At 36.6% G+C, this 72089-nt stretch overlaps 2 protein-coding genes and 3 non-coding genes across 5 annotated transcripts; 2 read left to right on the top strand and 3 right to left on the bottom strand.

Moving 5' to 3' along the window:
- Positions 1 to 13808: 13808 nt before the first annotated feature.
- Positions 13809 to 26374, bottom strand: Smp_134040 (putative elf1; the record flags this gene model as incomplete). The annotated part of the gene is made up of 6 exons (XM_018795365.1): positions 26150 to 26374; positions 23668 to 24537; positions 16270 to 16371; positions 15921 to 16032; positions 15373 to 15461; positions 13809 to 13858 (listed from the first exon to the last, which is right to left on the bottom strand). The coding sequence occupies exons 1-6, from the start codon at positions 26265 to 26267 to the stop codon at positions 13809 to 13811; spliced, it is 1341 nt and encodes a 446-aa protein (XP_018649685.1). The 5' UTR covers positions 26268 to 26374.
- A 10941-nt stretch (positions 26375 to 37315) lies between these two features.
- Smp_tRNA_01569_Thr_AGT.1.1 lies at positions 37316 to 37387 on the bottom strand. Its single transcript has one exon. It is a non-coding gene (tRNA).
- A 1444-nt stretch (positions 37388 to 38831) lies between these two features.
- Positions 38832 to 38899, top strand: Smp_tRNA_02123_Gln_TTG.1.1. The gene has a single exon. It is a non-coding gene (tRNA).
- An 8352-nt stretch (positions 38900 to 47251) lies between these two features.
- Smp_tRNA_02251_Pseudo_TTG.1.1 lies at positions 47252 to 47322 on the top strand. Its single transcript has one exon. It is a non-coding gene (tRNA).
- A 3156-nt stretch (positions 47323 to 50478) lies between these two features.
- On the bottom strand, positions 50479 to 66402 carry Smp_021980 (hypothetical protein; the record flags this gene model as incomplete). Its single annotated transcript, XM_018795363.1, has 7 exons — positions 50479 to 50685; positions 53543 to 53928; positions 56927 to 57306; positions 57817 to 57947; positions 60001 to 60325; positions 63966 to 64226; positions 65819 to 66402. 7 exons carry the CDS (start codon positions 66400 to 66402, stop codon positions 50479 to 50481), a joined length of 2274 nt encoding a protein of 757 aa, XP_018649684.1.
- Positions 66403 to 72089: the final 5687 nt, after the last annotated feature.

Genomic DNA, 72089 nt, shown 5'->3' with positions numbered 1-72089 from the left:
AAAAAGACGTTAACAAAAATAAGCAATTTAAACCATTTAAACTCTCCCCTCAGGGTTGAGGAAATAATCTGTTCTGCTGACCATTAATAATAGTATATTCAACAATGAGAACAGACAGAATTATTATAAAGTAACAAGTGCAGATTTGTGTAGATTTAGGACTGAAAAGATGATTATTGCATCTAGTCTTGGAAACAGAAATTTCCAATGACTGATGGATAATTTGACAGCGAATAAATATCAAGGATATCCAGGAATTTCGATTTTATGAAATGAATAGTGCCATTCTCAAATTAATGATCATGAAGAATAGTAAAGTTTAATGTAAATGTCGTGGATGTTCACTGTCGAGGAGTCCCATACGAAACAGTTGTCCTGTGATTCCTCATTTTCAATTCTTTCTTAACTATGAACATTAAGCTATGTTAATTATAAACATAATAATTTTGGTTTGGGTAAACGTGATTGCGAGAAAAGCAGTTCAGTGACCAACGTAATCGGGATATATATATATATATATATCCCTTAGAAAAACGAGCTACCAACGTTGTATGTCTTACTGCTAGAGGAAATAAACCATTTCTTAGCCAATCACATTCACTTATCATCTAACTGATTTCTGATTGATACGATTTATCATCTTTCCCATTTGTAAAATAGGTCTAGCTTTTTCAATTCGAATGTAAGCGTTGAGATAGTGATACATCACTTCTCTCTATTGAAAAATATCCCATAGTTGAGTAGTCTGATGAATCAGATAGATAATATCATGTTGTAGCTCCTGATTTCTTTAGAATTCCATGTTTATAAGATGTGTGATGTTGATGAAGACTGATTATATGTGTTTGAGAGAGGGATCTGATCATAAGTGAAATCAAATAGTCACTCAAATCTTTTTAAAGTCTGTGAGACAACCAATACCCAATAAACTGAGGGGAGCATCAGTGAAATATCATTTGATTTTGATCTTTAGAGTATCAAACTTACCAATACATTTGATGCTTCTGATGATTTAACCCAGGATATCCGATCGATTCTTTACTTCGTCTGTTAGAGGATAAATGGGCGAGACTATAACTTAAGGACGACCTTTGAAAGAATCTTAAGTGACCTTGAGAAATATTAGTCAACCAGTAAACAGTCAGCATAGAGTAAAAATATAATATACAAAATCAAAGAATTAAAGTTGTTATAACGTATGCCCTCTTAATATATATGAACGTGCAATTAGAGAAGGAGCGAATTTATTGATCGGACGCAAATGATACTTGAAATCGTACGAGCAGTCTTGAGTGCTATTCGGTCCTTCCTATCTGCCTAGCCCAGCCAGTTGAGTCCAGAACACAAATAACAGCCTCGGTAATATGAATCATTATTTACAAACACATTGGGTTTTATACAAACCAAAGTAATCAATAAACTGATTATAACTCAAGAATCGTATGATAATAAGTCAAAGGTCAAAATAAAGCTAATGATAGGAGAAATACGAATATGAATAGTTCAGTTACGTAATAATTGTACAATAGGAAATAGGCATATTACATTGATCCATAAATAGACCTAAAAGTTACCATTCGTAATTCACCGGGGGATATAACAAAAGTGGATACACTTCTTTTATATGGTCCAAAAATTTGTCAAGGTTGGAAAGATGTTCAAATGTTCTAAAATCATAATATATAAGGTAGAGGAACTCATCCATGTGGCTTCCATAATAGTCGGTCTCTGGAGCCATGATAAGATCGCGAATACTCTTTCAACCTGTAACACATAGCTTTAATATTGTTTGTGTGTACTCGGGTTGTGTAAGTTTATCACTTTTATTACTCATATATCTCTGCAATACTCATACCACTGAAATACTTCTCTGCGGTCAGTTGTTCCACATTTTAGGCATTTGGAATTATTGAATGGTTAAGAAAAGACAGAAACTCAATGCCTCAGAATTCCAAAAACTAGTTTTAGGTTTCAGAGAACAATGTGAATCAGAATTATTACTATTATTATAAGCTTTATTCAATATTATATTTTTGGTACAACATAGAATTGCCAGCACGAAGTATTTCAAGAAGTTTGTATTTCTTACTTCTTGGTCGATCCTGATGATAAATATTGAGCGGTCGTCATTTAGATGTTAACAGTTCAGGAATCGACATCTGAACAATGTATATTCTTTTCGATGTAGATTGCCAGCAAATACAACGTCTCTGGACTCTTTCCTAACGTGTAAGCGAAAGGTTGTGAACTTTTCACAAACTTACCTGGATAGGTTATGAGACTATTAGGCATAATGATGTGTTGAAACAAACAAGGAAACAGATAATTTGTTGAAATATCTAGATGACAGGAATGAGTAGCCCAGATATTCAAGTAAACCGCCTTGAATAGTAGACGCATAATTTAACCAAGAAATTCTTTTCAAAGCATTTTTAAGACATGAGAATTAATAATATGATGAAAGTGAGAATTCTTCCTTTAATGAAATGTAGCATTGGTCATGATACCAGGTATATGATTAGAGACACTAGAAATTAGATATTCAATCATTTTGGTGCCGTTTTTGATATTCACAATACATTGGCATTTGTTAGTTATATCTTCCAGTGTTAGATTGGGGTTCTGTTATTTCTTACTTAAGATTCTAGTATGAACTTCTGAGTCCAATAACGATAGTAGTTCACATAATAAAACGCTTAAACTATTCATTAGAGAAATAGATGTGGCATGTAAAATGTAATCATCTTTGGATTCTATAACAGTTTTGAAACAACGATATCACTAATAGAATAAGGAAGCTTAAACCATCAAACATTCTGGTTAACTTTGTACAATTACATTGAAAGAAAAGTGATTAAATTGACTCGTTTTTCTTGAGAACCAAAGTTGGAAAAAAGCTACCCACATTGGCATCAGAATGAAACTCATTAAATTAATCAAGGATTTCATATGGTTGAAATCATGAGTCACTTGAAGCTAGACCATCATGGAGAACCTGGAAGCACTGGACGGTCGTTTCGTCTTATTGTGCGACTCCTCAGCAGTGAACATCCTTGATCCCGCCTCACGAGATTCGAACCCAGGACCTATCAGTCTCACGCTCGAGCGCTTAACCACTAGACCACTGAGCCGGTCGGCATCCAACGTTATTGATGTCTAACTTCAACCAATCCACGAAATTGAGCAAACCATTCATCATTGTCTTCAGTGAGTTACTATCTCACAACAGACCTGGTTGAACTCCACTGGTCACTGCTTCTCACTAGAACTCCATGAAATACCTCTTAAAGCCAGTCACTAGTGAGCATATGATCATTATTAGAAGAGGTTTTTGTGGAGATTTTTAGTAATTTTATATAATCAAGGATTTGGTAATTGATCCTATTGACTCAGATACCTATGTTAAACTTGTTTGGATTACAAAGTTCTGTATCATCATCTCAACTCATTTTAACTGTGATGCTTGAAATTTTTTCCTTTAAGATGCTACAACATAATAGACATAAGTTATTCCCGTGAAACTGACATTGTTAATTGTAAAGTGAGATCAATAAAGGAACACACCAATGATACGGTGAAACGCTCACCATCATACCAACTTTCTTTGACCTCGTATGACTATGTCTTGTTTATCCACTAATCACAATTTTATGTTCATTCTCAAACAATATTCGCCTTGTTGACTCATTTTTCCTATTCTCCAGTTACTGTTCGGTATGTCGTTTTTGTCTCTCCTACATTAAGGAAATCACCAATGTTCATCACTAGGCAATCACTAACTTGAAATCCGGAAGGGAAGCGGAAAAGAGAAAGGTCAAAGAATACATTACGCCTGGAAATATAAGCAGATATGAAAAGGATGAATAACAACTGGAAAGGATTGCCCAGGAGAGAGTTGAATGGAGAATGCTAGTGGGCGGCCTATGCTCCTCCACAAATGGTAACAGGCGTAAGTAAGTTTTCCCTATGTAATAGACTGTACTGTTTATTTGTATACTAACGTTGTTAATTTACGTTTTAGGAACAGATAAAGTTTATTAGGCCAAATAGCTTACTTGTTCTGACTTTGGTGAAACCGAGACTCTGCACTCGACAGTCTAAAGAATAGCTTACAGTTGCGCCTGTAGGAAATTGCTTCCTACATTAAGTTTATTTTCTACTTTAGTGATTACTCACAACATCTGGATTAAACAAAGAAAGTCTTTAAAATAAAAAAGCAAGCAGAAGTATCGCTAATTCAACGGTAGAAAAATCACATCCGATTGCTCATACAAGTAAAAAGGCGGCCTAAACAGCTCAGAAATAGAGAAGATAGTGTCATAATTCTAACAGAAAATAGATATATCACAGTAATTATGAATAAAAAAGAAAACCGTGATCCCATGAACTAGCTCTCCCTTCATTCTATGGCATACAATAACTAAACAAACCGAATGTCTCACTATGTTCAATTGTATCACTTTCTGAAACTTCAATAAACAGTCTATCAAGGGAGATTTCAAGTACATTAGAATGTTCGATGAATTTATCTGATCACTATTAAACTTCTTGTAAAAGATTAAGGATATTGAAATTTAAAAAGATGACAAACGAATCATATTCACCAACATAACATCCTTTATTCATTTCAATCAAATCAAAGTTACCAATGAATATATTGTCCCTGTAGATATTCAAATCTTTGAGATCAAATCTCTATCAATTGTTTATTACCTACTTACTTATGCCTGTTATATCCCTCGTGGAGGAGCGTGGGTCGCTCACCAGCACTCTCCATCCAACCCTGTCCAAAGCAATATTTTCCAGTTCTTTCTGGTTAACATTCATCCTTCTCATATCTGCCACTATTTCCCGGTGTGATGTATTCTTTGGCCTTCTTCTTTTCCGCTTTCTTCAAGATTCAAAATTAACGTTTGCCTTGTGATGCATTTTAAGGATTTCCCTAATGTATGCCTTATCCATTACAACGTCTTTTACTAATTTCCTATTCAGATGGAAGCCGGTTTGTCTTCGCTCACAAAACGCTATTATTGATGATATCTGGTCAACAGAGATTCAGTATGTTGCGTAGACAATTGTTTAGAAATACATGTACCTTCTTCATGATAGTTGTAGTAGTTCTACACTTTTCAGCTCTGTATAGTAGGACTGCGTTTGTTCATTTGTTCTCTCTCACAGTATTCTATTGTTGATGGTATCCAGTCAATGAACATTCAGTATCTTGTGTAGAAAATTGTTTGTAAATACTTGTGCATTTTTGATGATGACTGTAGTGGTTCTCCAATTTACAGCTCCATATAGTAGAACTAACTTGACATTCATAATGAAGATTCTCACTTTGATGATGGCTTGCAAACAGTTGGTTTGAGTTACATATGTTCTTCAATTGTAGGTAGGCGATGCTTTCCTGTACCTCTTCTAGAGTTACTGCCGGTCTTAAGCGCGAGTAAAGGAACAGTGTTGGGTATGGGGTTGGTTAGTGACCCTATCCCCTAGGAAACTAACCGCTACAAAAGAGTGCTAACCATAAAAATCAATTGTTTATACATCAGAGAAAATCTAAGATAAACAGTAAAACTGTAAAAAAAAAACAATATATTTCTTAATATATAAATACGTAATATGTCTGTACTAATGAAATAATCATTTAAATGCTAAAAAAGATCATGTTGAACGTCTTTTTTTTGTTTTTTTTTTTCTGAGAAAAAGATTTTTTTTCTCCTGTCATAAACATGATAAGTTACTGGCGTCATATTTTATATCATTTTAAAATCCATCATATTTTTTTAATGATGACGGTGGGGATGGGGGTGGTGGTTCTGGTTCTGGTAGTAGTAGTAGTAGTAGTAGTGGTGGTGGTGGTGGCGGTACCGATCAAAATTTAGGCAGTTAACAACAACAACAACAACAAATAATAATCATGTATTTTGTTTAGTTTTACATGAAGATGAATATGTATCCGCTTCATTTAGAAAAAAAAAATTTTAAAACCTTGGAGACATTGTATGTAGTTAGTAAGTAAGGATGTATAGACTTTTGCATTAATGGTATCCATCTCAAGAATAATAATCATAATAGTAAAGTGACAGTTGATTTTAAAATTCTTTTTAATGTTTAACTATATGACACATAAATCATTTGTCAAATAAGTTTTTTTTTTATACATTTACACACGTAACTGAAGTTTTTTCTCTCCTTTTTTTTAAAAGGAAAACTTAATAAGTTCCATATTTAGGTATTATCATGTTTCTATGAGATGATGATTTGATATATTATATTGAATGGTTTTCATATAATTTATGGATTAAGTAGTTTGTAAGCAAAGATAGATACTGGCTAGCAGTGAAATTCAGCTAGACGCAAGTTTCGTCTTATTTGAAACTCGTCAGCTGAGTGAACCTGCATATTAGAATTCATATTCACTCTGGAACTCGGACCCTTTAACTTACGCTTCAAATGCCATCGCGTTATCTACCTAGCTATTGAGTCCTGATAGTCACTTGCTTGTGCAATGGGGTGAAGTTTAAATTCACTTGATATTGTTTGGTTTAGAACTGCAAATGATCAGTTTCTTATTGGCCATATGTGTATACTCTGAGATGCAGGTGTACATCCAGCTGACGAGTCCTAAATATGACGAAACGCTCGTCAAACTGGATTCCACTGCTATCCACTATCCATCTTTGCTTACAATGCTTTTAAATTAAGTCTATATCAAAGCAATACGCACAGTATGTACATATGCCAATAAGAGAATGACCAATTGTAGTCCTAAACATCAATGAGAAGATTCAAACAAACAATACTAAGTAAATTTAAGTAGTTTCTAGTTTAAAATATGCATAGTAATATGTATTACGTAATATGGTTATGATAATAAAATAGTCACTTATCAATTACAGTCCTAAAGATCAATGGGAAGATTCAACTAAAACAATACCAAGTGAATTCAAACTTCATTCCATGGCATAAGCAAGTGACTATTAGGACTCAGTAGCTAAGTAGATAACGTGATGGCGTATGATGCGAATGGTACTGTGTTCGAGTTCTGGAGTAAACATTAACTCTGAGATGCAGGTACATCCAGCTAACGAGTTCCAAATAGTCTTGGATTCCACTGCTAGACACTATCCATCTTTACACTTCTGGTTTATCTGTTTAAACTAAGAATAAAATTATATTTTTTTAAAATGATGGTCGAGACTACAGTTTATGGAAAACCTTTGAGCGACGCTAAAGTGACCTTGAAAGTGTCCACCTAATAACTAGAACCGAATAAAGATTATAAACCAGTGTGAGGAATCAGAATTATGATTCACAGTTGATGATTAAGGTTATGAACTGACATCAGTTATAATGCCAAAACTCTATTTATCCAAATGGATGAATGAATTTTGTGCCAAAATCCGATACCTGTTATCTTATACGTGATTGTTTCGTCCATAAATTATAGTCTCGTCAAACGATGTAATGACTTCTAGTTGAAATTATAAATACATTTCGGTAATTTTTTTGGCCATTTCAATAATGATAATCTCTATACTTCAAAATTAAGATTATCATCTATAGTTTCTGAATTTTATACTAGTCAGATATTATGTTCATGAGGTGGAAATTGATGTTTTACTAAGAAACTAAACTAACCAATCAGAATAAACAAGCGGTTCTTTTTCAGAGGAAGATTTAGGAAGCATTAGGAGTATTGTAAAAAAGTTCCTGTTATCGATATGTTACTGTTCACGTTTATATGAAAGAAACTATAATGAAAAGAATACAGATGTAGTTTCAACAACTCAGAAAGAATAGTCAATTACTGTCAGCTAATAACCTGTCAAGTGATTCCTAACAAGAGATTATATAGTATTGATAAAATGAGGTATCTTGGTGACCAATTTGAATTTCAGGATTTAATTGTCAGTTTTCAAAAAAACGCTCATATATGATAAATTCATTTTCCTGAATCAGCAACATGAGGTGTCCATAGGGGGGTCACGTAAAGTGTTTAACCAAAAAGAAACTAAAAACTGTGTATTAATAATATGCAAAATACACTCAACAATGCTTTGTACATTATCATGTGGAAAGAATGAGATTAGATTACTGATAACCTGCAATAGGGTTTCTCTTTAATTCCTTACATAGTGCACTTACTTACGTACTTACATCTGTTACACCCCTCGTGGAGGATCATAGGCCTTCCTAATCCGACTCTGTCCTGGGTGATCCTTTCCAGTTCTTTCCAGTTGACATTCATCCTTTTTATATCTGCTTCCATTTCCCGAAGCAGTGTGTTCTCTGGTCTTCTGCTTTTCTGTTTCCCTTCACGATTCCAAGTTAGGGCTTGCCTCGTGATGCAGTTTGATGATTTCCTTAATCTATATCATATTCACTTACAACATCTTTTCCGAATCTCCTCCTCAGGTTGAAGCTGGTTTGTCCTCTATCACAGAAGGCTGTTGCTGGTGATATCCAGTCAGTGAATATTGAGTATTTTGCGAAGACAACTGTTTATAAATACCTGTATCTTCTTTATGATGGATGTCGTAGTTCTCCACTTTTCAGCTCCGTACAGCAGGACTGACTTGAGGTTCGTATTGAAGATTCTCACTTTGATATTGGTTGACAGTTGTTTTGAGTTCCATATGTTCCTCAATTGTTAGGACGCTGTCCTTGCTTTTTCAATCCTGGCCTTTACATCTGCATCCGGTCCTCCTTGTTCATCAATGATGCTTCCCAGGTACGTGAATGTTTCCACCTCTTTCAGAGTTTCTCCATCTAGTGTGATTGGGTTGGTGTTCTCCGTGTTGCATTTGAGAATCTGGCTTCTACCTTTGTGTATTTTGAGGCCTATTGATACAGAGGCTGCTGCTACATTTAATGTCTTCGTCTGTATTTGTTCGTATGCATGAGATAGGAGGGCTAGGTCATCTGAGAAGTTCAAATAATCTAATTGATTCTGAGATGTCTATTGCAATCCGTGCTTGTCCTCAGATGTCGACGTCTTCATAATCCAGTCAATCACCAGAAGAAAGAGGAAGGGGGTAATAGATAGTCTTGTCTGACTCTAGTGCTTACTGGAGATGCATCTGTCAGTTGTCTTCCATTTATTATTTTGCAGGGTGGTCCGTCGTATGAATTCCGGATGATGTTGACAATCTTCTCAAGAACTCCATAGTATCGAAGATATTTTCATAATGTTCTCCTGTCTATACTGTCAAATGCCTTCTCATAGTCAATGAAGTTGATATACAGTGACAAAGTCCACAGTGCCTACTATGGCTTAATAATAGAAATTTCGGCATCAGATAAAAGTTTGTAGGAATGGTGGAAATTCTATGATGAAGTAAACCATTTGTCGTCCGTCAGTACTTGAGGAAGAAATTGGAGGAGTCTTGGACTGTGTTTGATCCGTTTCTACAACTACTTATTCTTCATTATCAGAATTCCTTTTATATAATTACTTATTCAGAAAAATATTGTCTTCTAAAGAAGTACGAAATATTTGGTCTAACCCATAACGTGATAAGTTATAAGTTGAAAAGATTATTTTCAAACCTCTATAGTTATAATGTGCCAGAAGAGAAGAAAAATACACTGATCATTCCCATCGAATATACATAATTTGATTATCTAATCTAAAAATGAATTACGAATACTGCCACTTTCTGAATTCGTCCAATTTGATACAGATATACATGCTTCTTGTATTCAAACCCAATCTGGGACATGAGTAAAAAGGCTAGAGACAACTTATAACATGTAGTTGGCTAACCGAATAAAAATCCACACCATTCAGTCGTCACAGCATAATTTCTTAAAACGTATCATGAATATCAAATATAACAGTATTTCGACTTAGAATATCTTCTCGTTGGGTTTGATCAGTATAGTCTTTGTTTTAGATCATTTAATTAGTACTCAACACGACCTTTTCTTGCGGAAAGTGATCAGAATTTTCATTCACTGTTACCTTTTCTGAATTAACAATGAAACCGGGTTGGCGCACTGCTGAGGAGTCCCACAGTGGGACGAAACGGCCGTCCAGTGCTTCCAGGTTTTCCCTAGTAGTCTAGCTTCAATTGACTCATGAATTCAACTATAAAATTACTGATATTTCCACAAAAAAACCCCCTCTGATAATATCATTATACAATATAGAACGTGTGATAATACAATTTGCATCCATCTTACTTTATGGATATAATTCCAACTTAAATCTTGAGTGCTGTTATAGGTATGAGGGAAGTTATCACTTCCCGGTTGCCACAACATGGAAGGGTTCTTCTAGAGGTACCTGAAAATAAAATTGGATTAGGAGTGGTCTTAGTGACTTGGGAGCGTGACCGCAGTGCCTAAGAGACAACTGCTTGAGGTCGGTCACACACGACCTTTTTGCGGGTAAGTTTTGTGTTAGTTTTTTAATTGATGGGACCTTACAGCCGAAGAGACAGATATCCATGGGATAAGGCGAGGTGTGCACTTTTAGGGTCTACCTTTTCTAACCCCACCCCTCCTTGTGGAAAGGCAGCATCATTGTTATGCTGGTTGTCTGAAGGAAACGTCTTACTGCTGTTACACCTCTGTACAGTCAGCAGTTTGACTTCGCCTTCAGACCTTGGGTTTGCTGATTTTAGACTTACCGCTCTTCATCCGACCTGCCTGGCATGGTAGGACCTTGAGGAACGATTGTTCCATCCAGTATAGCTCGATTGGTTCATCACGATAGGCAAGCCCGACTACCCCGTCAAAGTAGCAGCAACGGTCGGGTCCAACTTAAATAACGCATAATTAAATTGTATGATTTAATCATGAGTAGCTATAAGGTTCTGATAATGTTTACTAATGAATACAAATAAACAATTACTTTAAATGAAGCGAAAATTTTTGTTTATGTTATAAATATCCTTTTCCTTGCATACATGCGAATGGGATGTTAACTTGCTTAGACGAATATCTACACTAGATTTCCTGCCAGTGGTCTACCGAACAAGACTTCAAAACAACTCAGATCAAGGACACATGATTAGCCTGACTAAAATGTAAATATATTTCCACACCAAACTTCGACACAATCCAACAACAAATGGACAATCAAACAATAATAATAAATGCCCCCAAATGCCCTGGTACGGCCTCTCGAAACACTCTCACATGGCCACGAGTATATAGCATCTGACAGGGAAGTCCTACTTACTGCCTTCTCGTGGCGTTACTGTTATTTACGAAATTCAGAGGACGAAAACTGAATGTCCGATGCTTTAATCGGGTTGGTGGACACGGCGAGTCCACCTAGGGGAGTCGGGAAACCTTGATTCCAAACCAATGGTACACATGGGCTCCAGTATCCTGAAGGAACAAATGGCGTATGAACCAATCGTTAGTCACCGGCTACCATGTGACTGCATCTCCTTACGATGCTCCACTGCCTTGTGGACCAGACCTTCAGGTCAAAGGCTCCGGGTGTGGCCCCCTAAGAAAACCACCTGCTTCGGTTTGAGCACCTGGGTGGTATCACAGCGCTCACACAAATCAAATGAGATTTGTGTGGAGCATATGTATCTGGTACCCCTTTATACCAATATTTATGTGTTTAAATAAATAAATAAATAAACAAATAAGTAATAAGGATAGGGAAAGACACCTGTCAGACTATCTTATGCTGACTAAGCAAAACAACCAATCATTATCATTCTCGCCCACACATTAGTTTATAAATCCTACGTTTAGTTATGCGGAGGGGGGAGGGTTATTTAATTTAATGGTACATCGTATACTATAATCAGAAGGATCCATGAAATATCACTAAAAAGAAAAAATTTTTTTATTTAACCAATTATCATTCTTATGTGCAATACAGGTTCTGATATCTTATAGTTCAGGTACTGACGAATATCTATCATTTTGGAAAATGAGATTGAACTGAATACATCGAAATAACAAGATCTGAGACCGCTCTTCTAGAAGATAAGAAAATCAATATTAGTAATAATCACAGCCAAAGTACTATATGAAATAGATAACATGAAAAAGAAAATACACTTCAATGATAATGTGAATATGAAAACACTTTGAATGTAACTGATGAGTTGAAAATTGGAAGAACATCGCGTCCTGAATTCTACTACTAGCCAAAATCCACATATTAAATATAAAACCTGTGATAGAATGACTATATAGAAACAATCCGTTCAGGATGCAAATATCCCAGCAAACTTACTTTCTTACTTAAGCCTATTAAACCTCAGGGAGGAGCATGGGCTACACACCAGTATTGTCCATCCAACTATGTCATGGGCAATCTTTTCCAGTTCTTTCCAGTTGCTATTTATCCTTTTCATGTCTACTTCCAATTCCTAACGCAGTGTGTTCACTGCTCTTTGTATTTTCGTCCCCCTTGAGGATTACAAGTTATTGTTTGCCTGACATGAGATTCCCATCCCATAAGTGCTTTCCGTGCTTCTTTGGATAGCATCATATCAAATCCTTGCATGTATGGCGCATTTCCTTTTTTGCGACCACAGTACAACAGCACCTTTACTGTAACTAACCTTTTCTGTCCAACTTGGGTTCAATGGGTTTCTCTTATTCCGAACATCGTCGAGTTGTTTCTCCTCATCCTCATTCGAGCAAAGACTCATCAAAACTCAATCTTGAGTATCAGCATTTAGATAATTCAAACTGATATGATAGCTAAACAATACTTTATTGAATACAATAACAAGTAGTCTACTTTCAATCAGTCTAGAACAGAAATGAAATTATAAATTAAATAATCAGTAAGATATGTCTGTCAGCCCACAACCCTGACCAACCACATTTATATTCACTCCAAACTATTATTATTAATGGTTTATATTTATCTTAGCTTATTAATACTTTAAATGTATTTTCTCTCTGATTGCTTAGTCAGATACAAATAATGCTAATTATGCTTTTATCAGAAGGGAGTTTTGTAGAAATTCTTTTTTACTGTTGAAATCATAAGTTAATTGAAGCTAGACCACCATAGAAAACTTGGAAGCACTGGATGGCCATTTCGTCCTATTGTGGGACTCCTCAGCGGTGTGCATCCACGATCCCACCTCACGAGATCCGAACCCAGGTCGTTCAGTGCTTCCAGGTTTCCCATGTTCGTCTAGCTTCAATTGAGTCATGATTTCAACTATGAAAAATACTATAATATCTACAAAAACCCCCTTCTAACATTAAATTTTACTTTAGAAATGAACTCACATATGTAATATCATATATTTCTGAATATCATTGTAATTATAAGCACATTTACAGTAAAAGAATTGGATGGTTGGAAACATTAACATAAACAAATTAATGATCAATAGACCTTTTAAGTGTAAATTATAGTCAGTTTTACTTTTGATATCATGATTGTTATTTTAACTTAGATTTTCAGATAGTAGAATGATTAGTAGTAGTAGTAGTGGTCGGCGGCGGCGGCCTATGCTCCATCAGGAGTAACAGGCGTAAGTAAGTAGTAGTAGTCGTCATAGTTATTAAATAAAATGCCTAAATGTTTGATCAGAAACATATTTTTTTTCTCTGAAATAAAGTCATAGATACCGGAATAGGAGATTAATTAAGTGTAATTATATTGGGTTTTGTATTCCTTTCCGAAAATTCTGTTACTATGGTTTTGTTTGTTATTGTTATAGGTGATGGTATCATCTTTGTTACTGATGTAGCAGTAGTTGTTGTCACTGTAGTTGTTATGAATGAAGATGGAAATGATATTGTAGGAGTAGTAGTAGTAGGATGTTGAGTTTTATGAAAATCTTCCAAGAATTGATAAACTAAACGTTGTCCTTTGACTTTTCGTAGAATATTCTGTGCATAATAATACCTAAACGAAATATGATGTAACAGAAATAAAAACAACAATCAAAATAATGTTAATTTTTACATTGCTCTTTATTTATACTCAATATATAGTTAAGAGCTCGCGCGCGAAACTGATAGGTTCTGGGTCCGAATCTCGTGAGGCGGGATCGTGGACGCGCATTGCTGAAGAGTCCCACTATAGGACGAAACGGCCGTCCAGTGCTTCCAGGTTTTCCACGCCAGTCTAGCTTCAATTAATTCATGATCTCAACTATTAAAATATAGTTATATATTATTCCGAATATAACACTTTAATTAATTGGTTATAAGCCATGAACATAAACTTCAGAAATGCTCACTTAGAATAGCTGGTTCATTACAGAAAAGCTAGGTTCGGACCTTAAGAAAACTTGATAAAAGCAAGTTTCCTTCAAGTCAATAGGATTTCATTCTATTATGGGACTCCTCAGTAGTACGCATCCACGATCCCGCCTCACGAGATTCGGACCCAGAATCTATCAGTCTCGCGCGTTGATTTCATTTTACTGCGATTAAGTGTTTGGGGAATTATGGGGGATACACTTTTTTGTCAGATCATGACTGAACTGATCAAACCATTTACCATTGTTTTCAGAGAGTTACTATCTCACAGCAGACCTGGTTGAACTCTACTGGTCATGGCTTTTCACTAGAACATCGGCCGATTCATGATCATAATCATAAACTTAACAATCTCTACAAACCCATGCTGATGATTATCATGTACTCACTAGTTATTAGCTTCGTGAGGGAACTTTCAAAGTTCTAGTGAGAAGCCGTGACTAGCACAGCTAATCCGTGTCAGGTAGAGACAGCTATCTACCTCAGTACAATGAAAGATGGTCGCGTAATTTCGTGAACTGGTTGAAATTAGACATTAACACCGTTAGATACCGGCTTGGTGGTCTATAGCTGCAGCGTTCGCACACGAGACCAAAGGTCCTATTTTCGAATCCCACTTGCCGGGTCGGAGGTACGCACTGCAGGGGAGTCCCGTACTGGGACAAAAACGGTCGTCCGGTGCTTCCAGGTCTACAAAGGTGATCTAACATCGATCGGTTTTTCATTAAATGTACTGTAAATCTCTGTTTTTTAATTACTTATACGAACCTTTATTCACCATGTATGTTTGCTCATTATTACCAGTTTCTGTGAAATTTAATGTATTAAACAATTTTCAAGTGGTAAAGTAATTTCAAATGTCTGAATTTGAATTCAATATAAATGAACTTGATATTTATGTCTCACTATCACTTTGTCTATGTTGAAGTTAGTCAGTTTTATTCTCCTTTTCCTCAAGGTTCAACCAACCAATGCAAAGGACTTTTCTGCGTGAAACAGGATTATATAATTAGAGTTTCTGTCAACACTAATCCTGCTATCTTCAATAGAACTGTTCTGCGATAGAAGCTACTTCAGCCTATATATCCCCAAAGATAATAAAACATTCGTCAATTTCGATTTCGGGCTATTAACTCATAAGTGGAGATAACTTACGGGAATTCGTTATTAAATATTCCAGTGCAATTTGTTTTAATGTTAAATGTTCACAGTATAATACATCGAAATTCATCATCGTAGCATGCCTAAAACCTAACAAAAACACATGAATCAGAAGGGGATTTTGTGGAGATTTCAGTATTTTCAAAGTTGAAACCATAAGTCAATTGAAGCTAGACCACCATGCAAAACCTGGGAGCACTGGACAGCCATAATAGGACGAAACGGACGTCTAGTGCTTCCAGGTTTTCCATGGTGGTCTAGCTTCAACTAGCTCATGAATCCTTGAATATGTGAACTTCTGTTAATCATCGTTGTAATCAAAGTAGTTTACATAAATTATCAGAAGGGGTTTTGTGGAGATTTAGTATTTATCATAGTTGAAAGCGTGAGTCAATTGAAGCTAAACCACCATGGAAACCTGGAAACACTGGACGGCCCATCAAAACTGTTAGGATCCGTATGACATCTTCATCAATTAAGAGTTCTTAACCAAAAATAGTCGAATATAATTAAATACATTTAAAGAGTTTCGTAAGACTTACCTAAGTGCTCTTCCCATTGTTTCATAATTCATATTTGGTTTGTGTTTATGTAAACCCCATAAATGAGCAACTGCTGCACTGTTGACTAATTTAAACATATTTTGTGATTTGTCTACCCAACAAATTAAATGTGGATTATATTCAGATTTATTGAGCAGGTAATATAAAAATTGTGATAACTTAAATGGGGATCGTTTCAGTGAAAAAGATCGGGATTTTAGATTGAGTAGTTTATCATGCATTGGAAAATAGCTTTTAGGAGATGAAGTCGCAGACGATGATGATGAGGATGATGAAGCTGATGATGATAAAGATGAAAAGGAGAAACATGATGACAATAATGAAGAACTTTTAGGAGGAGAATCTGGAGACATAAGCATATCTGAGTTATTATTATTATCTTGGCTGAGATTTGTTTGATATTGATTTGGTGCCAACGGGGATTTATAATCTGAAGATGACAAAGAGAAGAAATATATTTTGAATTGACCTAAGTTGTTTGTCTATTGCTGTATATAGTTATATAATATACCCTTATGGGTTAGGGTAATCTTGCACTGATTTTCAGGAGAACCAGACACCACCCAGACTTTCACGCGGCAACCCAAGCAGTACAGCTCAACCCCGCCCTATAGAAGAACCAGACACTATATAGGCTTCAACGCTACAATCCGAGCAAGCACAAGCCAATCCTGTGGCGCAACCACTCAGGTACCAAACATCCTGGTGGACCAATTGCTGTATATGGTTATAATTAAGTTTGATGTTTGGAATTTCCCAATAGTAATCAACTTGAGCATCATTTTGTTTTGATATCACAGTGAGAGTTATACTACTAAACAATTCAGTCAAGAACAGTATGAAACTTTGAAAGCGACACACATGTTTATACTGGCTATGTGGAAGGTAACGATATTTCTAACTTTCTAGAATCTCAAATGATGTAGCGTTTACTAGCTTTGAATGATATTTTTGACCATAAAGAGAAATTAAAAAGAAAATCTAATCAAGTATTTTATAAAACTTAATTGATAACTGACAGTTATACTATTCAAGTCGACATCGTAATTGATAGAGATGTCAAAAAGACTGAACATTGTCAGATATCATTGCTTATAATGCTTGTGAATTAAGAGGCTATATCGAGGCAATACCCACAGTATGCACATATGGCCAATAAGAGACTGATCAATTGCAGTCCTAAATAACAATGGGAAGATTCAACCAAACAATACCAAGTGAGTTTAAACTTTACCCCATTGCATAAGTAAGTGGCTATCAGGACTCAGTAGGTAAGTGGATAACGCGATGGCGTTTGAAGCGAACGGCACAGTATTTATGTCCCACAGTGAACATCAACTTTGAGATGCGGGTACATCCATCTGACGAGTCCCAAATAGGACGAAACTTGCGTCTAGCTGGATTCCACTGCTATCCACTATCCATCTTTGCTTATAATGATTGTCAGATATAGTTTATGTCATTCTCACTTCTTTTCAAAAACTGTCAAAGAGGTATATACCTAAATTTTTAAACATTAAAACAATCAATGTTGACCTAAAACTGTTAAGTTAAAGTTTTAGCTTTTCTAGTCATTGATACCAACCTTTAGAAATGGCTAGTTAATAACACTCAAACATTATTACACTACTATCATTCAGAAACAAAATAACTGTCAATGAAATGTATAAAAGAAGTAAAATAATTAATTAGCATATCCAGATAGATTTAAAGTATGAGATAGTCTATGTCAATAATGTTAAGTTATAACCAAAACGTCAGTCAACTCATTAGAGTGATTGAAAGCATTAGAACTGTTACTTAGTACAATTGTTAGTTACTATTTTTGAGTTTTTGAAGGGATACTACCCCCCGAATTCAGGGTTTGAAAAGTTGGAAATGAAATAAAAATGATCTTGGTGGTATTTTAATAGTATTCCAACACGAGACAATGGGTTTTAAGCGTTCTTTATGCCCTAACGCTTCAGAATGGGCTATTATGTTTACTACCCTACATATGTGTTGTATGTAGTATATGCTATATTGCTATGTAGAGCTGAGGGTCTCATATGAGACCGGAGGTTCACCATTGACATTGTGGATGGTTCGGCATTACTTTAACAAGTTTTATCAACTGTTCATATGCGAAATTAGTTTGCTGGTTAACCGATTTCATTCATACTGGTGGTTGCTTTTCAGTGTTCTCAAGGGCTATTGTCATTGGAGCATTGTAAGGAATGTCGACATTGCTAACAGTAATAAGTTTGACTGTCATGTAAGCGGAACGGGTCAACTTTGACCTGTTCATGCTGTGCATAATTGATTTACGCGATCACTGATCGGAATAATTATGCATGTGATGTGAATGTGTATATGAATAGTGCGAATGGTCCACCAGGGTGCTTGGTACCTGTGTGGTTGTGCCAAAGGATTGAGCTGTACTATTCAGATTTTGGCGTTAAAGCCTATATGGTGTGAAACGGGGTTGAGCTGTACTGTTTGGGTTGTCACGTGAAAATATGGGTAGTATCTCATTCTCTCGAAAACCAATGTAAAATTACCCTGGCCCATAAGGGTATATTACATAATTGTGAACTAACTGAGTTTAGGAAGTCTTTCGCTTTCGAAAAAACCTTTGAAATCTATTTACTGGCTTCAGCATATGGTTTTACACAAGAGAGAGAATGAAAAAATTACAAGCTTTAAAGATGTTGAGGAAACATTTTTAGTTCATTTTGATGGTGTTCATTTCGTCATTGGGATGATTAATAAACAAAAAGGTAAGTGCTCACTAGTGACTGGCTTCAAGAGGTATTTCATGGAGTTCTAGTATGAAGCCCTGTCCAGAGGAGTTCATCCGTGTCTGTTGTGAGGCAGTTACTCACTGGACAAAATAATGGACGGTGGCGCAATATCATGGATTGGTTGAAGTTAGATGCTAACACTGTTGGATGCTGACCGGCTCAGTGGTCTAGAGTTTAAGTGTTCGCATGTGAGACCGAATGTCCTGTGTTCTAATCCGACTTGCGTTATCGTGGATGAACACTTTTCTAGCTGAAAGGCGGACATCTTCAATGTACTGGAATGGTGTATATTTCAGTGAAGGTTTCATTATAATTTATTGAAATTCTCTCAGATTGATAGCTTAGAATTATCATTAACCAGCGAGGTGAGATTATAATTAATGAATGACCATTGAGTGATACTAAAGTGACCTTGAGAGTGTCCACCTAATAACGAGGACCAAATGAAGATTATAAACCAGTGTGAGGGGTCGAAATTATGATTTACAGTTAATCGTTAGGGTTAGGAATTAGATTTAGGGTTTTTATCACGAGTTGACATCAGTTATAGTGCCAAAACGGTATTTACCCAAATGAATGAATGAATTTCGTGCCAAGATCCAAGACTTCTTATCTTATACCTGATTGGTTCGTCCGTAATTTATAGTCTCGCCACTAGCTCATAGTGACTTAATTATATGTCCAATATATATTTCTTAAAATGCAAAGTTCTGTTATTTGTAGACCTTAAATGAATAAAGAATAGCCTACGTTTCTGAAACATTCATGTCATTTGGTCAATTCTTGAAATCATTTCGCTGTGGTCTATCCTAACAAATCCAAATACAGTATGTGAGTCAACTTGTGAGAGATAAAAATCTTTCTAAAAACCATTGAAGTTTCATTTATGATAGTGTGATTTTTTAAAACAGATATGTTAAACTTTTTACTATACGGTACGAATACTAGAATAACTCCGCTTGTAGCTCCTCCGGGGGCTACTGCTGGTCCCAAGCCCAGATAAAGGAGGAGGGTTGGGCATAGGGTTAGCGACCCCATCCCGTAGAAAACTAACTCACGAAAAAAAAATGCTAACCGTAAGTAATGAATACTAGTAAAAGATATTTATCTAGCCTATGATCTCTCATAATATAGCTGTACTAATTGAATGCTCTGGTCAACCTTTAATTCTTTGATGGGGACATAATTATTATTCACATCTTACACCCAGCTGACGAGTACCAACTGGGACGAAACGTAAGTCCTGGATTTTACTGTTAGCCGCTATCTAACTTTGTTTAGAGAGCATATGACTTAAGGTAATGTCGAGGCAATCCGCACAGTATGCACATATGGCAACAAGAGATTGATCAATTGCAGTCCTAAACATCAATGGGAAGATACAAGTAAACATTACCAAGTGACTGTACATTTATATTTTTACACCATTATTAAACCTTTCACTTTAATACTTTTTTTAAATGTTGACTTGATTCACTGCAATCAATGTGAAATGTTCTATTATTCTGTTACTACTCTCATCTTTACTTTGACAAGAGTGTTATCAATTTGTTTTTCTCACATTAAACAGTTAAAGTATTATCCTTCTGTTTAAAATACAAATATAAAGATAGGTTTGTTTAAGGCAATAAAGTTGCAATTGATTGAGCACTGGGTGGTGATCAATATTATGTATGTCAGGTCTTTCTTAGTGCAGATCTAATCCTATCGATCAAGTTGCAATGTGGCCACCAGTCTAGGTGACTCGAAATTGCGTTCACTATGTTGGGATGAGATGATAGTTGGAGGTAGTCAACAGGAAAACCTGAACGTAGGTTTCGTGCTATTTGACACTCATCAGTAAGGTGTACCTTTAATCTTGAGGGAACTGATGCTCCCTGATGGATTCGACCTCGTTTTACTCAGCTTCACAGTCAGAAACGTTACCACTGAGTTCTCCAGACCATGACTGACCTCCTGTAGGACTGAGATGTATTGTAATTGATTGATCACTGAACGATGATCAATGTCATATATGTCAGATCTTTCTTAGTGCAGATAGAATCCTATTGATCCTATTCACTAAGAGATTCTTTTTGCTTGTATAAGGTCAAGTTTACGATGAAAAGATGAACTAGATAGATTGCAACTTTATTAAAATTACTTCTCGTGTTAAGTTCATTCACACAAATGTAACATTAATAGAGGTGAGTTTTAAGTCAATAGTTTAATACTATACTATATTCTTTCGATTAACTGACGGTACCATAGGAAATGAGGAAATATTATATGGAGTCTTTTATGATTCATGTTTATTAATTGTTTACTTTGATTAGTTTAGATAGGAGGTCCAAGTCATTGCTATAAACTTTTACAAAGATACAGACTACTAGAAGATTATTTACAAGTAATTAGTAATATAATGCTATTCTCTTCAGAATTTGTTTAACAATAAAACTTAACCAGAAAGGGTTATGTGGAAATTTCAGTACCTGGAAACCCTGGACGGCCGTTTCGTCCTATTATGGGACTCCTCAGTGGTAGTGCGCATCCATGATCCTGCCTCACGAGATTCGAACCCAGGACCTATCAGTCTCGCGCCAGAGCACTTAACCGATAGACCACTGAGCCAGGAAGGATTATATTCTAACCTTAACCTACCAATTGAATATTGTAAGATTTGCTGAATATATAAAAGTGTAGTGATTGTTTAAAATGATGAGGTGAATTTGTTTCGTTTAGATTCTAACATTTCATACTTGTATGGAGTCAGTTACAGCAGGTTGATAAGATAGATGTTTCAACATTACAATTCCTCTAAATTTAATGTTTCTGGTGAGGTTTGGTTCTCTGAGTTGGGTAGTTCAATCGTTTCCTTTTTATAAAACTTCCTATCTATGCATTATAGTACTTGACTAGTAAAGGAAACTTCTATCTAAACATCTCAAATAAACCTATTCTTCTACTAATCGTTCATTACTTGTTATTCAGTATCATATAGATTGATATCTATAATTATTTATTCAATTAATGATAGATGGATTATAAGCCTGGATTATGTAATTGGATTTCTTGCTGGTTGGTAGTATTTATCATATTGAATAAAGTAATCCTAAACATTAAATGAACTCTTTTATAAATGATTAATAACTAGTATGAATCCTGGAGTGAAAACTGTCATCTCACAACATAAGTCTCATACCACATTGTTAAATAGGTTAACCTACTAGATATATCGAGTCACCTGAACCGATGGATCTCAGTTGGTACCGAAAAATTAAACTCGGTATTAGGTGAAGTCTTATTATTGAACAATTAAGGTATATTCAATGTGAAATATGTGGTCTCATTATCTCATGACAGTTAATCATTCAATAATTCACAAGGTCAATGTTTAACATCACTGAGCTAAGTATATTACAGACGAAAACACTACACGATTCCTAACCCTACGTAGTCAGCCAAATAAATCGTCTGAAAACTTTAAGAATCACCAAATCAGTTTTTCATCTAAATTTTGATGATACAATGAAGCCAGTTATTTAAAACCATTATAAACATATCAGTTAGTTATTATGACAATTAGTTTATATCTGTTAAACAGGTTCAAACATGTTGTTAGTCTTTTTGTTTGTCATTTTATACTTTATATTACTCCAAGTCTTTTAAAGACATAGTAAACTAAACTAAACCTAAATATTTATACACTAATATAATCCTGTCAGGAGAAGACGATCAGTGTAGCGGCAGCCTCAGAAGCAGTAGGTCTCAATATAAACAAATGGAAAAGCAATACTCTCCTATGCAATACAGCATACACCAATCAAATCACACTTGACGGAGAAGCTATGGAAGATGTGAAAACCTTTACATATCTAGGCAGCATCATTGATGAACACGGTGGATCACATGCAGATGTGAAGACGCGGATTGGCAAAGCAAGAACAGCGTATTTACAACTGAAGAACATCTGGAACACAAAACAATTGTCAACCAACACCAAGATCAGAATTTTCAATGCAAATGTCAAGACAGTTCTACTGTATGGGGCGGAGACGTGGAGAACTACGAAAGCCATTATCCAGAAGATACAAGTGTTTATTAACAGTTGTCTATGCAAGATACTTCCAATCCGATGGCCAGACACTATCAGCAACAAACTGCTGTGGGAGAGAACAAGCCGGATTTTAGAGGAGGAAGAAGTCAGGAAGAAGTGCTGGAAGTGGATAGAACACACACTGAGGAAAGCACCCAAGTGCATCACAAGGCAAGCACTCACCTGAAATCCTGAAGGTCAAAGGAGAAGAGGAAGACTAGAGAACACATTACGCCGAGAAATGGAGACAGACATGAGAAGAATGAACAAAAATTGGATAGAACAAGAAAGGAAGGCTGAGGGCAGAGTGAGTTGGAGAATGCTTGTCAGCAACTTATGCTCCATTGGAAGTAACAGGTGTATGTAAGTAATTAAGTAAGTATTCAACTTATACTTCAAAAAGTAAACCAGATATTCTCTGTTCATAGTTTTTGAAGCAGAGATAATAACATAACTTGTATCAATCACTTAATTGTGATATGATTTATGATAGCAACCTAAAGTTAACCGTTATTTAGAAAAAAAATCAAATCATGAGAAGGAGTTTTTGTGGAGATTTCAGTAATTTCATAGTTAAAATCATAAGTTAATTGAAGCTAGAACACCATGGAAAATCTGGAAACACTGGACGGCCATTTCGTTCTATTATGGGACTCCTCAGCGGTGCGCATCCACGATCCCGCCTCCCGAGATTCAAACCCATGACCTATCAGTCTCGCGCGCGAACGCTTAACCACTAGACTACTGAGCCGGTCAGCATCTAACGGTGTTCATGTCTAACTTCAATCAATCCACGAAATTGAGCGACAATTGAATTATTAATAATATATATATTCGTGTATTTATCAATAAAGAAATTAAGATCTACCTGTAGATCTTCGAGATGATCTATGATATTTCTCTGATCCAATTTTATTCTTCATTATATTTATCAATGTCTTTTTAGCAGGACTTTTCAAATGTTTCAAATCTAAAGAATTGACTTTTTGTATTCGACTTTTATTGAATTCATGATTATGAATTGGATGATCTTTCAAAGAATGATTCATTGAGAAATCATGATCTTGACAATTGGCGAATTCATTATTACATAATGGATGTATATTATAATCATTATTGTTCATTGCTATGCTCTGTGCACTTATATTATAAGACAAATCATTCATTATAGGTATATGAATAGATGTTAATTGAGTAGTTTTTGGATATTGTTCCATAGAGTAATTCATTATATAATGATTAGATGATGGAATAGAATGTAATTGAGATTCATTTCTATTCTTTTGAAGATCAATAATATTCGATGATGATGTCATTGACGATGATGGCGGTGAAGATAACGATGACGATAGCGGTGAAGATGATGATAATGGCGGTGAAGATGACGATGATGATGACGATAAAGATAATGATAATCCTAATAAGTCAATTGATGATGATATATCATTTGTTTTATTGACTATAACACGTAGGTCTTCCGCTTCTTCTATATTATTATTATTATTACCCTTATTCATATTCATATTCTTATTATTATTATAATAATCATAATACATTTGTATTATATTAATATAACATAATAAAAATTGAATATATGATTTATCATTTAAACAAACAAACGATGAGGATGTTTGCGCCATTTTTAAAAATTCAAAAAAATTTTTTAAAATTTCTAAATTTATTTGATTTATATCCATAAAATTGATTGATAATAATGATTGACATAAATAATTAAACACTAAAAAAAAAGGAGAAAAAAAAAGAGAGAGAAAGAAAAGTATACCAGGTTACTTATATCGATATAAGTAGTATATAATGATGGTCAGTAGAAGATCGATAAGGAAAGAACACGAACTAAGCGTAGTAGCTATGGAACTGCATAAACAATAATAATCGAAGGCTATGGATTGATATTTACAGAAGAAATAGTCAAAATTGAGTCGATTGGTTGGTAGGTTGCAAATTAACTATTTACTGTATGGTTGTCAGATTTTAGTGAGACTTTTTCGTGTCAAATACATTCGATTGTTCCCACTCGTGTCCTTATTCACTACGCTACTAACTAAGCATTATTCATTGTATCATTTAATGGTCACTAGTAAATTGATCCTACTGTTGTGTGGGTTACTTATATCCACATAAGTAGTATATGATAATGGTCAGGCATAGAATGTATTTCCCTTGAAGATCGATAAGGAGAGTGCGGGAACGGGATGGAATTGGTATGAAAATGTATGAACAATAAAGTCGAAGACGATGAACTGATATTTGTAGAAGGAATAGTCAAGATTGAGGCAATTGATTGATAGTTTGCATATAAACTGTTCACTGTATGATAAATTCAGTTAGTATTGTTTGTTTGAATATTCCCATTGGTGTTTTAGGACTGCAATTGATCAGTCTCTAATTAGCATATGTGCATACTGTGAGTTATGCCTTGATATAACTTTAATTCTCAAGCATTATAAGCAAAGATAGATAGTGGCTAGCAGTGAAATCCAGGACACGTGTTTCATTGTCCTATTTGGGATTCGTCAGCTGGATGTACACCTGAATTTCAGAGATGATGTGCACTCTGGAACTCGAACCCAGCACCTTTCGCTCCAAACGCCATCGTGTTTAAATATCTGGGCAACATGTTCCTGTCATCTAGATGGACTGATATTTACAGAAGGAACGGTCAATATTGAGGCAATTGATTGATAGTTTGCATATTAGCTGTTTACTGTATGATGGTCAGATTTTAGTCAGATATTCTGTAATTTCGTGGCTGAATGCATTCGATTGTCCCCATTCGTGTTCTTGTTCACTACAGTATGAGTAGGATTTATTTTGAAACTATACAGAATGATTTGATAGACATTAGTTGTACTGTCTGTCTTCAAAAGTGAAATTATATTCAAGGATTCAATTATTTAACTTCTGTCCATTCCTAAACTCATATACTTTATAACCTTATATAGAAATAGTTGACATTAGATAAATGACTATATTTGGTTATCATTGTATAATGGTGTGACATTTTAAAACTAATCTAAGTTATAGAGCAGTTTTTAACTATCACTAATAACCTCAAAGGATGATCTAGTTGGAAAACACCATTGTATATATCTTCATCAGAAGTCAAGATCTAACTTGGCATACTGAAGCGAAATGGAAAACATGAAGGAAATCAGTAGTAGACATGAAAACGATGAATGTGAACTGGAAACGATTTCCCAAGACAAGGTTGGATGAACACTGCTAGTAGGCCGCCTATGCTCCTCCACGAGGGTTACCAGGCGTAAATACTTCAATTTCATAATACATTTAAAATTATTATTAATAATAATAATAATAAATAATCTTACTTGTAGTTTGTTGTATTTGATTATATTCTGTATTTAATTGTGTTAATAATGAATGTTTATTTGAATTATTTAAATGTTTATAAAATAATTCACATAAAAGATTCCTTGGATTATTCATTCCCCTTTTTTTGGTGTTTGTTGCCTTGGTTTTTAAAAAAAAATGATTATGATTATGTCACCACTATACAATGATACCTAAATGAATGAATGTCATACACAAAATCAATAATATGTAGATGTATATGGATATAGATGGGGGAGAGATAGATTACATTAGGTAAATTTGTTCCAAGTGGAAAAATATATCCGTTTTAATAGTTGCTATGATTGGTTCCTCTCTCTATATATATAGTTACTAGGTAATAATAATAATAAGAATAAGAATAAGAATAATATTTGTAATGGACAATATAGAAATTGTAATAAGTAGTATGAGTCAATAATACAAAATTGTATCCTTCCAAGTACTCATGCACAGTAGTATATATGTGCATATATATGTGCACATAGATATACATATAAGAATACAGACATATCAGTACATACAACCATTTGAGTAAGTCATAGTTAATTGTGTTTAGATTATGATTATGATTATTACCTTTTGTGTTAATTTTACTCATAGTAATAAAAGAAAAAAGATATAAGAATAACGAATCAGAACTGATCCAATAGTGATATATATAAAGGTATTATATTAGATAGAAACTCAAATTGTGCAGTAGCTAGCACACAGGATACTAACACTTACACCCACCTATGATTTCATCCTAAGGACACATTCAAAATATTTAATAAACTATACTTAAATATCTTTTCTTTAGTTCTGATATAGATATATACAGAAAGCACGTATATTCATTTATTGAATTAACCTTAAATTAAGTAGTATATAATGATAGTCGGGCATTGAATGTATTTCACTAGAAGATCGATAAGGAGAGAGAACAGGAACAGGATGGAATTGGTATGAAAATGAATGAACAATAATAATAATTGGAGACGATGAACTGATATTTGTAGAAGGAATAGTCAAGATTGATAATTTGCAAATTAACTGTTTACTGTATGATAAATTCAGTTAGTATTGTTTGTTTGAATCTTCCGATTGATGTTTAGGACTGCAATTGATCAGTCTCTTATTGACATACTGTGAGTATTGCCTCGATATAACCTTAATTCACAAGCATTGTAATCAAAGATGAATACTGGCTAGCAGTGGAATCCAGGACGCGCGTTTCGTACTATTTGGGACTTGTCAACTGGATGTACCTGCATCTCAGAGTTTATGTTCACTCTGAATGGATAACATGATGGCGTTTGAAGCGAAAGGTACTGGGTTCGAGTTCCGGAGTGAACATCAACTCGGAGATTCAGGTTTACATCCAGCTGACGAGTCCCAAATTGTCGGGGATGTCAAATCCCCAGAACTTACTCAGTAAATGGCTTAATTTTGTAATTTTATTTTGAGAATTTGAATTTCTTTGTTTTCGCGCCAAAAGAGCTCTTTTCACTTTCGGGTCGAATTTCCCTCTTGTAAAATATCTTAATGCTATTGATCCATTGTTTTTTTGAGTGTGTTATTTTGTAATACTGCCCAAGGACATTTCATTGCTGTATATATACGTTTGATTTTTTCCTCTTATGATTGCTGTGCTTCTGGCTGTTATGGAATATATTTTCCCCGCTTCCAACTTGGACTTCTTACTCTAGTTAGCTGGGTCTGGGTCGCTACAGAATATCTAGCTTATCGATCTCTGGTCAAAAGTCTTTGTTCTGTTCTCTATTAGTGAATTCGAAACGCTTCAGATAAAACACAAATAGGATGAAACGCGTGTCTGGCTGGATTCCACTGCTAGCCAGTAACCATCATTGTTTACTGTATGGTAGTCAGATTTTAGTAAGATATTCTGTAATTCTGTGCTTAAATACATTCGATTGTTCTCACTCGTCTTCTTGTTCACTACACTATCATTAATTATTTCACCGTTGTTTAAAATAATTGGAATAAGGTGTGGTTCATCTGAATCATACGATATTCGTATATTCTTTGTGTTGTTACTTCTACATGAAACCAGATCTTGATATCCTTCCTTAAAAAAATGTATGATATATACACAATATCAACACTTATTAGGAGCCTATTTAGATATCTGGGCTACCTGTTCCTATCATCTAGATATTTCAACTAATCTGATTCCTTGTTTGTTTCAACAGATCGTTACGTCAATTAATCGCACAACCTAATAAGGTGACTTTGTGCAAAGTTCACGACATTTCGCTGTATAAGTTACAAAACAGTTCAATCAGAGACATCGTTGTTGTTGACAATATACATCTAAAAGAATGTACATTATTCAAATGTTGATTTCCTGAAGTGCTAACATCTAACTGACGACCGCTCAATATTTATCGTCAGCATCAACCAAGAAGCAAGAAACGGAAACTTGTTGAAATACTTTGTTCTGAGAATTCCATCTTATGCCAAAAATATAATATTGAATAAAGCTAATAATAATCTACATATACTTCAAACTTTTTCATCTTTCACCCTAAAGATTTTAGACTTAAAGATGTCAGCTCAAATTGTAGTAGTTAAGCTAATATTATGTAATGGGCTTTTTAACTGGGTATCACATTACAAAGCATATAGTTTTATAGGAATGTACAGGTGAACATCATTTAACAAAAATTGTTCCCTTGTCCTTGTTATCTAACAGAAGATTATGGATTATATATCGACTGTCCAATTATTAAACGACTTACCCATCCAGTTCAAATGGTGGTATGGAGATATAATTATCTGCGCAAATCATCAGTTTAAGCAGTCGAGCGAATCTTCAGAACACTGAAAACGATATCGTCTCATCTACCCTAACAATAACAGCGTTTCTCAGTAAAATCATAGATATAAGTTCAGAGTGACACTCCTTGGCTTACCGATCCCCGCCAAGGTCAAGGACAACCAACGCACATCAATGCGATCCACGCCATGAACTGACCCAAGAAGTGGTGGTCGAACTATGTTTGTTGTACATATTTTCAGTACTATATTTCTGTGATAAAACTGTTGATGTTATATGGTCATTAACGTAAACATAGTACCTGGATACGAAAAAGAATAATTCACGTAAGATATTAACCGTCAAGTGTGGTTTCGATCTAACTCTCCCTGTAGTTCTTCTGGGATTACTACTGATCCCAAGCCTGGGTAAAGATGGAGGTTTGGGTATGGGGTCAGCAACCCCATACCGTAGGAAAAAACCATGCTAAACAAATCTATCCACAAAAATCATTTAAATCATTCAAACTCTGTCCTGGGAGTCGAAGGATTTTCATTCAGAAGAATTAGGACGCCTCATGATGAAAGCCAAGATTCTTCGAAAGTCACAAGTCTAATGCCACCTCAAACAACCACAGCAACGGTTAATATCGTTACATGGAATTTCCTGAAAATGTAGGAGACCTGTAGGACTAATCAAATAGCTACGGAAGTGAGGAGATACAACTTGGCGGTTCTCGGAATAAGTGAAACCCATTAGACCCAAGTTTGATAGAAAGGGTAAGATACGGGAGAGATGCTGTTGTACTCTGGTCATGAAGAAGAAAATGCTCTACGCACTCAGGGAGTTGATATGATGCTATCCAAGAAAGAACGGAAAGCGCTTATAGGATGGGAATCTCATGGAACCTGAACCATGTAAGCATCCTTCAAAACAAAGAAGGATGGTATCACAATGAATGTTATCCAGTGTTATGCGCCCAACAATGATACCAATGATGAGGAGAAATATATGTTTTATGAGAGGCTGTAATCAATCATATTGAATCGCCCGGGAAAGCACCTGACCATCCCAATGAGAGACCTAATCTCCAAAGTCGGAATGAACAACACCGGATATAAAGATATTATGGGATGACATTGACTGGATAGGAGAAATGAACGAGAATGATAAGAGCTTCGCAAATCTACGTGCATTCAACAGAATGGTTGGAGCTGGCACAATATTCCTCCACAAATACATCAAAAAGCAACATGGGTCTCACCGGATCACACTACAGAGAATCAAATAGACCATATTTGTATCATTAAGAACTTCACAAGGTCAATGGAAGACGTGAGAACCTAGAGAAGAGCTGACGTAGCTTTAGATCACTATCTGATGGTTGCCAAGATGAAACTGAAGCTAAAGAAACACTAGATAACTGAGGAAACAGCATTACAAATGTTTAATACAGTCTTCCTTAGAGCTGCCGACAAACTGGGTCGCAAGAAGCATCATCTTAAGGAATGGATCTATATCGAAACACTGGGTATGATTCAAGAAAGGAAGAAGAGGGAGAAGACAGCAATTAACAACAGTCGGACAAGAATAGAGAAAGTCAAGGCACAACTGAATACACTGAAGCAAACAGGTAAGTGAATAAGAGCATTAGAGTTGACAAGCAGAAATATGTGAAAGAGCTAACAACAACAGCGGAAAAAGCTGCAATAAAAGGAAATATGAAACAACTACATGACACAACGAATAAACTGGTAAGGAGATAAAGTAAACCAGAGAAACCGTTCAAGGACAAAGAAGGCAAGACAGTCATCGAGATTCAAGAAGAGAGGAACAGATTCGTAAAGCACTTTGAGGAACTCATGAATAGGCCAGCTCCACTGAACCCATCGGACATCGAAGTAGCACACATAGACATCCCGATAGATATCGCTCCACCAAAAATCAAAGAAATCAGGATGGCCGGTCATCAGACAAATGAAGAGTGGGAAAGCAGCAGAACCTGACAATATACCAGCTGAAGCACTCAAGTCAGACATAGAAGCAACTGAAAACATGCTCTACATTTTATTGAGGAATATTTGAGAGGAAGGACAAGTGCCATCGACAAACTGGAAAGAAGGACACCTCATCAAGATGCCGAAGAACGGTTGTGAAAACTGCAAAGGAATCACACTGCTATCGATACTAGTAAACGTTTTCAACAGAGTGTTACTGAATCGGACGAGATATTCAGTGGACTCCCAACTTCGAGATCAACAATCTGAATTACTTAAGGATCGGTTGTGCACAGACAAAGTAGTGACACTACAGACCGTAGTTGAACAATCAATTTAATGGGTTTCATCACTATATATCAACCTTATCGACTATGAGAAAGCATTCGACAGTGTGGATAGTAGAACATTATGGAAACTTCTTCGACGCTATGGTGTACCTGAGAAGACAGTCAACATCATCTGGAATTCATACGACAAACCACCCTGAAAATAATGAATCAAGGACAACTGACAGACGCATTCAAAGTAAGAAATGGATTCAGACAAGACTGTCTACTTCCCCTCTTTCTCTTTCTTCCGGTAGTTGACTGGACTATGTAGATCTCCACATATGAAGAGAAGTATAGACTACAGTGGGCAGTTTGAATCCAACTAGACGATTTGGATTTCGTTAGCCCTTCTATCCTATACACACGAACAAATGAAGGTCAAGACAACTAATGTAGCAGCAGACTCTGCATTAGTAGGCCTCAATATACACAAAGGAAGAACTATGACTCTCAAATACAACACAGAGAATACTTACCATTCACACTAGATGGAGAAACTCTGGAAGATATGAAATGTTGCATGTACCTGAGAAGCATCATCGATGAACAAAGTGGATCCAATGCAGACGTAAAGGTGAGGTTTGTCAAAATATATTATATTAATCATATATATATATAATGTAGATCTAGCAGTCACGTTATAAAGCTGAATCACACATGTTTCATACTATAATTTCTAAATCAAGGATAAATTATTTAGCCGAGAGCGAATAAACCTTAAAAGTAGATCCACGACTTTCAGGTGATTTTCTCTTATAATCAAACAGGAATAGCTATTGTAAGTTTACAGAAACTTAAACGTTACTATGACTACAGCCTTTCTAGTTGTTAGCAAGACTGAATACTAATTTGATTTTTCCAAATACTTATGAGATTGAAGTGTTTGATAAAAGTTAGATTTCTTTCCTGTTATCACCTAAGTGTTCAAACACCAAACACTCATAGAATATATGGAAATTAATAACTCTCTAATTATGTATTAGAGAACACAGGTGAGTAATAATCCATAAATTTATAATACAATCCAACTGACTAAAATTGTAGTAGATTAGACAGCGGCCTATGCTCCTCGACGAGGAGTAACAGGCGTAAGTAAGTAAGTAAGACATCGTTTAAGAAGGACTCTGATTGAGTCTTAGGTACGTGAACGTTCTGAGTTACAACTCTAAGTCATTATTGCTATTTCTTCCATTTAAACAAATAAATATTGGTACAAAGGAGCACCAGATAAATATGCGCCTCACAAATCTCATTCGAGTTGTGTGAGGGCTGTGATACTGCCCAGGTGCCCAGACTGAAGCAGGTGGTTTTCTTAGGGGGTCACACCCGGAGCCTTTGACCTAAAGATCTGATCCACAAGGCAGTGGAGCAACGTCAGGACATGCAGTCCCGTAATAGCCGGTGATCAGTAATTGGTTCATACGCCATTTTTTTCCTTCAGGATCCTGGAGCCTATGTGCACCATTGGTTTGAAATCAGAGTTTTCCGAATCCCTCAGATGGATCCTCCATATTTGCTAACGTGGTCAAACCACCGAACATTCACTTTTATCCTCTGAACAATAATAACAGTTAGTAGGATATCCATGGCAGTGGCGTTATACGCGTGGTCATGCGAGAGCATTTGAAGAGAGAGAGAGAGAGAGCTGACTACCCCACCCTCAGCCGTACCAGGGCATTTGAAGAAATGTGAAATTTCCTATATAAAATATGTAATTAAATCATATTTATCGTAGGTTCTTTTTGTAATTTAATCAACTAGTGGTTATTTTCACTAGAAAATTATCAAAAGAATGTAACAGCTATTTAACCATACATATATTTAATTCATGAGTTGATTAAAGCAAGACCACCTTTAAAAACCTGGAAGCACTGAATGACTGTTTCGTCCTAGTGTAAGACTCCTCTTCAGGCGCGTATTCTTGATCTAGCTCAAAGGACCTGAACTATTAAATTAGTACAATTTCCATAAAATTCCTTTCTGATATATGTATATATTATTATCAGAAGAGGGTTTTGTGGATATTATAGTAATTTTATAGAGTTGAGATCATGAATCAATTGAAGCTAGACCATCATGGAAAAATCTGGAAGCACTGAACGGCTATTTCGTCCTATTATGGGACTCCTCAACAGTTCGCATCTACCATCCCACCTCACGAGATACGAACCCAGGACCTATCAATTTCGAATCTCGTGAGGCGGGATCGCAGATATGCACTTCTGATGAGTCCCAGTATAGGACGAAATAGCCATTCAGTGCTTCCATGGTGATCTACTGTCAGTTGATTCATGATCTTAACTATCCAAATATGTATATATTGTTTGAATGTAATTCACTTTGAAGTGTTTTTCTTCAATAGGTAATAACTATTTAATAAATGATTATCACTGATCTAGTTAATAAACATTTAATAATGATACAAAATACTTTACTATTCACATTGTGATATGAATTATCATTATGATCTAGTTGCTATGTAGTTAAAGTTTAATTATATCAAAGTTGACAATGAATAAAAGAATCATCATTTATAAGAGAAAAGTTTTGTTTTTCTTTCTTTTCTTTTTTCTTTTCTTTTTTCTTTTTTTCTTTTTTTTTGTTGTTATTAATAAATAAAATTGGATCAAATAGGAATAAAATAGAAAAAAAAATTGAAATGAATTTACTACTTATAAAATTACTTATAATAGATGATACATACATACATACATACAAATAATAAAGAAAGACATGCAAATTACATAATCAAAGGAATTCTTTTAGTGAGTTTTATAAAGAGAAATGAACTTCACAAGAAAGAAAGAAAGAAAATAACCAGAAAGAGATTTAGATAAGTGTAGTGCCGTGCTTCACTAATAGTTCACTTCAATAACCGTTATTATATCAATTTTAACGGTGTATATAATCAGAAAGCAAAAGGAAGCGGTAACTACATTTTTATTGATAAATGATGCAGACCAGAAAGCTGTGAGCATTTGAGCAAATGTAAGCGAGCAAAGTATACATGACACGTAGTGGAGATAACTGGTAAGCCAACTCGAGAGCGAAGCAAAGATGATGCATAGTGGAGATGGTTGGTAAGCCAACTCGAGAAAGCGAAGCTAAATAATGCGTATTAGAGATGGCGGGGAAGCCAACTCATTTTAAGCAAGCGTTAATCAACATTTATAGTCAGATAAAAATGAATGACAGACATATGATGAATAAGATACGAAGTGTGCATGCATATGCGCTCATATAAAAAGTATAGTCAAGGTTAATAAGCGAATAATTAACAAGATCAAAATATGACTCATAAGGGATAGGCGAATTGACTTGGTCAGAAGCTAGGATAAAGTATATGGGCTTAACATGCCAAACGATACTACATAAGAGTACAAAGTTAGGTTATTAGTATTATTATTGTTATTAGCAAAGATGGACAGTGGCTAGCAGTGGAATCCAGTTTAGCGCGCGTTTCGTCCTATTTTAGACTCGTCAGCTGGATGTATCTGTATCTCGGAGTTGATGTTCACTCTGGGACTTGAACCCAGTACCTTTCGCTTCAAACGTCATCGCGTTATCCAGTTAGCTACTGAGTCCTGATAGTCACTTGCTTGTGCAATTGGGTGAAGTTTAAATTCACTTAGTATTGTTTATTTGAATCTTCCTATTGATGTTTAGGACTGTAATTGATCAGTCTCTTATTGGCTAGCCATTATTCATCTTTGCTTATAATGCTAGTGAATTAAGGCAATATCAAGGCAATACGCACATTATGTATATATGTCAATAAGAGGCTGATCAATTGTAGAAATTTATCCATCATATAAATTTACTGATTGAATACTCTTTAAAATAGGTACTGGAATTAAACTTGATCTGGTGATCATTACAAAACTACAAAAACTCAACCGATCATTTTTCTTACTTTCATCGATCTTTCATTTGTCTGAGACTTGTAATGTGAATGGTTTCAAGCAAACTAACTACTGACAACCTTCATTAATGAGTAGTTTTAATTACCCAGTGTAAAATTTGGTACTGAATTGTTAAGTGGTTACATGGAACTAACTGAAAAGTTACTTAAACTTTAGTACAGTTCTTGTGTTTGCCTTTTAGTAAGACGTTATCAATGACAAATGACAACATAACTTATCCTAGTTCCTAATAAACCTTCATTTGACGATGTATTATTGCTCAAGAATTTCAAACCAGACCAACTATGGAGCAACTAGACTCAACACTTGTATATATGTCATTGATTTATAAGCGAAGTTGTTGTGACTTGAAGCCCGACTAATTATCACGTGATTTATTCATCAATCGAAATACGACTTATTCAATCTTAGTACTATGCCAAAAACTCCGCCTATAGCTCTTCTAGAGTTACTGACTATCCCAAGCACGGGTAAAGGAGGAGGGTTGAGCATAGGGTTTGCGGCACCATCCCGTAGAAAACTAGCTCTCTGCAAAATCGCTAACCAGAAAAATAAGTACTATACCAAACCGATGACGTTCGACCGGTATGAGCAGTCTGGCATCCTTACTAATCCTTACTTTGTTCGCCTAGCCCTTTCAGTGGAATCCAGAACGCCAATAACAACTCCCGCCATACGAATCATTTATTGTAAAATACTTGGTTTATATACCAGCTAAACAGACTACATCACATCATAGAATAAGAAATAACATTTATAAAATATCAAGTGAAAATGTGGGTGTGAACGTGGGAGATTGTAATTAATAAAGTGAACATAATTTAAGAACAGTGAATCGCATAATAATAATAGTATATAGCATTTTCATAGTTGAAATGATGAGTCAACTGAAGCTAGACCACCATGGAAAACCTGGAAGCACTGCAAGGTCGTTTCGTTCTATTATGGGACTCCTCAGCAGCGCGCATCCACGATCCCGCACTCGCGAGATTCGAACCCAGTACCTACCAGTCTCGCGCCGAAGCACTTAACCGATAGACCACTGAGCCGGCATCCAATCTACAGGTCAAAATGAAGCTTATGATAAGAGGAATATAGATATACACAATCTAATTGCTGAATAGTTATGCAATAGGAATATGTATGTAATATTAGTCCACTAATAGTTCGCAGAGGTTACTCATAATTTAATCTTCATTAAGATATAACAAATGTGATACCTTACTTATGGCCTGAAGTCATCTGACTTTTAAACTTCATTAATCTATTTCAATGACAGAATATATTGAAAAAAACATTTACCAGAATATATCATAATGTTCTGATTCTATTAAGTAATTAGTATTTAGTCATTACAGTTCTAATCAAATGTGGTTTGGGTAGGTTTCACTAATCAACAGTAACTAGCACAACGTTTCCCAGTAACCAATAGTTAAAATTACTATCTATAATTATCAGGAATTAGTCCACAATAATCCTAAACAGATGAGATGTATCAATATTATGAGGATGGCTCACGAGTGAACTGAAGGAAGCTCTAAGAAGCTCAGAAAGAGTTGAATATATCCCATCCAATCATCTTTTGGGAGAATACTCAAGAATCCCTACATGTAGTTTCCCTATTAGATAAATGCCAATAACCCCTTGTATGAGGAGGATTAGAGGACTATAATGATGATTTGATTTTTACTAAAAACTATAAGTACTTGACAGTTTTGTGCTATAGTTCAAACTGTTTTGAATAGCATTCTTTTCACTTTTCTTCTATCTTTTCGTTTACGACTTGAAGGATTCTACCATCCGAGTCCTCGAATTGTAGGCGGTATATTAAGAGTCTAAGCTCTAGATATATATTGAATATAACTCAACAACTTGTATTATCATTCAAAATAAGATTCATAATATTAATTTTTTTAAAATTTTTTTGGTTTAAACCGTTAAAAAAAGAAGGAAGTTCAAAGATATAATCTACCATAAATTTTTTTTAAAAATATATAAAAAAATGCATGGCAACAAAATTCTTTGGAATAATCAATAGTATAGATTTAAGATTGTTTTGTGTGTGTGTGTGTGTATAACCAGCAAAAGATCACTTGAACATGATCCCAGTTCAATGTGAGTACGAACATACTGCCTTCAGGGAGAATTGAACTCTCGACTCCTGGTTTACTAGACCAGTGCTTTAACCACTGATCTATGGAGGCGTGTCTATGTGCCAACGACACCAGCCTCAATACAACACGACTCACAAATATACTACACCATCTACGACTTGAAGGATTCTATCGTTCGAGTCCTCGAATTGTAGGCGGTATCTTGAAAATGTAAGCTCTAGATATTGAAAAAACTCAATATCTTGTATTAACACTCAAAATAAGATTCATAATACACATTTGTCAATGAATTCTAATTTTTGACAAATTAATTGATTAAAAAAAATTTTTTAATTTTTTTCATAGTTTAAAGCATAAGTCAATTGAAGGTAGACCACCATGAAAAACTCGGAAGCACTGGACGGTCGTTTCGTCCTATTATGGGGCTCCTCAGCAGTGCGCATCCACGACCTCGCCTTGCAAGATTCGAACCCAGGACATATCAGCCTCGCATCAGAGCATTTAACCGACAGACTACTGAGCCGGTCGACATCCAACGGTATTAATGTCTAACTTCATTTAATCCACGATGTTTGAGCAACTGTTCATCAGGCATTCCTGTTCACTTTTCGTTTAAACCGTTTAAAAAAAAGAAGGAAGTTCAATGATATAATCTACCATAATTTCTTTTTTTTAAAAAAAAATATTAAAAAAAAACACATAGCAACAAAATTCTTTGAAATAATCAATAATATAGATTTAAATTTGTTTGTTTGTGTGTGTGTGTGTGTTTGTAACCAACAAAACACTTTAAAGATTTAATGATGTACACTTAATTTGATTGAGTATAACTTTTTTATTCAGTATGTATATATATATATACTACTTATTAATTATCTCTTCAATAAACCAGTTCATTATTTTAACTAATTTAATTATAAAGTTGTCCTTAAAATGGATATATATGAATTTAGTTCAATGATTGAAGAAGAAGAAGAATAGCTAATTGAAAGATCAATATTTGTACCTATATCTATATCTATATACTACTGATACTTTGATATGAGTAATTGATCTTCCGTATTAATTTGACCTTCTTATTTGGCATATATATATGATATATAATGATAATGATAATGATGAACCCAATTGTGGAAGGAATTTGGTTATGAATTAGGTTACCATTATGTATTCTTATTTAAAAGGTGTGTGCTCAATAGATATGTATATATATCATAGTGAAAGTTGATTAAACGTTATGTTATCTCATTTAGTATTGTTTGTTTGAATCTTCTCATTGATGTTTTTTTGGACTGCAACTGTTCAGTCTCTAATTGGTATATGTACATACTATGCGTATTGCCTCAATATAGCCTTGATCAATGGGAAGATTTAAACAAATAATACTAAATGAATTTAAACTTCATCCCATTTCACAAGCAAGTGACTATCAGGACTCAGTAGGTAAGTGGATAAAACGATGACGTTTAGAGCAAAAGGTATTGGGTTCGAGTGCTAGAGTGAACATTAACTCGTCAGCTGGATGTACCTGCATCTCAGTAGCCGAGTGGATAACGCGATGGCGTTTGAAGCAAGGGTACTGGGTTCGAGTCCCAGAGTGAACATCAACAAGTCTAAGATGCAGGTACATCCAGCTGACGAGTCCGAAATAGGACGAAACGCGCGTCCTGGTTTCCACTACTAGCCACTATCCATCTTTGCTTATCATGATACATATATTTTCTATTGTATAATTTTTAACTAAATAAACTATTCATATCCATGTCTTCCCTTATTATAAGCTTTATTTTGATCTGCGAACTATTATTATACGATTTACCGTTCTTGAGTTATGACCAGTCTATTAATTACAGTCCATCAGAATCACAACTATATCTGGCTAATTCTTGTACAAATATTGTTTTCTATTTTATGATACGATGTGGTCTATCTGGTTGGTATATAAACCCAGTATGTTTGAAATATAATGATTCATACCACAAAGGTTGAAATTAGCGTTTCTGGAATTAATATGCAGGTCTAGGGAGAAAGAAGTATCGATAAGGAATTTTGATTACTCGTAGGAGTTTATGTGCTATTGGTTGGGTTGATAATTCACTGATCTCTAATTGGCGCTATCATTAAGTTTATATATTAATGAGGTATAAGACTACAAGTTATATCATTATTAATGAAAGTAACCTCATTCTGCCTTACTGATTCAACATTTTAGTGAATTAAACGTGTTCGGCAGTTATTTTTAAGTTTGTGTGTTGTTAATTAACTTTTGTACATCAAAAGAAACTGAATGAATGATTTTGAATAAATTGACCATTGGGTAGATTGTTATAAATAAATTAATATATTTGTAATATCCCAATGAGTAGAAAAATTAGATTTTCTGACGTTTCGTGACCTAGTGTAAGCCACTTCTTCAGAGAATATTCGTCCTGTTGTAGGACTCCTCAGCAGTGCCCATCCACGATCCCGCTTCACGAGACTCGAACTCAGGACCTACCAGTCTCGCGCCAGAGCACTTAACCGACTTCAAGATATATGTCCTGGAGTTCTAGTGAGAAGCAGTGACCAGTGGAGTTCAACAATGTCTGTTGTGAGATAACAACTCACTGAAGACAATTGGTGAAGAGTAGCATTACGTTACTAACAAATTTATCAAACACTTATCGAAATTTTCATATTTCGAATATAAGTTACTCAGTAGATTTACAAGTAATCAGATGTAGTAGACAACACTAAGTGAATTTAAAACTTTATCCCATTGCACAAGCAGATGGATACCTGAACTCAGTAGCTAAGTGAATAACGCGATGGCGTTTGAAGCGAAAGGTACTGTGTTTGAGTCTCAGAGTGATTTTCAACTCTGAGATGCAGGTGAATTCATCTGATGAGTCTCAAATAGAACGAGACACGCCTGCTGGATTCTACTACTAGCTATTATCAATCTTTACTTATAAAGCTTGTGACTTAAGGCAATATCGAGGCAGTCCGCACAGGATGCACATATGCCAATAAGAGACTGATCAATTGAAGTCGTAAATAACAATCGGAAGATACAATTAAACAACACCAAGTGAATTTAGATGTAGTAAGCTTATGTTCCCAATGAACACAGAGATCAACCTTCAGCTGTTCAAACGTTCTTTGAACCTGTTCTTCAGACGTCACAGATAATCTCAAATGATGATCACAGTTGACATAAATCATAATCAACTTATAGGCTGACATAATTGTGAAGCGACCCAGGATAACATACTGAATCACTATAAAGAGATGAAATTCATAAGATGAATGATGATGGAGTCAAAATAATCGTACTAACAATAATAATAAGACTAAACATTAAAAATCTGCTTTAAAAAGGAGTTATGTATGAAAGATTACGACGAGTCCCGATGAAGAGGTATATAAAAAGTAAATACAACCTGGTCATTTTGACAAATATCGAGTCATGATAACCAATGATCCTCCAGACCCCAACCAAATAGACTAGATCTTCTGACATCGAATCAAACCAGAGTTGATCAAATTTTCAAGAATAAATTTGTTGACTGACTTGTATTTGTCTTTGTATAGACAAGTGTAGTCTTCGCATATCTGCTTGCGAATCGCATGCATTGTACGATCAATATAACTTGTCCCACAAAATCAAGTTAACTGATAGATTCATATTAAGGTAAAGGGAGGAGAAAGGTTTATCTTAACATACTTTCGAATGAAGTATTTACAGAGGAAGCTTAAAGTTCCACCAAAGGAAGCGTCTTTTTCGGAGATCTTCAATTTTCTATTTAGGGGAGTTTCGTTAAAGTACTTTTTGTGAGTTTAGTATTCATGGCCAAACTGTCCAGTATCGTAGGGATACTTTTCACTTGATATTTTCGTTTCAGGGTACTGGTAGGGTCTAGTCGTTATCCATAACTGTTCGTCAGACTTTATTCAATTCCTCCTCCATTGTGTCCACCATGCCTATTTTAAATTTACATGGTCAAATTCAGCGAGGTGTTTAGAAATATCTAAAAGATGAATTGAAAAGTTAGTTTCAGAGAATTCATTCTAGGTAATCACTTAGCATCTTTCTTACAAATTCATATAACTTCTTCAACAAACCGACATCTCTTCAAGGTAATAAGACAAAAGAGTAAACTATGAGAATTGATAGGATAACAATTCATGAAGCAGCCTATCTCATGTAGAGGAACAAACTTTGCTCGTACTTTCCTGGAAATGACCTTTATTGACAAAGCTCTGTAAACTCTAGATTAATTAATTTCTGAGAGAGAGTAGGCTTCTGGGCAGCATCATCGCTAAACACGGTGGATCACATGCAGATGTAAAGGCGAGGATCGGCAAAGCAAGAGCAGCATATTTACAACTGAAAAACATCTGGAACTCAAAACAATTGTCTGTCAACCAACAACAAGATCAGAATTTTCAATACAAATGTCAAGACAGTTCTACTGTATGGGGTGGAAACCTGGAGAACTACGAAAGCCATCATCCAGAAGATACAAATGTTTATTACCATTTGTCTACGCAAAATACTTCGGATACGTTGGTCAGACATTATCAGCAACATTCTACTGTGGGAGACAACAAACCAGATTCCAGTGGGGGAAGAAATCAGGAAGAAGCGCTGGGAGTGGATAGAACACACATTCAGGAAATCAATCAACTGCGTCACAAGGTAAGCCCTCACATGGAATCCCGAAGGTCAAAGGAGAAGAGGAAGACCAAAGAACACCTTACGCCGAGAAATGGAGACAGATATGAGAAAAATGAATAAAAATCGGATAGAACAAGAAAGGAAGGCCCAGGACAGAGTGGGTTGGAGAATTCTCGTCGGCGGCCTATGCTTCACTGAGGGTAACAGGCGTAAGTAAGTAAGTAAGTAAGTAAGTAAGTAAGTAAGTGAGAGGGTAGGCTAATCGCTACAACAGTGTGAATACTGAGAAAGTTGTACTTTCGGAACTATCTTGACAAGAACTGCCTGTTTATGTTTCTACTGTATAATTATTAAACACTTGAATCATAGTATTCCTAGATTCTTATGTTAAGACGCTATGACTGGGTGCATAATTATCGATTTGTGTTGTCTTCTCGCCAAGTTATTATTGATTCACTACGAAAATACAATTGTGTTTACCTTCAAATATGATGTATTTATGTGTACATTGGATTGCCCTATCTATACTGTTGTGATATAAGCTAATTAATCCATGTTATCATACAAGTTTCGAGTTAGGAACTAAACTGTATTGCGAAAGTTTATCTGCCCGCTATTTTCTTACTCTATTCTTATTATAGGGCTTGGAAAACTGTATCTAGCACCATAAGGGATTATGTAGTGATCTCGGTCATTATATCATTGTCATTCTTCAAAAGACAGTCATTGCACCGTTGGCTGATGGGTCATTCCCCCTCCTACAGCCAATCTATGGGAATTAGTTAATAATCATAATAGGTGATTCAATTGTTCCTCAAAGTAGATGGCCTGATCATATGGGCCCCTATACAATACAAGGATCTGTTCTTTTTCTCCATTGCTTATTTAGATTTGTTTGTTCTTCATCAAGTGGCACTTTCATTATCTGATTGCTGAATGTGTGATGAAATAACTCACTAAAGATTTGATGGAAATAGGGGTGAAAAAAGAAATACATGACAGTTGATATATGTTTTCATTATGGCACCAGTTCTGTTTATCGATGAAGTCTTTCTTACAGGAAAATGAAATCAAGCATGACACATCATTGAAACTAAACATACAGTATGATGTCGTGGACAACCCTGACCATTCTGCTTGATCTGTTTCACTGACAGAACTCATGTCATTACAGTAGGCTATTCAAAGCCATTAACTAATTTAGTCAACTTCTCGAACACCGGTATCAATGGTTTGTCATTGAATTTACTAAAAGTTAACCTTGTCAGGATTTCATTCATTCAGTGAATGTAATTTGATAACTTCGATTTGCACATAGTGAAATGGGTAAATTTAAGGTGCATTATAATGTGAATAGAATGATGGATGCCATTCGGTTACTCCTTATTAAATCCCCGTTTAATGAGAATGATTTCTAAATAAGCGATAGCATTAGACAGAATTGACTTCAACGAAACACTTATCTTTCAAAAAGGTTTCTAACAATGAATGACGGTCGAATCCCTACCTACACCGTACGAGCAAACCCGAATGATCCAAGCAGACAAGACAGAGTACAATTAACTACAGTATGTCTACTTATGATTAATAATTAGAAATTTCTACTACATCTGTTTCATCTCGAGCTTATGGACAACGAGGTACCTTTACTAATTTTGATCAGTTATTGTTTGGATATACCATGAATAACTAGCCTGTTTAGCATTATACACACTACCATATATTTACTTTTACTCCATATATGCTACAATAAATTTGATTAGTGACTATCTATCCGACTGGCTTATGTCATGTGTACGTAAAGTAGAACCTTTTGCAAAAATTAACGAAAATGGCGAAAGTGTGACATTAGAAATTCCTCAAATGCCCTGGTACGACCGAGAGTGAGAAGATTCCACTCTCCCTCTCCAAATGCTCTCACATGGCCACGCTTATATAGCTTCTTACAGGGAAGTCCTACTTACTGCCTTCTCGTGGCGGGGATGTTGTTTACGAAATTGAGAGGACGAAAAGTGAATGTCCGGCGATATAACCGGGTCGGTGGACACGGAAAGTCCACCTAGGGGAGTTGGAAAACCGTGATTCCAAACCAATGGTGCACATGGGCTGGCTCCAGTATCCTGATGGAACAAATGGCGTATGAATCAATCGTTGGTCACCGGCTACTACGGGATTGCATCTCCTCACGATGCTCCACTGCCTCATAGATCAGATCTTTAGGTTAAAGGCTCCGGTTGTGGCCTCGTAAGAAAACCACCTGCTTCGGTTTGGGCACTCGGACAGTATCACAGCCCTCACACAAATCAAATGAGATTTGTGTGGAGCATATGTATCTGGTGCTTCCTTGTACCAATATTTATGTGTTTAAATAAATAAATAAATATTAATAGTTAGTCGGACTTTCAAAACTTGTTGTTTGCATAGCGGGAAAATCATCTGAATTGTTTGCTGTAGAAAGATTTCAAGATTTGAGCCACAAACTTATAGGTAGTTTCAACAACAAAATAATGAATTTGCATCTTTCTACATTTAAAATGACCCTATCCCTTGTTTGCTTGCATCTGAGTTCAGAGAAATCAAAATATTGTAGAAGTGAAAACAGCCTACTGGTGAGTAGTGTACGAAATTTCACACTAGTTAATCGCTGAATACTTCATCGTCATACGCTGGCTAAAACGCATATTATTTTTGGAAGAATATGAAAACGGCACAAACCATGAATTCTAGACGAAGATCTAATCAGCCGTAATATATAATCTACCTTAACAAAAGGTGCACAGATTGTAGAAGCGTTAGTGATACGAAAGTATAACATCGTCTGTGAATACCAGTTTCCCACCCAATCTATCTTAACATTTCCATTATTAGTAGTCTTATTCTATTCAAAAAGTTTTATATGAACATCTTACAGTCAAAGTCACATCTTCATACCTTCGATTACTATTATTACAAATCTTAGTCCGTTCCTATTCTCTTACAGACCATCATTCATCTAATTGAAAAACCTGGAAGCACTGGACGGTCGTTTCGTCCCCAGCAGTGCGCATCCACGATCCCGCCTCGCGAGTGAGATTCGATTCCATGGTGGTCTAGCTTCAATTGACTCATGATTTCAACTACGAAAATACTGAAATCTCCACAAAACCCCTTCTCATTAATTGAAAAAGCTACACTACAATTTCTTATTTTGTAGTTGTCACACATTTTTAATTCAGTTTAATGGCTTACTTTTATGGCTATCAGTATAATCTAAACTTCATAATATCCACTTATCATACAGATGGGTGTTAGTAAATAAAACTTTGAATTGATTTGCGCTGAAGAAAAGATTAGCGGATAGCTACATTCGTTGTAAGGGACAACTGCTTCCATCAATGTACCTGGCTTTTTTTATTGAAAGGTTTAACTCCCGTGGATTTAAGTGAACAAATCAAGTTGGTGAGGCACAAACTCAAGTATAATAGGTACGTCTTTATCTTATCCTCCATGAATTCAGCGGCCTTCATTAACTAAAGAATCTAAAATAAGTCACTATTACCTTATCTATTACTTGACAGATAGACTTTGATCTTTTGGCACATAATTATCTACACACCCTCTAAGCATCGTCAACAAAAAGAACTCCAGACTAGTTCGACTTACTGACCAGAGGGATCAAACTACAAACGATAACAGGGTTAATACTAAGTGACAGATGCATTTTTGCTAGAAGCTAGTCTTCCAATTTATCAGACTAAGTAATCTATTTCCTAATATGCTATTACTTGATTTAACTTCGCCTGTAGCTCCTCCGGGGGCTACTGCCAGTCCCAAGCTCGGATAAAGGAGGAAGGTCGGGCATGAGGTTAGCGACCCCATCCCGTAGAAAACTAACTCGCTAAAAGAACGCTAACAAGAAGTAAGTATTACTTGATTTAGTGAAAGCTGATTTCCACCTCATATAAAATATAAGTATTACATCAATTTCCCTATTAAATCAGCGTTAGTAAAGCAAAGAAAGACATAATGAGACCTCTCGAATCCTGTTATGATTGTTATGTTCTTATGCTCTGTCAATATCATGTGGTAGGACCACCAATCAGAACACTGACTTATACGGCCTTGGTACTGTATCAACCAGTGATGGCGTTAACCAGTACAAGCAGCTTAGAGTCAACTCTGAGTCCTTATTGGTTCTTCTCACCTAGCCCTATATGTTTGAGTCCAGAAAACAATCTCAGCTCCCATTGTATGAATTATATATTTCAGACTTATGAAGTTGCTTAACAGTTATCCAATAGGAATATATATGATAATAGTTCATAAATAATACCTAGAAGCCATCGTTCATTTATTCTTCCTTGAGATTTAACAATGATACCACGGAAATGGCTTTGTAACATACATTCTCGGCATTTCCAGGGGCAACAGCAAGTACAGCACTATAGTACTTTACATTTTGACGATGGGGAGCGCGAATCATAGAAGTTAATTATCAAGATGCGTGTAATTTAAGTAGACCCTATATTGGTGGTATAATAAAATCCGTATAATCGACATTGAGAAGTTTCTTTCCAAGTAAAAAGAATCAACATTACCACCGCGTATATCCTTGAGATATGTATACGAAATGTTATTTATGGAAAAATTAAAGGATGGTGAGATTGATACATTGAACTACATACTTTGTTAATTAGTTGCAGATATACTTACAAAGTTGACTTTTAAAACCAATACCATGTACTTCACACCAGTTTAATATGAAATTACGCATCATAGCTGGTTTATATTGATCACTTTAATCATTTAGGAGTTGCTTTAAATCAAATAATCTGATAGTGAACGACGTTTCAGAGTAGCTAGCCGCCTGTGGTCTTAGTGTCAATATATGAGCCACCCAGGATGTATAACAACTGACTCTACTAGGACGCAATACAAGTGCGATATACTGGCATTTGATCGCGGAGCAACACTCAAATATACTAAGACAACAGAAACAAACATGTTGAAGTAAGGAATAGTTCTAGGTAACTATGTATCACAATTTAATGTTTATCGTAGTTTACCCCTTTTGTTGACTAGGTAATCAAGAACACACCATACGAATGATTGAAATGGGTTTCATACAAAGTTACGTTTGGGGGAAAGTTAGTCTCTCATTTATAAATCCTCAAGTACAGACGAAGACAATCGCTCTAAGCTATTGTATGGTATGTTAGTAGATATTAAATAACTTGAAGGAAATATTTTAAATTCACTTAGTATTGTTTGTTTGAATCTTCCCATCGATGTGTTAGGACTGCAACTGGTCAGTCTCTAATTGGCCGAGTGGATAACGCGATGGCGTTTGAAGCAAGGGTACTGGGTTCGAGTCCCAGAGTGAACATCAACTCTGAGATGCAGGTACATCCAGCTGACGAGTCCGAAATAGGACGAAACGCGCGTCCTGGATTCCACTGCTAGCCACTATCCATCTTTGCTTGAAGGAAATATGCTACATATTACTATCTACCATAATAAAGGATGTTACCGGGTATAGAAGTATGGTGGTGGGACCATAGATAATCAAATTAAGATCTAAAATAAATCAATAAGCTTCCCAATCATTATTCTGAATAGGACAGGAAAATCTTTGCTTTTTAGACGAGATTATTAGAATATCAGAAGTTGGTTGTTAGAGCCTCCAAATTATATAAACAGATTTATAGTTCCTGAAATGAACTTCAAAGTGATCTTCAGAAAATCTAGTCCATTGAATTCTCAAATTTATTCAAAGAGGTTTACACTTTTCTGATAAGTATCAACTTCACTGATGATATGATGAGTTTATTATAGATATTGTACACCTTGAAAGGGTATAAACAATTTTGAACTGGAAGAGTAAAAATAAAAGCTTTAAGAAAATGATAAGAAATTGACTTGAAGATCGTAACAAAATAGTATATTGTATCGACCGAGCACATTTTCCTATTTATTTATTTAAACACATAAATATTGGTACAAGGAAACACCAGATAAATATGTGCCTCACAAATCTCATTCGATTTGTGTGAGGGCTGTGATACTGCCACGTGCCCAAACCGAAGCAGGTGGTTTTCTTAGGAGGCCACACCCCGAGCCTTTGACATAAAGGTCTAGTCCACAAGGCAGTGGAGCATCGTAAGGAGATGCAGTCACATGGTAGCCGGTGACCAACAGTTGGTTCATACGCCATTCGTTCCATCAGGATACTGGAGCCCATGTGCATTATTGGTTTGCAATCAGGGTTTTCCAACTCCCCTAGGTGGATCCTCCACATCCACCGACCCGGTGAAAGCGCCGGACATTCGCTTTTCGTCCTCTCACTTTTGTGAACAACACCCCCGCCACGAGAAGGTAGTGAGTAGGACTTCCCTGGCAGAGGCTATATATTCGCGTTTCCTAACTCTATTTCAGTAAGTCAGTCAGCTACAACGTAGGACCAGGCACATATATGCATCGGTCCAAGTTGCCACGACCCATTAACACAACAAAATGAATACCAAATTCATAGTAGTTAATTTAATGGTGGTAATATTTATAGAAAAAAATTGTATATGAGGATATTGTACATGAAGACAGTCAACGATAGTGAAAGTTAGTCAGCTACAACGTAGGACCAGACACATATATGCATCGATCCAAGTTGCCATACCTCACTCATTAGCAAAACAAGATGAACACCGAATTCATAGAAGTAATTAATTCAGTGGTGGTAGTATATAAAGAAAGGTTGTATATAAGGATATAGTATAGGAAGGAAGAACGTTATGAAGCAATTTTAATCTCAAGGTTTAAGGGATGATAAAGAGTGTATACACCTACGCCATTGTGGTCGATTCTGAGCCATGTCACTCAGAGTCTCCAACCACTGGTTACGATAGTTACGCGGACCCCAACCAAGTAGTCTGCATCTACCAACATGGCTCAGACTAGAAGTTAGTGACTTTATAGTCTGATGCCACGTTTTAGTTTGGCCGCCCCTAACTCTTTTCCAACCATCCCCAATACTAGTTAGCATTGAGCTCCATTTGCCAGACATTTGACTATAAGAGAATAGTATATTTAGGCTTACAAATAATGTTATTATTTGTAATTAAAAGTATGGAAAAGAATTAACGAAGCATTCTATGCTGAACAATATATTATTTCTTTGAAGTTATTGATCTTTAACAGGATAAATATCAGTCAGTTAATAAAGTTTATTTTATTAATACACATGAATATTGGTACAAGGAAGCACCAGATAAATATGTGCCACACAAATCTCATTTGATTTGGGTGAGGGCTGTGATACTGATCAGGTGCCGAAACCGAAGCAGGTGGTTTTCTTAAGGGGCCACACCCGGAGTCTTTGACCTAAAGGTCTAATCTACAAGGCAGTGGAGCATCGTGAGGAGATGCAGTCCCATGGTAGCCGGTGACCAACGATTGATTCATACTCCATTTGTTCTCTCAGGATACTGGAGCCAGCCCATGTGCACCATTGGTTTGGAATCACGGTTTTCCGACTCCCCTACGTGGACACTCCACGTCCACCAACCCGGTTAAATCGCCGGACATTCTCTCTTCGTCCTCTCAATTTCGTAAACAACACCCCCGCCACGAGAAGGCAGTGAGTAGAACTTGTGTGGCAGAGGCTATATACGCGTGGCCATGTGAGAGCATTTGGAGAGGGAGAGCGGACTCTCCTCACTCTCGGCCGTACCAGGGCATTTGGGGGCACTTAATAAAGTAATCAGGCTTAAACGATATACAAGGATTTACTTTAAATTCATTCGCTGACATTTTACAAATATATTCTTCCTATTTAATGTCTTACATTAACTCGGCGTCTAAATACTATGAAACTATTCGCTCTAATTTAGACGAAAGTTCTTATATATAGAATAATTTATTTGAAACATTTAAATGAAACTTGGAATTTTTGTTTTATTTCTCTTAAATTCTTAATGATATTTGTTATAACGTGTGACCTCCTGGATGCCCTGTGAATGTATAACGTAATAAGACCGCCAATTAGAGAACAGTGATTTATCGATCGGACCAATGACACAGGAAACCCGTACAAGCAGTCTAGAGCACTTGTCGGTTCTGTTTTCTGCCTAGCCCAGCCAGTTAAGTTCAGAACACCAATAACAGCCTCTGCGGTATGAATCATTATATTTCAAACATACTGGGTCTATATACCAAACAAACTAACCACATCGTACCATAAAATAGAAAATAACATTTGTACAAAATTTAGCCAAATGTGGCTGTGAATAGGGGGACAGTAATTAATAGACTGGGGATAACTCAGGAATGGTAAATCGTATAATAATAGTCTGTGGGTCAAAATGAAGCTCACAATGAAAGGAACATGAATATGAATAGTTAAGTTACTTAACCATCATATAATAGGAAATATACCCATAGTACTGGTCCATTAAATGGATCTCAAAAGGTACCATTCTATTCGGGATATAACAGTATTGTGGGATTACACAGAAAATGTAATGACATTGACAAAAAGGAATATACTTATACACATTTATGTATATTGAAATGACTTTTTAAGATTTTACAAATTCTATTATGTAAACAATATACAACCAAAAAACGAATCAATGGAAGACATACAGCTGATATAAGTAGACTTAACATTGAAAATAATAAATGTGGTGCAAATATTTTCCATACCATTAAATGACGACGTAATAAACCAGTGCTTAACATACAACCTAAGGTCTATAATATATAAGAAGAAAAAAAAGCTTAAAGGTGTTAATATCATTTGTAATTTTGATATCATATACAATCAAACAATTATAAGCAAAGATGGATAGTGGAATCCAGTTAGACGCTAGTTTCGTCCTACTTGGCATTCATCAGTTGGATGTGCCTGCATCTCGGAGTTGATGTTCACTGTGGGACTTGAATCCTGTACCGTTCGCAGCGTGACTATAACTTATGGAGGAGCTACTCAGAAGCATTTGAGGGATTTCAAGGTCACAGCTCCAATTTCAGTACCTGATGCATATGTACAATCGGTTCACAAAGGATTTTAGAGAAAACGTGACAATTAAGCGGTTACAACAAATGAGACTACTAAGATGTTCCTGTATTTGTAATTGTGGTAATTAGATGATTTGTAGACCTTGTGCAGACTACCGTGATGTTGTCCTTCGATGTAATATATGTTGAAGGAAGACGTTTACTAGAATAGAAACCCTTATCGCTCGATCCAGATTGAGACTAAGGCATATTATAATAATTGCCGCGAACTGTATAATAAAAGCACCAGTAACATTGGCTGCAATAATCGCAGATGTTACTGAAGCTTCGACTATTCCGTGGTATAAGTATTGCAGGGACATATCCATAATAAAAATGATAAACTTACACAACCGCGGTACACACAAACAATAATGAAGATATGTGGTCGGGGCTGAGAGGGATTTTGTGACCTTATCATGGCTCCAGGGACTAACTATTATGGAGCCATATGGATGAGTTCGTCTACCTTATGCATTACGAATTTAGAACTTTTGAACTTTTTTCTAGCATTGACAAATTTTTGGACCATATTTTGTATAATATATTTTTACTCTATGCTGACTGTTTACTGATTGGCTAATATTTCCCAAGGTCACTTAAGGTTCGTTCAAAGGTCGTCCATAAACTATAGTCTCGCCCCGTTCGCTTCAAACGTCATCGCGTTATCCAGTTAGCTACTGAGTCCTGACAACCATATACTTGTGCAATGGGATAAAGATTTAAATTCACTTAGTGTTGTCTACTGCATCTGATTACTTATAAATCTACTGAGTAACTTATATTCAAAACATGAAAATTTCGATAAGTGTTTGATAAATTTGTTAGTAAAGTAATGCTACTCTATTTTATTTAGACTATTGCATGTGAAAGTATCTATGAATGAGATTGTACAGGATTAATACATAAGTTCACTTTCAACTATCTGATATGAATATTGCAGATATTATTTCTTCCTACTTGGCACACGTCAGCTGGATGTACCTGCATCTCAGGGTTGATGTTCACTCTAGGACTCGAACCTAATACTGTTCGCTTCAAACGCCATCGCGTTATCCACTTAGCCAATGAGTCCTGATAACTATCTGCTTGTGCAATGCGGTGAAGTTTTAAATTCACTTAGTATTGTTTGTTCGAATCTTCCCATTGATGTTTAGGACTAGAATTAATCAGCCTCTTATCGGCATATGTACATACTGTGCCTCGATATAACCTTAATTCACAAGCATTATAAGCACAGATGGATAGTTCAAGGATTAACATTTTCAGTCTCGTGCTACTTGTCACATACAGGTTATTTTCTCTATGAAATCAAAACCAACGGTATTCGCCATAGTAACACTAAATTTTCTTTGTTAAACGAAGCAGTTATTAAATTGAATACAGTGAATATCATTGGTTGATATCTGGTCGAGACTATAATTCATGGACAAACGAATCAAATTTAGGGTTAACAGGTCTTGGATTTTGGATCGAAATTCATTCATCCATTTGACCAAATACCGTTTTAGTATTTTAGCTTATGTCAGTTCGTGATGGAAAACTATAAATCTAATTCCTCGTCCTTGTGACTGTTAGGCCAAATTAACCGAACCAAGTTCCGACCAAAGTTTTTTACTGCAAAGATCCAATAGTTCAAACCAAAGTTGAGAAATGTTGGATCTTCGCAGTAACGAACTTTAGTCGGAACTTGGTTCGGTTAATTTGGCCTAACAGTGACAAGGACGAGGAAAATGAAGTACAACGCCGACAGTTCTGGAGAAACAGATTATTCAAGCGCTGAAAACATTGTTCTCTCAGTCTCTAAGGTGAACTCGCCTACTTCTTTAAATCTTGCTTTTGATAATGTGAAACAAAACCTCAAAGATATTTGTCCTTCAGTTGACCCCTATGTAAATACTAAACGTAGGGTAATTGACGAAGAAGCAATTCGTAGAGGGTTAAAAGTAGTAAGCATTGAGTTAGAAACTAAGCAGCTTGAGCTTCGTAAACGACTGATACGTCAGATACGTTCTAACAAGGTGAGAAGTGTCGGATGTCTGAGCTATCTGTGTCTCGACCCCACAATAGGACGTCTGAAGTCGTTATTGGCCACCAACATACCAGAGAAGGCACGAGCAGAGATGTTGAAATTAAAACAGGCGTAGAAAATGTTAAGTCACGATATTTTATTCGACGGCTACAATATTATATTAGTTTCGGAGTTTTAAAATGTGTCTGGGAGAATCATGTTAAGCGAGTATATTCTACTGAAGATGTAGGTAACGTCATTAAAGCTCCTCAAGTATTCTTATCAAATGTACTTACAACACGCATACTAGATGCTGAATCATGTCAACTTCTTGGTCTTTCCCTGAACCCCTTGCTAGGAATTTTCAACTAACATGAAAGTTACATTCATGAGTAAGCTCCATTACTGATAGATATTTTAGTCTTGTTTTGACTCATCAAAAAGCCTAGATATGTCATATTACTGAAAATATACTCCTACTAGTTACATAAATAAAACCACATGAAATTAGATCATCAAAAGTACTAGCCAATAACTTACCAACACACTTTTACTAATAATAAATCTCCAAATGAATAAATCCAAAGCATCAACAAATCTGTAAAAACTAGTGTTTCGGCTTTTGTTAGAATGCGAATGGATCACCGTCCCATGAACATACTGAAGGCGTGAAGACAAAATAATAATTGTTGGTAAACTGAAAGCAATTATTATAGGACCTGAATATAAATGCAAAAGAACAGTCAATCCTGGTAACCATCGTGTATTATGATCACCTTCATATGCAGCATAAGCAGCATCCCATGGAATTCCAGATAATGTTGGTTGATGACCAGTTATAAAAAAAGATAAGTTATCTAATAAGCAAAGAAATATTGCCAGAATCCATGAGATACACTTCTGAGGTACATGAAGCAGTAGTGAATCTAAAGAAATTACAAAAAGAATGGATTAGTTGGGAGGATACTAAGTCTGTTACTTATGTTAAAAAGGAACTTAACGAGATTTTATGATTTCTAAGAAGGTGATTTTTTTAGTATTTAATAATGAGTAAAAAATAAGTGGGGAAACATTAGAAGTTGTATTCGTAGGGTTATCAGGAAAGATTCACAGTTTCTGTAAACTACATTAAAATTTGATTTCTGAAAAGAAAAACAGCTGATGTTACTTATCTCAATGGAATGGACTCTCACATGACCACGTGTACATAGCCTCCGCCAGGGAAGTTCTACTCACTGCATTCTCGTGGCATTACTGTTGTTTACGAAATTGAGAGGACGAAAACCAAATGTCCGGCGCTTTAATCGGGTTGGTGGACATGTAGGGTCCACCTAAAGAAGTTGGGAAACCCTGTCTCCAAACCAATGATCAACATGGACTCCATGATCCTGAAGGAACAAAGGACGTATGAACCAATCGTTGGTGACCGGCTACCATGGGACTGTATCTCCTGACGTTGCTCTACTGCTTTGTGGACTAGACCTTCAGATCATAGGCTTCGGGTGTGGCCCTCTAAGAAAACCACCTGCTTCAGTTTGGACACCTGGGCAGTATCACAGCCCTCACACAAATCGAATGAGATTTGTGTGGCGCATATATATCTGGTACGCTTTTGTACCAATATTTGTGTTTAAATAAATAATAATAAATATATATTTGAACAAACTATAATACTAAACTCACTTTTATTACATTTATCCATATGATTACATTTTATAGCAGTCACATGTATACGCAATTGAATGAATATAATAATGAAAACCAACCAAATGATATGGAATTCATTTAAGAAGACAAGTAGAGAAAGGAATGGTAAGACCATGAAACAGGTCATTGTCCACAAAGTATACAAATAAACAATAGTTCTTTGAGTAGACTGACTACAATCATTTGACTGGATACATTTTATAAAATTTATCTCTTCAATAAGATGAAATGGGGATTTCACGAGTTGAAAAAATATGTAGAATATAGTTATCAACAGAATACGAGCAACCCAAATTCGAACTGTATGCCTAGACAAACAAAATGGATCACTTAAGATTTAATATACTTAGCGATTATCAAATGATTTTTACTTAATAAAAGTTATCCGGAAACAACAAATAACATTCTTAGTAACGAAAAAAGTACTCATTTAGCCGGATGATAAAACGTTGATGCTAGACTAGGATAGATAGGAATTAAGTATTTAAAAAGCTGAATAATAAACAGTCGGGATATCGCCATCAATGGGAAACAAGGTTTCACATGTACCCACGCTAATTAATGAAACTAATATGCAAAAGGATTTATGGTTTGGGAGATTTCGATTCGCTTTCATTACCGCCTTATTTAGAAACGGTACAACTGAGCTATCTTATCGAAAATGAACCAAATTTAGCGAAACAATTTCACTCCCAAATTAGAAATAGTGATTATAGTTTCAGAAGTTTGTTTTCATAACCTGACGGTATAACTAGAACACGAATTACCTAAATATTACCAGTTATTATTAGATGCTTTCCTGCAAACTGAGATGTGACAAACAAGTCAGCCGGTCTAACAACAGCTAATTCCCTAGAATAAATGTTTCAAGCCGAAAACAAAAGGAGGAAAGAGAGATGTGTGAAACTAAGTTCACAAAACGCTCAAGATCATATGATTATGTGGGATTCTGTTTTTAACTTAATATAATCGAAGAAACCAAATAGCAAGTATGCTGTTTAATATTAGGAACCGCTAGAATAAGACTACACAATAATCTTGTGTAACTATAGCACAATGACAAATGACAGTAACGAGATCCAGAAGAATGGCTTATAAGCATACTTCTTTTACAAGACTGGATGTAGTCATTTTGTCAACAAACAAAAATCAGTCAGCCAGTCACAACGTAGAACTTCGTACGTACGTACATCAGTTCGAGTTGCCATACCACATTTGCACAGAGATGAGGTTGTCGATTCAAATCCCATAGTGGTAGAAGGAGTGAGAGTATAAGCAGTAATCCGAAAGATTAGGGTTTGAAGATGTTATTGAAGGAGTATAATCCAGTGAAATAAATTTGGAAAGAGAAAAAGGATACGGACATGAAGAATTCAGAAGATTAGAATTTGGTAGAACACAAAGAGTGTATGCACCTTCGCCATTGCAAACGATTTTGAGCCATGTCATTCAAGGTCTCTAACCATCGGTTGCTATCATCTCGCGAATCCCAACCAGGTAGTCTACACCTACCAACACGGCCCAGTCCACTTGTCAGTGACTTCATGGATTTATGCCATGTTTTGGTCTGGCCGCCCCTAGCTTTCTTCCAACCTGCTCCTACACCAAGAAACATTGCACGTCGGGGCAGTCGGTGGTTAGGCATACGTAACACATGTCCCAGCCATCTCAACTGATGAAGTTTCACTACTTTATCAATCGATTTACAATCCTTACCTAGTACCCATTTCCTAACAGCTGCATTACTTACTCAGTGGTCCCAGGATATACGAACAATGCTTCGAAGACACCTATGATCGAATACTAGTAGCATATGAATATCCTCTACTCTTATGGGCTATGTTTCACTGCCATAAAGTAGGACGGAACGAACTGTTGCGCAGTAAACCCGTCCTTTGGTTGCTAGACGGATATCTCGCCTACGCCATAAATGACATAAGTCGGGAAAAGCTAAACGAACCTTATGTATCCGTGCTCAGATTTCGTCACACACACATACACACACACCAGATCACAAGGACTGATATGAGACTCTCAAGATAAGTGAAGCGATCAACACACGCACAAATAATTTGAAAAACAACAAATAAGAAAAACTACAAGGTTATCTCATCCACTCTAAAGAAAAACCAACTTACAATTTATCTTTTGGAATAAATCTAATCCAATTAGTTGATTCCGCAGAATCCATCATCCATAACAATGACAATAAACTACCGATTAATATAAATAAACTTAATTTCTTCCAATTAGCTTTATTTGACTGATTCAAACTCATAGATATATTTTGATATTCAGACAATAGTCGCCAATATAAACGAAGATATATTATCAACATTAGAATAGCAAACATTACACGTATTCCACCAATTGGATAAAATTCATGAATAGGATTTAATCTATTCAAAGATTTTGTCAACCATGGATCAAGAATAGATCGACATAAAGAGCTATTACTTAATTCTTCACGACAAATTAAAAATTGTCGAATAAATAAACGAAACAATAACATAATACTTAGATAAAGTAAAGTCATAAATGGAAGACAAGGCAAAGATGAACATATTCGTAAGAACTTCAATCCAATAGGATTCAAACTATACAAAGAAGTCATAACAATAGAATCCATATGAATGAATGAATCAATGAAAAACACAACAATCAAACTTTGAATTAGATAAAGAGTTACATGGAATTCATAAATAATCATACTATTTGATAAATAACTTGAAGAAAGTAGGAATAATAACAAGAAACCAATAAAATTATCATTGAATCTATTCAAAAGATCTGAGAAGATCAACTTTGAAGAGTGATGATATGTCAATATAAGATATAGTAATGAGATGAATAATAATACAAAAATAAAAAATAAAAAAATATTTGAATAGTATCCAAGTAAACATATAAAAGATAAGATACAAGTAAACAATAAAAATAGGATACTGATATGTATATCACGGGTACTGTATACCTTTTCAATGGATAGTAAAAGAGTAATCAAACTGAAGGTTGTTAAAAATAGACCAAAGAATATACGTAAATCATTGAATTGAGTCCAATGAATGCGAAATATGGATTGTAGTTCTCTGAGAATAGTTACTAACTGAATATCATTCAGTTGTTCTATCCAATCATAAGTTGAACTTAACATAATACGATCCATATAAGATATAAGTATAGGAGAAAGTGGTAATTTACTTATGTTATAATAATAATTTGCAGTATAGGTAAACATCTATAAAGGAGTATTGAAATATAAATGAAAAAAATTATTTTTTTTTGAAAAGACGAAAATATTACTCATTAAATACAACTAAAATCACAAAACATTATACAGGCCAATAAACAAATTCTATTGAGACTACGAATATTCTACCTGACCGTTGCTGCTACCTCGACGGGGTGGTCGGGCTTGCCTATCGTGATGAACCAATCAAGCTATATTAGCTGGAACAATCGTTCCTCAAGGTCCTACCATGCCAGACAGGTCGGTTGAAGAGCGGTTAGATTAAAAGCAGAGAACCCAAGGTCCGAAGGCAAAGTCGTACTGCTGGCTGTACAGTGGTGTGACGGCAGTTAGGTGTTTCCTTCAGAAAACTAGCATAACAGCGATGCTGCCTTCCCACAAGGAGGGGTGGGGTTAGAAAAGGTCGACCCTAAAAATGCACACCTCGCCTTATCCAACGGAATTCCGTCTCCGGTGGTAAGGTCTCAACAAGTACGGAGCTAACACAAAAATTACCCACAAAAAGGTCTTGTGTGACCAACCTCAAGCAGTAGTCTCTTGGGTACTGCGGTCACGCTCTCAGGTCAATAAGACCACTACTAATCTAATTTTCTTTTCAGGTACCTCTGAAAGAACCCTTCCATAGTGTGGGCAACCGGGAAGTGATAGCTGCCCTCATACCTCTAACAGAACTCAAGATCAATGTATTTCATAATTACGAAAATTCTACAATCTCCACGAAACCCAATACTGATAATAATCATTTAAACATTAAAGGCAGACTTCAAAACGAAGTGCATGAAGTTTTAGTGAAAAACTATGAATAGAGAAGATCAACCCCGTCCGTTGGGACAGTTATCAAATATAGACGAAGGAAAATGGTCGCGTAATATCGTGAACTAATAAAAAAGCCACATACACAACGCATCTGAGCATCGACAAGTTAAAGCTAAAGTATTCGCACGCCAGACCGTAGACAATGGGTTAGAATTTGTGCCAGGATTGTGGAAGTGTACAATTGACGACTCCCATATCAGGAATGAAATACGCCGTAGAATTTGGTATTCATAGAAAGTTCATCAGAAATCAAATGTTGTACACAATATAAATAGGACTAATTGACAAAGCAATCCGGATTGATTTGTTTCCTGATTGATTTCATATATCTATTTACTTGATCGTGAAGAAGCTCTTAATGAAACGTATGATAATCATAATCCCGAAATTCCTAAATTAGCAATAGAAATGAGCTTTACATTCACTTACCAAACCACCATCACCATCACTATAATAAATTTATTTCGATCCCGGAATAACAACATACTAATCAAACATCCTATTGTTGAGTTAAACGGTCTCTGTTAAGTTTCATTGGAATAAAATCAATTCATTAGAGTGGTTTCTATTCTAATGGCTTCAAAATTCCAGCTAATATACAGAGTTGTATTATATAGTTGAGATCATGAGTCAATTGAAGCTGGACCACTATGAAGAACCTGGAAGCACTGAACGGCCGTTTCGTCCTATTGTGGGACTCCTCAGCAGTGCGCATGCACGGACCCGCCTCGCGAAATTCGAACCCGGGACCTACCAGTCTCGCGCCAGAACACTTAACCGATAGACCAATGAGTCGGCATCCAACGGTGTTAATGTCTAACATCAACCAATCCACGAAATTGCGCGACCATCTTCCATTGTACTGAGGTAGGTACCTATATCTACCTGACATGGATTAGCTCGACTGGTCACGACTTCTCACTAGAATTCCAGGAATTACCTCATGGAGCCAGTCACTAGTGAGCATTGTTTTCATTCTTGTCATACAAAACATTAGTATAATAGGGTGTTAAATATGTATCACACAAAGTAAAGTAACTCTGTACTTAGTTATTTGCCACTATACGATGTCGTTATAGTTTTACTCTTCAGAGGTCTGACTGATTTCCATCGAATAAACAATTTTCCTTTAACAGCTAGAGGGACCAACAAAATATATACAACACTGATATAATAGCATCAAGTTAATAAAATCATTAGCAGTGAACCATGGATACAAAGTTACCTGTATGAAATTCAATACCATACCCTGATGAACGTTAGCACCATGTCCTAGAAGATGGTCATATAGAATGCCCAAATTCGAATAGGGTATTGGAACATTAGTTAGAAGTGATAACGTTGGGACAAGATCTATTTGACATAATCGTCTATTTGTTTGGTTCTCTGAATCATCTTTTATGATAAGTGAATCCTTATCAGCAGTAAAAACGATGAAAGCAGCTTCCAGTTCCGCATCACTATCTCCGCCATGATCACCTGATCGTGTCATTCCATGGTCGCCCAAAATAAATAGAATATCGGAAGATTGAAGTTTAGAAACAATAAGTCTAGAAAGAAATGCATATAAGTAGAGGAACAAACCTAGACAGCAATGCGACATATTTTTTTTGTTAACATTTAAGTATGGGTGCAAATCGGTGAAAACATCTAAAGATAATTCTGAAAATCAACGTGATCTTAAAGAAATGTTAAAGATTTTGATGATCTAGAAAGTAGCCTCACCTCACTTTCAATTGCTTTTAAATAGCTACCCACGAAGAATGAGTGTAGACACAGATTACTCCCAGACTTGTAGAAGTACTTTGCACTTCTATGGTGCAAAGTATGTGTCAAAATTATGGACGCTGGTGGTTAAACTGATTGAGTGTGATTGGAGTAGACTTTATACGATTGTACATTAGGACTACATAGTTTGTATAACCAAACCTGAAAAGCTTTTCCCCACGTAACAGACGCCAAGTCTATACATTATCACTACGTACATTCTTCAAGATTGTATCGACGGGAAAATTAAAGATAAATGGTGTGACGTAATAACTCTGTCTAGCCCCATTAATGATTTGCAACAATGTACAGAGTAAGCCAATATGCGCTCATTTTGTATGTGGTGACTTTGTGCAGAGCTTTCAATATGCTAATAGACTTTTCAGGTGCATTTAGAGAATAGACATATTCAGAGAATTGAAGGCAACCACAATGTTAAGAAACAAAACGACTGTTGGCTTGTGATATTGTTCAAAGATTTGTCGGAGAGGTAGAGACATGGGGCTAATACATTCAAAATCTCGATGAAACCAAGTCAATTTCTCATGAGTCAGTTCTTTACATTTTCCGCCCAATCTGTTTAGTATAAAAATAGCCAACATTTTTGACGCAAAATAAAAGACCAATGATTGCCATCCACATTGCACAGATTGTTTTTGAAGATGATTAATTGGTGTATCATAAACACAGATTATTTACCGATACCAGACCTCTGGTTACTAGTGACTTGATTAAGCCGTTGTTTCTAGCTCAACGGTTTGCTTTGGCTAGTAGACTTTGAAGTTCCAATCAGGATAAATCTTAATTTACTGGAAGTCGTAGGATTATATTGTCTTATTTTGTTAATAGCGTTGTTCACTATTTCTCTTGGATTTCATTGTTGATGGCATTTTAGGATGGGTTGTCAACGTAGTACCCGGAGGCGGTGTGGTTTAATGCCTGGAAAAGACGTTTCAATTTTCATTAGGAGAATTGGACTGTCTGGCTGTGCGATCGCCTAGTTGTTTTTAGCGAAATAACAATTATCACTTTAATTGATACTGTTCTTTGAAACATTAAACTGTATATTTGGAGGACACTCCACTTAGTTCGATTTGGTTAACCAGATAGAATCATAAACCAAAGTCGAGTATATTAACGTACATTTGTATACAAGATACAATTTTTGGCGGTCTTGTTGTGCGACGATGTATTTTACTCATAACTTTTAGTGAGCCTTTGGAAATAGTCAAAAATTTCATGTATCTAAATAGTGTTGTGACTGTTAGTGGTAGAGTAGTGGACGAGATGTTTTTAAGCATCGTAATGGACAGAAAAAATTTATGCCAGTCTGAATCAATTTGCCACTTTTAAGACGAAAACTTCTCTTCACTAAATCGACCCTTCATTTTTTGTGATTAGCAAAGCACTGAAAGCGTTGGTAATAGTAAAATTCATTCAGAATAGTGAATACGATTCGAAAGATTAACTACAGACAAAGAAGTAATGTCATAACTAGTTCGATTAGGCAAATAATGTGCAGTGTGGAGGCTGCCTAGATGATATTAATAAAACATGTCCAGGTTAGCGATGTCGGTATTTTCAGGTGGTACCATCAATTTGTTTATCTCTACCATACTCAAAAACATTTCCCGACCTCATTCATATTATCCTGATATTTCACGGAAAGACTTAAATTATGACCCCATTAAAGATGTCTCAGGTTAGAATATGTTCCACTGAATTTTACCATGGGTTGACTGATCACATCTGTCACACCACAAAATAGTAATCACACAACTACCCAGGTACATGAACTCTCGACTACTTCCAATGGGTCAGAATTATTTATTCATTTATTTGAACACATAAACACTAGTACAAGGGGGCATCAAATACACAAGTGCCACACAATAACAATGAGGCCATTAGCAGTAATCATTGATTTATGTGAGGATTGTGATACTGCTCAGGTGCCCAAACCGAAGTAGGTGGTTTTCTTAGGCGGCCACACCCGGGGCCTTTGACCTGAAGGTCTAATCCACAAGGCAGTGAAGCAACGTTAGGAGACAGTCCCATGACCAACAATAGGTTCACACGCCATCTGTTCCTTCAGGATCATGTAGCCCATGAGCACCACTGATTTGGAATCAGGGTTTTCTAATTCCTCTAGGTGGATCCTCCGCGTCCACCAACACGGTTAAAGCACCGGATATTCGCTTTTCGTTCTCTCAATTTCGTAAACAACACCCCGCCACGAAAAGGCCTTCCAGGTAACAGATATACATAGCCATTAACACACTCTCTTCAGAGCTGTTTCTAGAATGTCATCAGTTGGAAAGATGAAGAATAGTAAGATTAAGAAGTTCTGTCTAAACTCACTACTTGGTTAGAACAATTTATTTATATTTTATTTAAACACATAAATATTGGTACAAAAAAGCACCAGATAAATATGCGCCTCACAAATCTCATTCGATTTGTGTGAGGGCTGTGATACTGCCACGTGCCCAGACTGAAGCAGGTGGTTTTCTTAGGGGGCCACACCCCGAGCCTTTGGCCTAAAGGTCTGATCCACAAGGCAGTGGAGCATCGTAAGGAGATGCAGTCACATGGTAGCCGGTGACCAACAGTTGGTTCATTCGCCATTCGTTCCATCAGGATACTGGAGCCCATGTGCACTATTGGTTTGGAATCAGGGTTTTCCAACTCCCCTAGGTGGATCCTCCACATCCACCAACCCGGTTAAAGCGCCGGACATTCGCTTTTCGTCCTCTCACTTTTGTGAACAACACCCCCGCCACGAGAAGGTAGTGAGTAGGACTTCCCTGGCAGAGGCTATATATTCGCGTGGCCATGTGAGAGCATTTGGAGAGGGAGAGTGGACTCTCCCCACTCTCGGCCGTACCAGGGCATTTAGGGGCGGTTGGAACAATGGAGAGAGGTGATTGTATTCCCTCACTCTTCTTGAAGTATTTGTGTAAAAATCCTTTCAGATGTTAATTATCTTTGCATGTAAACCCACGATAACATAATCCTATCCAATGAATCAAAGATGGCCTTGATACTAAACAACACAATGACTGTTGTTCTGGAATAGGTGTGGGAGTGTTTTAGAGTTTGGCTGAAGATGAAGCACTAGAGAGAAAATTTATTGCCTCGATAATTCTCACACAGGCCAACACACCAAGATGGAAGTTATAAAGAAACACCACTTCCTATGCCAGCTTCTCCTCACTTTGATGGGACCATCCCTCTCACCAAACAGCATACAAACGAATGCTAATGGAGATCCATTTCACTAGTACTGCCTTTGCTCTGGAGTTTAGTGCGACACCAACCCCAGTAAAGTATGCAAACCTGCACATGGTAAATAAGTTACACTATATTAAACGATAATTATTAACCCATGAGAATATATGATAATCAAAATCTTCAACTGACTCTATAAAGCTGTTTAGTTCATTTAGCTTTCGCATCATCTCTGGATGTGCAGGTCCATATGTATGACCACAGTGATCTATCCCCAGCATATGTCCAATAAGAATATCCCAATGAGTTTGTGGTGTTTTATTGTCAACAACTTCATTATTCCAATCCAATGAGGTACTGTTAAGGGCATGCAGAAAGTAATTTTCAACACCTCGGTCAACTGTATCCAAATCCTTCACATTGAACGATGAATAAGCTTTGTAATGACTGAAACTGTGAGTTGAAACAAAAAGTTAAGAGAATACATTGACGGAAATATATGTGCACAAGAAAATCAATGTATATATCAACAGTGAGTCACAACAATAGTATAATCTGCATGTATTCACAGATAGGTCAATAAGTCAGTGTTATGAATACGTAATGATATTGCGCTGAGAGTGAACATGCTTTAACCACTCTATGTCAAGTACTTTTTACTATAATTAACAAAATAGGCAACTGTAAATAATTGAATAATTATATCATACTACTGATCTAACATAAGTGGGCACTAATATGCACTCAAAATACTATAAACCGCTTATGAAAATCACAAAACGATCGAAAACCATCACTATGACATGCGAATCCTCCGAATGCAACTACGTAGAGGCTTTTACCTACTGTTCATGAGACATGAGATAACAGATAAATACTCATGCCATGGTGAGACAGTTTAGCAAAGCTACCAAGTTTCAAAAATGACACTAGCTAATCTCTTCCAACTAATGTCCCAATACCCTATTCGAATTTGGGCATTCTATATGACCATCTTCTAGGACATGGTGCTAACGTTCATCAGGGTATGGTATTGAATTTCATACAGGTAACTTTGTATCCATGGTTCACTGCTAATGATTTTATTAACTTAATGCTATTATATCAGTGTTGTATATATTTTGTTGGTCCCTCTAGCTGTTAAAGGAAAATTGTTTATTCGATGGAAATCAGTCAGACCTCTGAAGAGTAAAACTATAACGACATCGTATAGTGGCAAATAACTAAGTACAGAGTTACTTTACTTTATGTGATACCACGACGCGCTATGCTGACTAGTGTAGGGGATAGTTGGAAGAGAGTTAGGGGCGGCCAAACCAAAACATGGCATCAGTGCTTGAAGTCACTAACTTCTAGTCTGAGCCATGTTGGTAGATGCAGACCACTTGGTTGAGGTCCGCGTGACTATCCTAACCAATGGTTGGAGACTCTGGGTGACATGGCTCAAAGTCGATCACAATGGGGTAGGAGTATACACCCTTAAACCTTGAGATTAAAATTGCTTCATAACCTACTTCCTTCCTATACTATATCCTTATATACAACCTATCTTTTATATACTACCACCACTAAATTAACTATTTCTATGAATCCAGTGTTCATCTTGTTGTGCTAACGAGATATGGCAACTTGGACCGATGCATATGTGTGCCTGGCCCTACGTTGTAGCTGACTGACTGACTATTTAACACCCCATTATACTAATCGCTTTGCATGACAAGAATGAAAACAATGCCAATTAATACAACGCTGTATATTAGCTGGAATTTTGAAGCCATTAGAATAGAAACCACTCTAATGAATTGATTTAATTCCAATGAAACTTAACAGAGACCGTTTAACTCAACAATAGGATGTTTGATTAGTATGTTGGTATTCCGGGATCGAAATAAATTTATTATAGTGATGGTGATGGTGGTTTGGTAAGTGAATGTAAAGCTCACTTCTATTGCTAATTTAGGAATTTCGGGATTATGATTATCATACGTTTTATTAAGAGCTTCTTCACGATCAAATAAATAATTATATGACATCAATCGACATACCAATCAGGAAATAGATCAATCCAGGTTTCATCGCCAACAAATCGAATTTGTTTTCCAGCCTTATTCCATTGTTTTAGTAAATTATCTTCCAGTACTTTATTTCCGCCGAAATTTGAACCTGCATCTATAAATGTTGGCATACTACCTGTCATTAAAGCTTTTAAACGTTGTAACGTGGTTGTCGGTGGGTCTGCGATAAACTTTCCAATATATGCTGCTTTAGATAAGCTGTTAAGTTGTGGACGAGATTGATTTTGTGAATGTGGTGAAATATGATCAGGTAGGAATTGGTTGTTTTCATTATTGTTTTGTATAAGTGCATAACCTAATGCATCAACAAGTAAAAGGATAATTCGACCATTTCTAGCAACAGTCAAAGGATTCTTCAATGATAATTTCAGTTTTTCATTTGTCTCATTGTAGAGCTCAGTTCGATTCAATAGAAAACCATGTAGGAATAGACCGATACCAAGAAACGCAATAATGATTGACAATAACTTTGATAAAATTGATATCTCATAGTCACGATTTTTATTTATGTACTTAGCGAGACTTCTACTGCATCTTTTGATCATATATTCCATTTCTTGAGATCAATATAGCTAGAGAACAGAAGGAAACAGTAGGGACTGTGTCTTTGGATAATGTAAGAGTAAGGGGATGGAAGGATGGAATTGAGAATTCATGTTATGTTCGATAAAAAAAATAAGAAAGAGTTAGGAAGATACATTTATACAAGAGAAAAAATTTAGGCAGTTTATCTTGATATCCTTGATATTGATTATTAAAGTCCCTACATTTCTTAAGACACAATCATCCGCTTTTTTCATCTTTTTGTGTGAATAAGAGCTCTGTAGCACTTTATTTATTTATTTAAACACATGAATATTAGTACAAAAAAGCACCAGATAAATATTCGCCACACAAATCTCATTTGATTTGTGTGAGGGTTGTGATACTGCCCACGTGCCCAAACCGAAGCAGGTGGTTTTCTTAATGGGCCACACCCGGAGCCTATGACCTAAAGGTCTGATCCACAAGGCAGTGGAGCATCTTAAGGAGATGCAGTCACATGAAAGCCGGTGACTGACGATTGATTCATACGAAATTTGTTCCTTCAGGATACTGGAGCCCATGTGCACCATTGGTTTGTAATCAGGGTTTTCCGACCCCCCTAGGTGGACCCTCCGTGTCCATCAACCTGGTTAAAGTGCCGAACATTCGCTTTTCGTCCTCTGAATTTTGTAAACAACAGTAGTGCCACGAGAAGGCAGTGAGTAGGACTTGTGTGGCAGAGGCTATATACGCGTAGCCATGTGAGAACATTTCGAGAGAGAGAGAGAGAGCGAACTCTTCCCACTCTCGGCCGTACCAGGGCATTTGGGGGCCTTTAATAATTAACTCTGCTTTAAGTGAACCTTGGCTATCAGTTTAACTAACGAGTAGCCACTTCACTTTATATATTTGATGAATACTGAGGGAATAACCATAAACCAAGAGTATCCTATCACATGGGGCGGACGGTTTTGGAATTTACTGAGGTATTCATAATTTTCAAATGCTGTCTCTTTAGCTGTATTTGTTGTTGCAACAAAAATTAGTTCCTTTGAGATGGACCTATCAATTGCAGTAAGTGTTAAGAACCATCAACACTAGGAATACTCAGTATTGTCAAATCGAATCTAATTAAGATTTATAGAATTTTAGCATAATATATACCACAGACCAAAGCTAATTTCAAACTACCACCATGCAGCTCACCATCTACCGCAGATATTGTAGACGTAAGTAACAATTAAATACATTGGAATAAATACCTGCAAATGAACTTCGAGTGTCAACATCTGGAGCATCAGCTTTTTGATCGAATCAGCACCAACGCAAAAACGACCTGGAACAATTATTCGAAAGTGAAATGAATAAATAAGTTCAGGACAATAGAAATGAATGTGACTTTAAACACACACCAAGATTTTACAAAAGTAACCTCTAGGGAGAAGAGAACTATTTTCACTAATTCTCCAGGTAGTTTTCGCTATGAAAAAACTCGTGTCGAGATTATTTTGATTGTAAACGCAAATTGCCCCAACGCCCTGGTACGGCCGAGAGTGGGGAGAGTCCACTCTCCCTCTCCAAATGCTCTCACATGGCCACGCGAATATATAGCCTCTGTCAGGGAAGTCCTACTCACTACCTTCTCGTGACACTACTGTTGTTTACAAAAGTGAGAGGACGAAAAGCGAATGTCCGGCGCTTTAACCGGGTTGGTGGATGTGGAGGGTCCACCTAGGGGAGTTGGAAAACCCTCATTCCAAACCAATAGTGCACATGGGCTCCAGTATCCTGATGGAACGAATGGCGAATGAACCTGCTGTTGATCACCGGCTACCATGTGACTGCATCTCCTTACGATGCTCCACTGCCTTGTGGATCAGACCTTTAGGCCAAAGGCTCGGGGTGTGGCCCCCTAAGAAAACCACCTGCTTCGGTTTGGGCACCCGGGTAGTATCACAGCCCACACACAAATGACATGAAATGACGCACTACACTAACTACACTGCTCTAGTTCCTAATAGAAGAAAGACAATTTACATTATTATTATTATTACCATTATTATTATTATTACTATTACTATTATTTACTACGTCGCTTTTTCACTCCCTTTATTCCCAAATTGTGTATCCTTCCTTTCCAACTTATGTAGTAGCTCGCCCATGGTGGAAACTCTTTCCTATCTAAACGATCTCCAGTCACTGTCTGGTTGAAAGTGAATGCTTCCACCGATTATGAATACTGAAGCAGTATTTCTGAAACCACGTACGCCGTTCAAGCTGGCTTCCTTCAACGTTCGCACACGAATGCAGATCAGACAACAGATAGGGCTGGCTATGTCTTTAGAAAGCCTTAATGTTGATGTTTGCCGTCTATCCGAGACCCGTATTCAAGACTCTAGTGAAGTACTACAAATTCGCTCTCCATCTGTCGCCTCGAAAAGCTTGTTTCACGTGCGCTTATCCGGGGACTCTGTGGCATCTTCGTCTGGTCTTGCAGGCGTTGGTGTTGCACTAAGCGCTAGGGCTGAGGCAGCACTAATCGATTGGATCCCCATTAACAGTCGGTTATGTGCTGTTAGACTAGAAAGTTCCATCAAAGTGAGAAGAAATCGGCGTGAGAAACGGTGTCTTTTCGTCATCGCCTATGCCCCGACAGATTGCAGCCCGGATGCAATCAAGGATGAGTTTTACCACCAGTTAACAGTTCTTCTCCAGAAAGCGCGTTCGACAGATATTGTAGTATTAGTCGGAGACTTGAATGCTCAGGTCGGGCGTCTAGGCACAGAAGAGAGTCGTTTAGGTGGCCGATGGGGACTTGTTGGTCGCAGGACAGATAACGGGGACCGTTTGCTGCAACTGTGCACAGACCACAACCTGTTTCTGACCAGCACTAACTTCCGGCACAGTCATCGCCGATGTGCCACCTGGCGTCCTCCCTCTGCATCTCAAGCCTGGACTCAGATTGATCACATCGCGATCAGCTACCGCTGGCGTGGTTGTGTACAAGACTGCCGCTCCTTTTGGAGTACCTATCTGGAGTCTGATCATGCCCTGGTCTGCGCCAATCTCACCTTACTTTTCAGTGGCCGAAGGATTGACCACCACCAACGGATCGATGTTAGTAAACTGGCTGCAACTTCTGTTGCAAGTAAGTATCGAGCGGAGCTAGCCTCTAGGCTAGCTACCATCCCACCGAAAAGTATAGATGAGCACTGGTTGCATCTTCACAACGCCATGAAAATGGCGAGTAAAGCCGCTTGCGGCTTCGCGAAACGTCCCGCTTACAAGCACTGGGTTTCTTCTGGCTCCTTACAACTGATGGAAGCCCGTCGGTCTACTCTACCACAAACGAAGGCTGTTACGTAATGAAATTGGGCAAAGCTTGCGTAAGGACCGAGAAGCCTGGTGGTCGGAGCGTGCTAATGAGATGGAAGCAGCAGCTGCATCTGGTAACTGCCGGAAGCTCTTCCAACTCATCCGAGCCACTGGCAGCAAGAAGTCTGGTGTGAGTGAAACAATCTACGAGGATGACGGGATGCTAATCACTAACATCTCTCGACGTCTTGGACGATGGGCGGAATTTTTCGAAGGGCAGTTCAACTGGCCTGCTGCTCCGGCAACATCAACCAGTTTGTCCTGCCCCCCATGGCCGGTGACGACTGATCCACCAAACGAGGCAGAAGTCAGCAAGGAACTCCAACTCTTGAAGCGCTACAAATCACCGGGCCCAGATGACTTACCTCCGGCTCTTCTTAAAGATGGTGATGACTTTCTGGCCAAGGAACTGACGGTGTTGTTTGCAAAGGTTTGGGAGCAAGAAAGTGTTCCAACATCATGGAATAAGTCGGTAGTCGTCCCTATCTTTAAAAAGGGTTCACGTTGTTCCTGTAACAACTATCGGGGGATAAGTCTACTTCCGAACTATTGGCTTCTGTCATTCTTCGTAGGTTGTTTAAAACCCGAGAACGATTGACTCGCGAGGAGCAGGCTGGTTTTCGTTCTGGTCGAGGATGCATTGATCACATCTTCACCCTCCGCCAAATGTTAGAACACCGTCATACTTATCGCAGGCCAACAATCGTAGTGTTTCTTGATATCAGGGCGGCCTTCGATTCGTTGGACAGGACTGTTCTCTGGGATTGTCTATTGAAGAAGGGTGTGCCTGAGAAGTTCATTAACATCTTAAAGGCCCTGTATACGAACACCTCAGGCAGAGTGACGGCATACAACCACCTTTCTCCCTTGTTTCATTCGAGCAGTGGGGTTAGGCAGGGTTGCCCAATCTAACCATTTCTCTCCAACTTTGCCATCGACGACATCCTGGAAACAGCTCTGATGGATGTAAGTAATGGCGGTGTGGATCTGCTGCCTGGAGAACGACTTCTCGACCTTGAGTATGAGGATGATATTGTCCTACTGTGCGATAATGCCCAAGGCATGCAATCCGCACTTAATCAGTTGACAATCAGTGTCCGCAGGTACAGCATGTGCTTTGCACCCTCCAAGTGCAAGGTACTCCTACAAGACTGGCAGGATTCTCATCCTGTACTCACCCTAGATGGTGAGCAGATTGAAGTAGTTGAGAAGTTCGTGTATCTAGGTAGCTACATAAGTGCTGGTGGGGGCGTGACTGATGAGATTGATGCACGTATAATGAAAGCCAGAGCGGCTTATGCCAATCTGGGCCATCTTTGGCGCCTTCGTGATGTTAGTCTGGCTGTAAAAGGTCGGATCTACAACGCGTCGGTGAGAGCAGTTTTGCTCTATGCTTGTGAAACCTGGCCTCTCCGAGTTGAGGATGTTAGAAGTCTCTCTGTGTTCGATCATCGTTGTCTCCGAAGGATTGCTGACATTCAGTCGCAACACCATGTTAGTAATGCAGAGGTTCGGCATCGTGTGTTCGGGCGCAGAGACGATAATTCAATTGGTGTCACCATCTTGAAACACCGACTTCGGTGGCTTGGACATGTTTTACGAATGTCGTCCCAGAGACTTCCACGTCGTGCATTATTTGCCGACTCTGGGACTGGTTGGAAAAAGCGGAGAGGAGGTCAGTGTATGACATGGTGTCGTGGCATGAAAGAAAGCTGCAAAGGGCTAGCTTCTGTTGGTCCTTCACGACTCCCTGGCTGGGGTCCGAGAGATGATGCAACACAGTGGCTAGAGACGTTATCAGATATGGCTCAGAATAGAAGCCAGTGGCGATCCTGCTGCAACCTTCTTTTACTTTCTACATAAAGAGTGGTTCTAACTTTCTTAACTGAAAGAGTCTTCTGGTTGTACATTTCAGTCCGCCTTATCTTTTCATCCCTTCTCTTCCTACTTTCATTATTTTGTGTGGCGCATATGTATCTGGTGCCCTTTTGTACCAATATATATGTGTTTAAATAAATAAATAAAATAAATAAACGCAAATTACATAATTAATATTGAGTGATAGAGATAAAAGTCCATGATATGAAGCTCTAAGTTATGTTAGTGTTGTTAAGAAGTTTTAGGACAGGATGAAACAGTTGTTTTAACACACTTTGATGTTCAGTTATCCAAAATATGAAGACATCTGACTGATGGTCAGAGGATAGCTGAGATACAGGAACATGAATAACTGATTAATGAAAACAGGGAAATCCATGAAAGTTAATGATAGGTCAGAGGTGACATGATATCAAATTCGATTGACCTTTTCAATTAATATTAATGTCTAAAGTTTCTTTAG

This window comes from Schistosoma mansoni, chromosome 2 (assembly GCF_000237925.1).
Source record: "Schistosoma mansoni strain Puerto Rico chromosome 2, complete genome".
NCBI lineage: Eukaryota > Metazoa > Platyhelminthes > Trematoda > Strigeidida > Schistosomatidae > Schistosoma > Schistosoma mansoni.
Note: the sequence above shows the minus strand (reverse complement) of the source record. Positions and strands in the feature narration are given on the sequence as shown.